The sequence below is a fragment of the Coregonus clupeaformis genome, chromosome 21 (genome assembly GCF_020615455.1).
Source record: "Coregonus clupeaformis isolate EN_2021a chromosome 21, ASM2061545v1, whole genome shotgun sequence".
Classification (NCBI taxonomy): domain Eukaryota; kingdom Metazoa; phylum Chordata; class Actinopteri; order Salmoniformes; family Salmonidae; genus Coregonus; species Coregonus clupeaformis.
Window position 1 is genome coordinate 35,017,804 of NC_059212.1, and position 72,089 is coordinate 35,089,892.

General features: G+C 42.8%; 2 protein-coding genes and 1 long non-coding RNA gene across 4 annotated transcripts; all 3 read left to right on the forward strand.

Moving 5' to 3' along the window:
* Window positions 1–2,183: 2,183 nt before the first annotated feature.
* On the forward strand, window positions 2,184–5,862 carry LOC121535320 (forkhead box protein F2-like). 2 transcript variants are annotated; one of them, XM_041842269.2, is made up of 2 exons: window positions 2,184–3,668; window positions 4,944–5,862. In XM_041842269.2, the coding sequence occupies exons 1-2, from the start codon at window positions 2,810–2,812 to the stop codon at window positions 5,117–5,119; spliced, it is 1,035 nt and encodes a 344-aa protein (XP_041698203.1). In that variant the 5' UTR covers window positions 2,184–2,809; the 3' UTR covers window positions 5,120–5,862. The 2 variants fall into 2 exon arrangements, with proteins under 2 accessions (XP_041698203.1, XP_041698202.1); XM_041842268.2 differs by having other exon boundaries at window positions 2,188–3,806.
* Window positions 5,863–29,389: 23,527 nt separating this feature from the next.
* LOC121535319 (forkhead box C1-A) lies at window positions 29,390–31,552 on the forward strand. Its single transcript, XM_041842267.2, has one exon. It carries the CDS (start codon window positions 29,672–29,674, stop codon window positions 31,100–31,102), a length of 1,431 nt encoding a protein of 476 aa, XP_041698201.1. The 5' UTR covers window positions 29,390–29,671; the 3' UTR covers window positions 31,103–31,552.
* Window positions 31,553–52,861: 21,309 nt separating this feature from the next.
* LOC121535325 lies at window positions 52,862–60,607 on the forward strand. Its single transcript, XR_005994733.2, has 3 exons — window positions 52,862–53,007; window positions 53,182–53,237; window positions 59,383–60,607. It is a non-coding gene; the product is annotated as an uncharacterized LOC121535325 (long non-coding RNA).
* Window positions 60,608–72,089: the final 11,482 nt, after the last annotated feature.

Consider the following 72,089-nt stretch of genomic DNA (forward strand, 5'->3'; position numbering starts at 1 on the left):
AAATGTTTCACATACATTATTCTAGATTTAACCTAACATTGTTATCAATATCACAGTAGGCCACTTCATATTTAGGCCTTCTGCGATACAATAATCGTTAATAACTATCGTTATTTTCAAAAAATAACTTGGTATACTACTACTACTACTATTACTACTAATAATAATAATAACAACAACAATAATAACACATTCAGCCATAAAGTTTTTTATATAAATTATGGTTATCATTATTAGTGTGGCACATATGTAATTATGAATTGGTCCCTGTGTTGGGGCAGAAAAACGCCAAAGTTGTATTTATTTTTCTGTGTCCGAGAAGCTTGCTGTGAGCCGATACATACATTCAGTATTTATATTTTCTCTCTGAAACTACAAATAGCCGTCTCCTCAAATCGAGACACGTGAGCAGGGGAGAGAGAATCACGAAATAGACTTTATAAGTGGATTTCAGTCCACATTAGAAGCTAAACAACTCTGTTCGATTTTTACCAAGACGTTATGGCAGTATCTCTCATTCTGTGCGCAATATTTTCAAATCCTTCCAAGTATTCTTCTGTGGCTGAGACGAAAAGTTCCTTGAACCAGCTGTGCATCCTGAACGCAGCGGGGTTATTATTGCCGGAAATTCTGAGGAGATTATGTTCTCTACCTTTGTTTTTGTAATGAAAAATGATCTTATCTCCACATGTTTGGTTAGGAGTTTGAACTTGTCATTTATAACTGTTGCATCAAAGCTATTGGCTTAAAATACCTTACTGTTATTACACATTCAACGGAAAGGAAAAATTGGTAACACCGTGTCTCCAAATAGCTTCAATTTCGTCATTAAATCTTTGACTTCATCATTTTTGTTATTTTCCCTGTATTGCCTTATAGGAATAAATTAAATGCGGAGTTGGGTTAAATTCTATTGCAGTTAAACCCAAAAGTGTCGTCTATACATGTTGCCTCGATTATTTTTTATTTATTTGATTGCCTGAACTGACTTGAATTGAAATGGAACTTATCCTGATTACATTAAATGGGAGAGGCTACACTTGCTACCAGTTATCGTTTAACCTGCTTTTGTTTTCCCAAACATAATCTCCTTACAATCATTACGCATGACACAATGTTCCCCAGCATATGGGCATCATCGGCATGCATGATTTCTTATTTTACATTATAAGAAGTAGGCCTAGGCTCATTTGTTTAGCTTCTAAATAATAACAAACTCAAAACGACAGAACAATAACAATAAAATAACATCACAATCAGCATCATTAGGGCACTATAAATATGGAAAAATTAACATATATCGCTAAGACCTCATTTGGATCTGTGCAATTAATTCAGCTCTCGAGGGATATGATCCAGGCTAGAGCCGGTAAACTGACACTCTCGCGATGTGTGTGGTATACTGGCAGCGCCCGATGGAAAAAGCATGCTTCCACTCATGTGGACGCATTTGGGCTCCCGTGTGGCGCAGTGGTTTAAGGCACTGCATCTCAGTGCTTGAGGAGTCACTACATACCCCCTGGTTCGATTCCAGGCTGTATCACAACCAGCCGTGATTGGAAGTCCCATAGGGCGGCGCACAATTGGCCGTCGTCCGAGTTTGGCCGGTGTAGGCCGTCATTGTAATTAAGAATTCGTTCTTTACTGACTTGCCTAGTTAAATAAAGGTAAATGTCAAAGTCCTATCCCGAACAGCCCTCAACAAATTAACGTGACAACTAAGGACTATTATTTCTCCATTACCTTTGCAAGACAAAACCACAAGCTCTAAGAAGCTCTGACTGTTCTGAAAAATGTAGTTATCTGCTCTTCATGGCTTTTTTTCCATCCTCAAGTACATCATAGGTCCAATGTGCCATCATTCAAGCACAACCTATTTTGAATAAGGACAACAGAGAGCATGATGGATGAACACAATAATTAAAGCATTTTAATGCTATTACAGTACATTACATTTTAATACTATTACATATATATATATATATATATATATATATATATATATATATATATATATATATATATATATATATTTGTATAACTATATATAAACTAAACTTGAATTCGACTAAATAGAATAGGCCTACATTGTGTTTATGTCTCACTGGTATATAAGCAAGCGGTGTCATGGTTAATTTGGAACCATTGCCTTCATCGCTTGGCTGTTGCACTGTTGACTGCAGTGTCTAAATAAGTTTGATAAATGGTGTAATTGCGTGTATTAGAGTTGTGAGGAGCTGCGAGGAGCGGGTGGGAGGAGGTCTCTGTTAGTACTCTACTCTGCGCTGTGTTATGCGTGGCTCTTGCTAGAATGATGTCTGGACCGGGGCCAGATCTGGCAGGGGTTGGGTCTCGAGTTCCTGGCGATTTCTTGGAGGGATTTAGCCGGGATCTATAGGGCAGAGAGAGAGATTGAAGAATTGATAGGTGGTCGAGTTTTGTTTGGCCGAGTGGATATAAGCAAGAAAGTCGAAGAGCTTTATGTTTCCCCTCTTAAAGAATTATTGCCAGCGATGGCCACAGTGATACGGAGGAGGAGCAGCGGCCACACGGATACACAGCTGCTGTTCCTGATTAGAACAGCAATAAAGGTGCAGTGAATCGCCACGGGACACTAACCTCTTCGATTATCGCATTTGGAAACCTATTTTTAGAATGTCTGAAGGAGTTCTGCTGAGTAATTGACTGAAGAGGATTTGGTGTAGCCTACTGCTCTCATTAGACATTTCAGGTCAGTGCAAGAAGAGTCGGTCAAGGAATTGGTCATAGTCTACACTTGTCCCTCTGTGTCTCTAAAGTGGGCGCAAACATGACGACTGAGAGCTCACAGCAACATCTGGAGCCGTCTCATCCTCTGAGATGCAGCCCAGCAGCCGGTGTGATGCACGGCACACTGATGAGCGCACAGCCAGTGGCGGAGAGCTCACCAAATGCATCAACCAAAGGGAAAAAGGGAAACTCTGGCTTGAGGCGACCTGAGAAGCCGCCCTATTCATACATCGCCCTTATTGTGATGGCTATCCAAAGCTCCCCGACAAAGACGCTTACTCTGGCAGAAATATATCAGTTCCTTCAGGCCCGTTTCCCGTTCTTTATGGGATCTTACCAGGGCTGGAAAAACTCAGTGAGGCACAACCTGTCTCTAAACGAATGCTTCATCAAACTGCCCAAGGGCCTCGGCAGACCAGGGAAGGGCCACTACTGGACCATAGACCCGGGCAGCGAGTTTATGTTCGAGGAGGGATCCTTCCGTCGCAGACCTCGCGGATTCCGTAGGAAATGCCAAGCTCTGAAACCCATGTATCGAATGATGAATGGCATCGGTTTTGGTGCGTCAATAATACCCCAAAACTTCGATTTCCAGAACCCCTCCGCGTCCCTGGCATGTCATGCCAACGGTTACAACCTGGACGTGATGGGGAACACGGTGCCAGGGAGCTACGACGGGCTGGGTGGAGGGCATCATGTCCCTCATATGTCGCCAAGCCCCGGGTCCACCTACATGGCGGCCTGTCAGGTGTCGTCTAATGGAGACTACTGCCCGGACAGCAGTAGTAGCCCTTTGCACTCTTCCCCGGCGACGATGGCAGCGGGCACTTTGGACTGTCATTCTCCCTACGCCAGTGCTTCTCCCTACGCCACTGCCCCCTCACACTGGGCATCACCTGGTATGTCTCCATATATCAAGCAGCAATCCCTGGCCTCAAACAGTCCCACATCCTCCGCATTGCACTCCAGCATGTCCCCTTACTCTCTGGAGCAAAGCTATCTCCATCACAACGGAAGAGACTCATCTGACATTTCAGGTAGGCTTTACTTTCCTAACAATATAGGCAAACACAATCTTTAATTAGGCACAATATAAGGCCAATTATAAAATATACAACCCATCAATAAATCGTCCATTAAATAGTGCGTATTTATATTAGCTATTTTATTTGTAAGTAGTCGAGATGGGCAACTGCAAATTACAAATCAGAGGGAAGAGGGCATTGGGCCTAGTTAGGCAACACGGACATTGCTCTGCTTGTCCACTTGTGACCAAAAGACAAAACTATGAAAATATGACGAAAAAAAGAAACAATAATGTCATATTGATAACAATATTAAAGCAAATGCTATTGCCAAGATTAACAGAATCATTCCCAATGAAGTTGAACATGTAGCCTAGATTTTATTTTCAAGGCCTTATTGAAAATGATAATATGACAACACCCAATTATGTGTATAATAATATACAATAATATGTCAGTGATGTCAACACTGAATAATGTTTTACTTATCTATAAAAAATTGTTTATTGTGACCATTGTGAAGATAGAACTGCCTGTGACCTTTGTACGCAATGGTCTCCAAAAGGTAATAGTTATTGAACAACACGTAAATGGTATAACAATAATATTACTGAATTAAATAAATAGGTTCAACAGAAATACCACTGCTGTTTCTGAAATAGTTATAGATTTTACAGTTATTAGGCTAAAGCAGCATTAGCCCAATATTTTCAGGCGCGGATTAAATAGAAGGCAAATTCAGGACTAAATAGAGAGCAAAGTATTTATGGCAAATATTTAAAATGTAATGAAAATAGAACGACACTTTTCTAGGAGAACATTCAAAACATTTTGAAATGCTAGCCTTATATTTACAAATAGGTCTAGTATTTTCACATTGTAAAAGTGATGTTTCATAAATTCGTTTTTTTCGTGATCATGTAAACTCTAAATGATATGCATGCAGTTGTTTAAGGAAAAATGTAGCCTACCATTTTAGAAAAATAATTTGAGTATATTCCATTTGGATAAATACAACGTCCAAATAGTGGCATCTATAGTCCTACATACACGCGCCATAGAGTGCATTCATTGTGTGTATTATAATACGTTGGTATAGTATTTACAAGGTTTGTGTTTGACTGTCACGTCTCTTCCATCTGTTTGCAGTGGGATTATCTCGATACTCAAGCCATTCATCGCCAGTGTGTGACAGGAAAGATTTTGTTTTGAACTTTAACGGAATCTCTTCCTTTCACCCGGCGACTGCCAGTGGATCTTACTACCACCAGCTACATCACCATCACCAGAGCGTATATCAGGACGTCAAGCCATGCATCATGTGAAATAAACGTAATAAGACCATTGCCATCTTGGATGAAGATCACGTCAACTACACTATATACAAGCTATACGCTTATACCATTTGTCCGGTAAAAATATTTCTGATGAATTAGGGGAATGTAGGCTATATACAAAACGTCAGTCACTCTATTTGTCTGTGAGAAGGTCTGTGCCATGACACCTTTCCGGAGAAATGAAAAACGACTGAGTGCATGAAGTAAAAATTAAAAAAATGCATGTATTGCCATTGTCCAACACATTATAAAGGACTGCTCAGAGACAGCTCTTCCATGCCATGATGTATTCAGGAGTAATTGTATCGTTTAATATTGTAGGTTAGTGTTTGAGTACAAGTTATCGACACGGATAAAATGCAATATCCAACCATATTAAATGTGTTTACTGAAAAATACATGCACATTCACCCCGAGTTATCATCACCTATTTGCACTTAAATCTAGACCCCAGAGTTTTTAATTAAAGATTTCGCTGTAGGCTACAGCAACCAATAAATATATGTATATTTTAAAACTGTTTGGGTTAGTTCTTATTCAAGGTTAAATGTATACAGCGAGGGAGTTCTTTTGGGCCTACAATTTCCCAAGGTCGAGTTTGAGACCATATGACCTCTTTATGACAAATTAGGTGTTTTGGTATGTTGTTTTTGTTACTGCAAACCTTAATATAAATGTTATTAACACAAATTATTATTGTTATAGCATACTATTTGAATTCAATAAATGCACTGCTGACAAATAAATTACAAATACATTAGTACATCTAATGTATTATTCAGCATTTACAAATGCAAAGCAATTACATGGTAATTACACGGTCCCGTGTAGCTCAGTTGGTAGAGCATGGCGCTTACAACGCCAGGGTTGTGTGTTCGATTCCCGCGGGGGGCCAGTATGAAAATGTATGCACTCACTAACTGTAAATCGCTCTGGATAAGAGCGTCTGCTAAATGACTTAAATGTAACGAACAAGCATGAATGTTTGAATAAATTATCAATCAGTAGCCTTGCGAACCATGAAAACTAGATGGAAATTTAAATCAGAAATGTAAAGTTTAATTGAGAATGGGAAACCTGGTGAATTGGGTAAAACACGAGTAATGCCTCAAGAGCCAAGCAAACCCACATCCCTAAAATCTGTCCTCTTCTTTCAAAAAGTCTAGCTAAAATTATGATTATAGGCAGCACACCTCCTCCATACTACATACAACTGAAACCTATTTCTAGTTTAACATCGACACATTTAGAAACACTGCGTTTGAAAACGAACCTCTCCTCACACTAGAGATATTAAGATGAAATAGCTCATCTGGATGTTGTGCGCTTTCTTGCCGATCTTCCAACAAACATATAACTTGTACTCTACAGTGTTAATTGAACGATTTAGTGGTCCTCTGTAGCTCAGCTGGTAGAGCACGGCGCTTGTAACGTCAAGGTAGTGGGTTCGATCGCCGGGACCACCCATACACAAAAATGTATGCACGCATGACTGTAAGTCGCTTTGGATAAAAGCGTCTGCTAAATGGCATATTATTATTTAGTGACAATTAATTAATTAGAATATCTAACATGTTCATACTAATATTAACATGTTGTTACAGAATTGTTACAGGAAACATTTGACAAATAATCATAAGAGCATTAGCCTACATTTGAAATAACCCGTTGGTGAAATCTATACTTTCAAAATGCAGCATCCATAGGTCTACTATTCAAACATTTACATTACATTTTAGTCAATTAGCAGACGCTCTTATCCAGAGAGACTTACAGGAGCAATTAGGGTTAAGTGCCTTGCTCAAGGGCAAATCGACAGATTTTTCACCTAGTCGGCTCGGGGATTAGAACCAGTGACCTTTCGGTTACTGGCACAACGCTATTAACCACTAAGCTACCTGCCGCCCCAAAAAATATTGTTTCTTCTCTAAATCCTGATTTATAAATCAGATTCTGTGGGCAGATAAGTTTTAGATATCACTTGGCTTGATTTATTTTATACAGTAATAAACGTGTAGACTACACGTTTGGATGAAATTGAGGCATAGAGTAGAGAAAAGAGAGAAAGAAAAATAAATAAAAGGTGGAGAAGCATACATGGTTGGCCATTGTGAAATGAAAAATAGCTAAAAGGCATCAATTGTTTTGCCTGAAATCTGTATAAGTGAAAACAATAGTGAAACAGAAGGTTACTCAAGTTTGGATTTGAGGCTATTAGTTGTGCATACAAGTTGCTCACAAGTCCCTCTTTTGCAATGATGTAACGATGCCACCACCTAGTGGTACTGGCTTACCCTACACCTACCATTGACAGAGAAATGGTGAGGAGGATATATACACTGCTCAAAAAAATAAAGGGAACACTTAAACAACACAATGTAACTCCAAGTCAATCACACTTCTGTGAAATCAAACTGTCCACTTCGGAAGCAACACTGATTGACAATACATTTCATATGCTGTTGTGCAAATGGAATAGACAACAGGTGGAAATTATAGGCAATAAGCAAGACACCCCCAATAAAGGACTGGTTTTGCAGGTGGTGACCACAGACCACTTCTCAGTTCCTATGCTTCCTGGCTGATGTTTTGGTCACTTTTGAATGCTGGCGGTGCTTTCACTCTAGTGGTAGTATGAGACGGAGTCTACAACCCACACAAGTGGCTCAGGTAGTGCAGCTCATCCAGGATGGCACATCAATGCGAGCTGTGGCCAGAAGGTTTGCTGTGTCTGTCAGCGTAGAGTCCAGAGCATGGAGGCACTACCAGGAGACAGGCCAGTACATCAAGGCAGCAGCTACTATTCCTGGGGTCCAACAACATTAAGGCAGTTATTTACACTTCAGTACACATCTTACAAAAATGAGTGGTGATGAAGTAAATCTCTCCTCCACTTTGATCCATGAGTGATTTACATGCTAGCTCTCCATGTACATTTAAGGGCCAGCCGTGCTGCCCTGTTCCGAGGTTCCTCTTTGTGGCACCTGACCACACGACTGAACAGTAGTCCAGGTGTGACAAAACTAGAGCCTGTAGGACCTGCCTTGTTGATAGTGTTGTTAAAAAGGCAGTGCAGCGCTTTATTATCGACAGACTTCTCCCCATCTTAGCTACTGTTGTATCAACATGTTTTGACCATGACAGTTTACAATCCAGCATTACTCCAAGCAGTTTAGTCACCTCAACTTGCTGGAGAAGCTTCCATTAAAGAACACTCTCTGTGCTCTGTTAGACAGGTAACTCTTTATCTACAATATAGCAGGGGGTGTAAAGCCATAACACATACAGTATGTTTTTCCATCAGTAGACTATGATCGATAATGTCAAAAGCTGCACTGAGGTCTAACAAAACACCTCCCACAATATTTTTATCATACATTTCTCTCAGCCAATAATCAGTCATTTGGGTGAGTGCCGAGCTTGTTTAATGTCCGTCCAAATAAGCGTGCTGAAAGTCTGTAAAAATAGCATTGTATCTGGTCAAACACCATTTTTTCCAAAAGTTTACTAAGGGTTGGTAACAGGGGGATATATGGGGGATTGGAAATGATGCAGAAAATTACATTGACTACAGTCTCTCTGCAATATTAAAGCTGATCTACCCCCTAAAAAAATAAGTAGCGGAATTACTTTTGCTTCCGTCCAGGCCTGAGGGCACACACTTTCTAGTAAGCTTATATTGAAGATTTGGCAAAGAGGAGTGTCAATATCGTCCGCTATTATCCTCAGTAATTTTACATCCAAGTTGTCTGACCCCGGTGGCTTGTCATTGTTGATAGACAACAATAATGGTTTCACTTCTTCCACACTCACTTTGCGGAATTCAAAATTACAATGCTCGTCTTTCATAATTACTTGGATGTGTATTGTCAGCGTTTGTTGCTTGCATTTTATGCCTAAGTTTGCTAATCTTGCCAATGAAAAAGTCATTAACGTAATTGGCAATATCAGTGGGTTTTGTGATGAATGAGCCATCTGATTCAATGAATGATGGAGCTGAGTTTGCCTTTTTGCCCAAAATTTCATTTAAGGTGCTCCAAAGTTTTTTACTATCATTCTTTATGTAATTTATATTTCTTTCATAGTGTAGTTTCTTCTTAATTTTAGTCACAAGATTTCTCAATTTGCAGTACGTTTGCCAATCGGTTGTGCAGCCAGACTTATTTCCCATTCCTTTTGCCTCATCCCTATCAACCATAACAATTATCAATTCCTCATCAATCCACAAGGATTTAATAGTTTTTACAGTCATTTTCTTAATGGGTGCATGCTTATTAGTACCTGGAATAAGCCATTTCATGTGTCAAGTGCAGTGTCTGGTTGCTCCTCCTTACACAACACAGACCAACAAATATTATTTACATCAACATCATAGGAATCATGACAAAACTTTTTATATGACCTCTTATACACTAAATTAGGCCCAGCCTTTGGAACTTTGGTTTTCCTAGATATGGCTACTATATTGTGATCACTACATGCCATGGATTTGGATACTGCTTTAAAGCAAATTTCTGCAGCATTAGTAAAGATATGATCAACACATGTTGATGATTTTATTCCTGCGCTGTTTGTAACTACCCTGGTAGATTGACTGATAACCTGAACCAGGTTGCAGGCAATAGTTACAGTTTTACGTTTTCTTGAGTGGTCAGCTTGATGAAAGCAAGTCAATATTTAAATCACCCAGAAAGTGTACCTCTCTGTTGATATCACATACATTATCAAGCATTTCACACATGTTATCCAGATACTGACTGTTTAGCACTTGGTGGTCTATAGCAGCGGCCACCAGAATGGGCTTTAGGTGAGGCAGATGAACCTTTAACCATATTATTTCAACAGTATTTAACATGATATCCAGGAATGTGGTTCTGAATATAAATGGCAACACCTCCACCTTTGGCATTTCTGTATTTTCTGTAGATTAAGTAACCATGTATTGCTACCACTTTATCATCAAAAGTGTTATCGAAGTAAGTTTCAGAGATTGTCAGAATATGAATGTCATCTGTTACTAGCAAATTATTGATTTCATGAACATTGTTTCTTAAGCTACATATGTTAATGTGGGCTATTTTTAGCACTTTTCTGGGATGCTTAGCAGAAGTCTATCACAAACTTTTCACAAATTGGACACGTGGTTCATACAAAACAGGTTGAATCTGCAGTTCAATGGAAATGTATCTACTGTATCATGAAGGTAAATGGTATAGGATTATTCTGTGTAGACGCAGTTGATCAGAATTTCATTTGAATCAAAACAACCAGAGGTTGGTTCATAATTTCGGAATAGTACTCTATATGGGGTTTATGGGGCCTCGGGCTGGGGTCTATTCATTGTGAAAGGAAGAAAACTAAATAAATCATTTTCAAAGTACAGTATGTGTAACCACACAAAGCTATGCAGCTAATGGCAGTTACTTATTAAAAACCCACAGAGCCCTATCATTCTAATCAGAGTTTAGATGATGTATTCATTATCATCAACATCATCATGAAAAATGCCCATTAAACCACAAGAAAAAATAAGAATGTAAAAGCGCTCTTTCATCATCTGTAGTCATTTTTCAAATCTAAACATCATACGTACTTTCCACTAACAGCTTCAGCAGATGTGCATGATGCATTGCGTGAGAGTATAACATTCAGAAAATACAGACATTTCAGAAATTCTCAAGCAGAAAACTTTTCTTTATATGTAAATGCATTGACAAAAGTGCCCCATAACATTGTAGAGATCTTATCCCTATTGCATAGATCATCATTGCAATGCAGGTTATGTTACATTATTAATAATCTGGAATGGTCCCAAAAGGCAACCCACTTCTGCAGTTATGAAATGTTTAGAGAAGTTTTTCTTCCAACTGACTTGAGAGCTGGTGGTTGATTGATTTGTTTGCGCTCAAAAACAGGGCTTGATAGATACATACAGTGGGGAGAACAAGTATTTGTTACACTGCCGATTTTGCAGGTTTTCCTACTTACAAAGCATGTCGAGGTCTGCCATTTTTATCATAGGTACACTTACACTGTGAGAGACGGAATCTAAAACAAAAATCCAGAAAATCACATTGTATGATTTTTAAGTAATTAATTTGCATTTTATTGCATGACATAAGTATTTGATCACCTACCAACCAGTAAGAATTCCTGCTCTCACAGACCTGTTAGTTTTTCTTTAAGAAGCCCTTCTGTTCTCCACTCATTACCTGTATTAACTGCACCTGTTTGAACTCGTTACCTGTATAAAAGACACCTGTCCACACACTCAATCAAACAGACTCCAACCTCTCCACAATGGCCAAGACCAGAGAGCTGTGTAAGGACATCAGGGATAAAATTGTAGACCTGCACAAGGCTGGGATGGGCTACATGACAATAGGCAAGCAGCTTGGTGAGAAGGCAACAACTGTTGGCGCAATTATTAGAAAATGGAAGAAGTTCAAGATGACGGTCAATCTACCTCGGTCTGGGGCTCCATGCAAGATCTCACCTCGTGGGGCATCAATGATCATGAGGAAGGTGAGGGATCAGCCCAGAACTACACGGCAGGACCTGGTCAATGACCTGAAGAGAGCTGGGACCACAGTCTCAAAGAAAACCATTAGTAACACACTACGCCGTCATGGATTAAAATCCTGCAGCGCACGCAAGGTCCCCCTGCTCAAGCCAGGCCTGTCTGAAGTTTGCCAATGACCATCTGGATGATCCAGAGGAGGAATGGGAGAAGGTCATGTGGTCTGATGAGACAAAAATAAAGCTTTTTGGTCTAAACTCCATTCGCCGTGTTTGGAGGAAGAAGGATGAGTACAACCCCAAGAACACCATCCCAACCGTGAAGCATGGAGGTGGAAACATCATTCTTTGGGGATGCTTTTCTGCAAAGGGGACAGGACGACTGCACCGTATTGAGGGGAGGATGGATGGGGCCATGTATCGCGAGATCTTGGCCAACAACCTCCTTCCCTCAGTAAGAGCATTGAAGATGGGTCGTGGCTGGGTCTTCCAGCATGACAACGACCCGAAACACACAGCCAGGGCAACTAAGGAGTGGCTCCGTAAGAAGCATCTCAAGGTCCTGGAGTGGTCTAGCCAGTCTCCAGACCTGAACCCAATAGAAAATCTTTGGAGGGAGCTGAAAGTCCGTATTGCCCAGCGACAGCCCCGAAACCTGAAGGATCTGGAGAAGGTCTGTATGGAGGAGTGGGCCAAAATCCCTGCTGCAGTGTGTGTGCAAACCTGGTCAAGACCTACAGGAAACGTATGATCTCTGTAATTGCAAACAAAGGTTTCTGTACCAAATATTAAGTTCTGCTTTTCTGATGTATCAAATACTTATGTCATGCAATAAAATGCAAATTAATTACATAAAAATCATACAATGTGATTTTCTGGATTTTTGTTTTAGATTCCGTCTCTCACAGTTGAAGTGTACCTATGATAAAAATTACAGACCTCTACATGCTTTGTAAGTAGGAAAACCTGCAAAATCTGCAGTGTATCAAATACTTGTTCTCCCCACTATATGTATCTCTCTCTTACAATCCGTAGGCTACTTCCAATTGGTAGGTCCCTTACACATGAAGCATTTACAGTCACACAGGCCTACCTCTATCCATAGGACTCCTGTGGAACTTCTCATCACCTGATGGCATGGCCTCCTAGTCCTCCCAGCTATAGATGAATGTTCCATTAGATGTCTGAAGCCCCACCATGCTCCTCCTTGCCACAGGCCTCCATCCTGTTCATCCAACTTATTGTGGGAAGCTTGTGGAAGGCTACCCGGAACGTTTGATCCAAGTGAAACAATTTAAAGGCAATGCTACCAAATACTAATTGAGTGTATGTAAACTTCTGACCCACTGGGAATGTGATGAAATAAATAAAAGCTGAAATAAATCATTCTCTCTACTATTATTCTGACATTTCACATTCTTAAAATAAAGTGGTGATCCTAACTGACCTAAGACAGGGAATTTTTACTAGGATTAAATGTCAGGAATTGTGAAAAACTGGGTTTAAATGTATTTGGCTAAGGTGTATGTAAACTTCCGACTTCAACTGTATCTTTATGATTCACAATCCATCAAAGTCTATTTCCCTAAACTGCTGAGGGTTTTTCTTAGGCAAAAAGCAGTCCTACTGCCTTAATCATGCCTCATTTGTGAAGCACCGTCTCATAAGAAGCCCTAACATGTTGAAAAGATCCATGTTATGTATGATTGATGACGGATAGATTCAGAATTCAGCCTGCCCATTCCCACTTGAGACAAGACAGGGCTCTTAAAAACTGGACTCTGGAGGGTGATTGCCTGGCTTTTCAGGATGGTTACTTTGCTTTAGAAAATAAATAAAACTCTGACTGAGATGTCTATTGTTGCAGCTGTGTCTGGGTAATTCCAATTATTATCCACTTTGCTCTGATGGTCAGCCATCACCTGGCAATGATCCCCTGACTCCATTTAAAAGACTTGAGTAAAAGTCTAAAAGTATCTGTTTTTAAATGTACTTAAGTACAGTGGTGGAAAAAGTACTCAAATATCATACTTGAGTAAAAGTAAAAAGTAAAAGTAAAGGTTATACATCAAATTCCTTATATTAAGAAGTGGTGGAAAAAGTACCCGAAAGCCATACTTGAGTAAAAGTAAAGATACCTTACTGGAAAATGACTCAAGTAAAAGTGAAAGTCACCCATTAGAATACTACTTGAGTAAAAGTCATAAAGTACCTGATATTAAATAGCCGTAAGGTAAATGTACTTAAGTATCAAAAGTAAAAGTATGAAACGTAAGAGCCGTAAATCCAAAAAGCAAAACAGCCAGACCTTTTATTTGGTTTGAGCTTTTCTGAAAGGTAACAGTCTTACGGATAAAAGTGCTTAGATTTTTTTTTTTTTATGTGGATTCTCAAATAGGCAACACTTCAAAATACATCTCTTACAGACAAAATAGAATTATGCCTGAATAATGAAGGAATATAGCCAGTAAACATAAGCACTTACAATCACAGTCACTTTGCTTTAGAAAAAACATCCTAAAATAGAACCGTATACATAAAAATAAAAAGATGTTGATAAGCTTATCAAAAGTACAGGTACAGAACTGCACACAACCTCACTGTAGGAATATGAGGACATCACCACTGATATAACTGTATTAGAATCAGTGTGTCAGGTCATGCCTTTGTAACAAGGACACCTATAACTTGTGAATTTTAAACATAAATTACAAAACGCATAAGGCATTTGTGTCCTTGGGCTTGCTAGCGTTAAGCTGTCATTACTTGAAGTTGAAGAATTTATGGTTCATCTTCAGTAAAAGCTGGTTTTCAAAGTTTCTGGAATCCAGCCTTGCTCTCCTGGGGCTGAAAACAAGTCCTGCAATGCTGAACAGCCTTTCACATGCAGCTGATGCAGGTAAGGGTGTGTTTAGCCTCAGAGACAGCTTACAGACTGCCGGGAAGGACTTGAGCAACTCCATATGATCAGCTGAACAGGCCAGGTATCCGTCCAGCTGTTTGGAGCTTTCTTGTGCTTGAGACATCTTCATGGCAGAGAAGAAGTCCTCCTCATCTGATGAACTGGTGCCATCACCTAGCTGCAGCAAGGGTTCTTCCAGGTGGTCCTTGATGTAGTCCATTCCTGAAATACAAGGAAGATGACAATAGAAATCATGCCGTTATGAGCCTACATTAATCCATCCCCATCCCCCATCTATATAAACCAAGCTACAGGGCTAAGTAGGCTACCCATTGGGCTGAACCACAAAGTCAGGATTGTAGTTTAAATGGGTTGTTCTCAAATCTATGACGTGTCAAAATGTACACTATACACAATTGTTTATGAATAATAAAATACTGTTAATTAACCACGTTGTCTTACCCATTATGATGGTGGCGTCATCCTTTGTCCACATTCTTTTGAATTTGGGGAGAAGGATTGCAGCTGCGATCAGCTCAGGGTCGTGAAACATGTGGCTGAAGCGCTTCTTCAGTCCCAGTTGTAGCGCATCCACCAGAGGCTTACAGTACTTCAGGGACAACTTGATTCAGTCAAGTTTTGTGATCAGCAGGTTGATAGTTGGAAGTAGCCACCCCATCTGGACATTGGTTTCAGCCTGCAGGATGTTGATGGCCTTTGCGACTGGGCTCATGGTGGCAGCATACTCTGTGAGGAAGGCGAGTTCAGCTGGATTGAACCTATGAAAAAATAAATAAGAATAATGTTTCCTAACCCTATACAAAGGGGACCACTAACCATTTCACCTGATTTAACTACAGTAATCAATGGCTGGATGAGTAGTTTACTAAGTGGATCAATGATAGTGTATGGCTACAACATGTGAAACAGTTATTAGTCCCCAAGCAAAGGGTCAGGAAACACTGCAACATATTTAGACAACATTCAAGACCTTAAATTATGACAAAATAATACATAATCCTTATTTACATTGGAACCTCGAAGTCTGTGCAGAGAACTCTGACGGCCGCCTCTCCTTTGTCTTTGACAATCCTCAGGAGTCTTTCTATAGCCATGAACCAGGAGTTCCACCTTGTAGCATTCGGGCGCAGCAGCTGGAGGTCGCAAGCATCTTCAACCGTTTCGGCTGCAAGTGTGGATCAACCGCATTTGTTCCAAAGTGCTTACTACTTGCCAAATGTTGAACGGGACACTTTTTTGTAAGCCTCACTGGATGTTGCTTTCAGGGTATCGACCATAGATACTAAGTTGAGTAGGTGGCAAGCACAGCACTGGTGCTTTGGCAGCTGGTACTCAAAACCATCATCTTGATTCAGGTTTGTTGCCACATCAACAAATTCCACTTCTTCACTCTCCTCTTGTTCCTCTTCACCATCTTCCTGTCCTGGCTGAGCTGCTTCACCACCCACTGCTTCCACTGCCTCGTTGTTTTCATCTTCTCCAAAAACTTGTAAAGCTTTCAAGAAGTTAAAGTCGTTGTTGACAAACTCAGAATGGATGTCATTTAAGGCGCCTGCCAACACATCAAATGGGTGTGATTCTCTCAACCGTTTCCAGGCCAGGGCTGCAGAGCATATGTTGAGACTGTCAGGGTCTATCCAGTGGGCTGTAACACCAATGAAGCTCTGTCTTCTTGCAGACCAGCAGTCTGTGGTGGTGGCGATGTGGTCAACTCCTCTCATGGCCTCAGTCACCTTCTTCTTCATTTCCGTGGCTTCCCCAATCCTGGAGCGCAGTGTGGGCCTTGATAAGACCTTTGAGTTAGGCTGCAGATCCTGGACAAACTCTCTGAACGGTTCTTGTTCTACAACAGCGAATGGTTGGAGCCCTTGGACCACATACTTCACCACAGCTTTGTCGATGGATTTTTTAGACACTGTCTTCAGTAATGTGCGCTGCTTGATGGTGGAGGGAGTCTTAGGGGCATGTTTTCTCTTCAGTGTGTCTGCTGTCAGTTCTCCATACTTCTTAAGATGGCGTACATGCTTTCTCTGAAATAAGAAAAGGAAAAGAGAAAGACAGTTACTTAGCTACGTAACTACCAGCACCAAATACTTAAGGTATAGGATCCTAATTTTAAAGCTATAAACAACATTATTTAAGTGAGCGTTTGTGAACACCATTTAATATTACAATGAGAAAAAACGATGTTAATTGATCTAGCTAGTAGGTTACGTCAATAACTTAAGTCTACAGTAATTAGCTAGGTAAGAACAACTTTATCAACTAACACAAGGAATAAAATGGCTAGCTAACACCCGAAAGCTAACATTAGTTAGCTACCTAGCTTGACCAGGTGTTTAGAGAAAAGGTATTTGGCTAGACTAACGTTAGCTGACTAAAATGTGCCCAGAACGGAAACTACTAGTTAGCTAGCTTGTTAACAAGTTAGCTCGTGTCAGTTTAGTTAGATTGGGTTAGCTAACAAAGCTTCCGAATCTGGACACATTTTAGCTAGTGAACTATTTAGGTATATACAGTGGGGAAAAAAAGTATTTAGTCAGCCACCAATTGTGCAAGTTCTCCCACTTAAAAAGATGAGAGAGGCCTGTAATTTTCATTATAGGTACACGTCAACTATGACAGACAAAATGAGAAAAAAAAATCCAGAAAATCACATTGTAGGATTTTTAATGAATTTATTTGCAAATTATGGTGGAAAATAAGTATTTGGTCAATAACAAAAGTTTCTCAATACTTTGTTATATACCCTTTGTTGGCAATGACACAGGTCAAACGTTTTCTGTAAGTCTTCACAAGGTTTTCACACACTGTTCCTGGTATTTTGGCCCATTCCTCCATGCAGATCTCCTCTAGAGCAGTGATGTTTTGGGGCTGTTGCTGGGCAACACAGACTTTCAACTCCCTCTAAATATTTTCTATGGGGTTGAGATCTGGAGACTGGCTAGGCCACTCCAGGACCTTGAAATGCTTCTTACGAAGCCACTCCTTTGTTGCCCGGGCGGTGTGTTTGGGATCATTGTCATGCTGAAAGACCCAGCCACGTTTCATCTTCAATGCCCTTGCTGATGGAAGGAGGTTTTCACTCAAAATCTCACGATACATTCATTCTTTCCTTTACACGGATCAGTCGTCCTGGTCCCTTTGCAGAAAAACAGCCCCAAAGCATGATGTTTCCACCCCCATGCTTCACAGTAGGTATCAAATCAAATCAAATCAAATTTTATTGGTCACATGCGCCGAATACAACAGGTGCAGACATTGCAGTGAAATGCTTACTTACAGCCCTTAACCAACAGTGCATTTATTTTAAACAAAAAAAGTAAGAATAAAACAACAACAAAAAAAGTGTTGAGAAAAAAAGAGCAGAAGTAAAATAAAGTGACAGTAGGGAGGCTATATATACAGTAAAATAAAGTGACAGTAGGGAGGCTATATATACAGGGGGGTACCGTTGCAGAGTCAATGTGCGGGGGCACCGGCTAGTTGAGGTAGTTGAGGTAATATGTACATGTGGGTAGAGTTAAAGTGACTATGCATAAATACTTAACAGAGTAGCAGCAGCGTAAAAAGGATGGGGTGGGGGGCAGTGCAAATAGTCCGGGTAGCCATGATTAGCTGTTCAGGAGTCTTATGGCTTGGGGGTAGAAGCTGTTGAGAAGTCTTTTGGACCTAGACTTGGCACTCCGGTACCGCTTGCCGTGCGGTAGCAGAGAGAACAGTCTATGACTAGGGTGGCTGGAGTCTTTGACAATTTTGAGGGCCTTCCTCTGACACCGCCTGGTATAGAGGTCCTGGATGGCAGGGAGCTTTGCCCCAGTGATGTACTGGGCCGTACGCACTACCCTCTGTAGTGCCTTGCGGTCAGAGGCCAAGCAGTTGCCATACCAGGCGGTGATGCAACCAGTCAGGATGCTCTCGATGGTGCAGCTGTAGAATTTTTTGAGGATCTGAGGACCCATGCCAAATCTTTTTAGTCTCCTGAGGGGGAATAGGCTTTGTCGTGCCCTCTTCACGACTGTCTTGGTGTGTTTGGACCATGATAGTTCGTTGGTGATGTGGACACCAAGGAACTTGAAGCTCTCAACCTGTTCCACTACAGCCCCGTCGATGAGAATGGGGGCGTGCTCAGTCCTCTTTTTTTTCCTGTAGTCCACAATCATCTCCTTTGTCTTGGTCACGTTGAGGGAGATGTTGTTGTCCTGGCACCACACGGCCAGATCTCTGACCTCCTCCCTATAGGCTGTCTCATCGTTGTCGGTGATCAGGCCTACCACTGTTGTGTCGTCGGCAAACTTAATGATGGTGTTGGAGTCGTGCCTGGCCATGCAGTCATGGGTGAACAGAGAGTACAGGAGGGGACTGAGCACGCACCCCTGAGAGGTATGGTGTTCTTTGGATGCAACTCAGCATTCTTTGTCCTCCAAACACGACGAGTTGAGTTTTTACCAAAAAGTTCTATTTTGGTTTCATCTGACCATATGACATTCTCCCAATCCTCTTCTGGATCATCCAAATGCACTCTAGCAAACTTCAGACGGGCCTGGACATGTACTGGCTTAAGCAGGGGGACACGTCTGGCACTGCAGGATTTGAGTCCCTGGCGGCGTAGTGTGTTACTGATGGTAGGCTTTGTTACTTTGGTCCCAGCTCTCTGCAGGTCATTCCCTAGGTCCCCCCGTGTGGTTCTGGGATTTTTGCTCACCGTTCTTGTGATCATTTTGACCCCACGGGGTGAGATCTTGCATGGAGCACCAGATCGAGGGAGATTGTCAGTGGTCTTGTATGTCTTCCATTTCCTAATAATTGCTCCCACAGTTGATTTCTTCAAACCAAGCTGCTTACCTATTGCAGATTCAGTCTTCCCAGCTTGGTGCAGGTCTACAATTTAGTTTCTGGTGTCCTTTGACAGCTCTTTGGTCTTGGCCATAGTGGAGTTTGGAGTGTGACTGTTTGAGGTTGTGGACAGGTGTCTTTTATACTGATAACAAGTTCAAACAGGTGCCATTAATACAGGTAACGAGTGGAGGACAGAGGAGCCTCTTAAAGAAGAAGTTACAGGTCTGTGAGAGCCAGAAATCTTGCTTGTTTGTAGGTGACCAAATACTTATTTTCCACCATAATATGCAAATAAATTCATTAAAAATCCTACAATGTGATTTTCTGGAGAAAATTTTTCTCAATTTGTCTGTCATAGTTGACGTGTACCTATGATGAAAATAACAGGCCTCTCTCATCTTTTTAAGTGGGAGAACTTGCAAAATTGGTGGCTGACTAAATACTTTTTTCCCCCACTGTAGGATTATTCTAGCTAGCAAGCTAACAGTAGGCTTACCTCAATTTGTTTTTTTAGGTTCGAAGGAGAGTTCTTGAACTCTAGTATTTCCTGAATTTTTGGTAAACATAACAGACATTTCATCCGGTAGGATGAATCCTTCATTCCGAGAAAATAAAACATTTATTTTAGATACAGCCTAGGGTGTATCCTTCATTCCAAGAAAAGAAAGCACTTATTTTAGAAATAGCCAAGGGTGTTCATCCTCACCAGGGGGTGGTGGTAGAGCGATTTCCGGACACGCTTGGTTAAAGTGCTACTGAGTGGATTACTGTTTTGCAAGTGACAGGCTCCTGGTGGTTGGAGTTTGCACTTTAGGACCCTTGGATTTGCCCAAACTGATTGGATGAACTCTGCATGTCGTCGCCTGCTGCATTGCAAAACAAGTTCACCCATGAGTGTGCCGACTCGCCGATGTTGCTTGCATCTTTTATCCAACATGATTCGTTTTTTTCTTCCAGCTTCAGATTGATTTGATTTTGTAGCGAGTAAGGAAGGTGTTTTTTATGTAGTGAAGTAAAAGTAAAGATACAAAAAAATAACTACTTCAGTACAGTAACGAAGTATTTCTACTTCCTTACTTTACACAACTGGGTGCACATGTAGCCTATAGCCTGTTTTATAGAAATGTCATCATCGAATATTGTAAGAGCTTTCATTGTCTGCTTATATGCCCCCTTTATTTATCCTACGGTTCTGACTTGGTGTACAGGGAGAATACTGTAAGAATGGCCCATGTTCTGAATTCTGTCGCTGTACATTTCAAAAGTGCTGAACAAATAGTTATATTGACTACATATGTCCTAGCTCGCTCATTAATGTCTTAATCGAAATTACGGATTGCCTCTTATCCGCTCATCCTCCCCTTAAGCCATAGTTTGTACATCTCAATTGTCAGTAGAAACTACATTTGTTTAAGCAAGTCAGCCATATCAGCTATGTTTTTTATAAAGGCAGTAAATGAGGCTGAATGAACTGTTTCGTTGCCAGACAAGGCTCCGCTGATAGCCAGGTGTAGCAGTGGTAAGGATTCACTCCATGGTGCTGAAAAGAAAGCTCTGCTCTTTGGACAGCTTTATGTAGGCCCTAACAGTTTGTGGGCTCTGTTTGTCACCGTTATAGTGCAATTAATGTATTGTTTAGTGTTTTGTATTGTGTAGTGGCTTTGCTGGCATTCACATTAATATATTTTTTTGAGTTTGCCGCACCAAGATTTACATGCTAAAATCGCCACTGTGTCCTCCATTGCTTTAATTATTTATTGCCAAAACGACAAAAGCAGCCAAGTTAAATGTAATATGGACATAGAACACATGGTGGCAGTAGCGTCAATTCTATGAAACAGCCCAATCACCAGCAAAGCCAAAATCCAAGTGCCTAACTAAAAGTACTGTCAAAGACAGCCCGTGACATTTACCCCCACTGAAATAAACGTAATAAGAGCAGTGGTGGGAAAAGTACTAAATTGTCATACTTGAGTAAAAGTAAAGATACCTTAATAGAAAATTACTCAAGTAAAAGTAAAAGTCACCCAGTAAAATACAATTTGAGTAAAAGTCTAAAAGAATTTGGTTTTAAAAATCCTTAAGTATCAAAAGTAAATGGAATTGGTAAAATGTACTTAAGTATCAAAAGTAAAAATAAAATAATAAATCATTTCAAATTCCTTATATTTTGCAAACCAGACGGCACAATTTTCTTGTTTTTTTATATTGACGGATAGTTCGGGGGCACACTCCAACACTCAGACATAATTTACAAACTAAGCATTTGTGTTTAGTGAGTCCTTCATATCAGAGGCAGTAGGGATGACCATGGATGTTCTCTTGATAAGTGTGTGAATTTGACCCTTTTCCTGTCAAACGAGTACTTTTGGGTGTCAGGGAAAATGTATGGAGTAAAAAGTACATTGTTTTCTTTAGGAATGTTGTGAAGTAAAAGTAAAAGTAGCCAAAAATATAAATAGTAAAGTAAAGTACAGATACCCAAAAAATCTACTTAAGTAGTACTTTAAAGTATTTTTACTGAAGTACTTTACACCACTGAATAAGAGTAGAGTAGTAGGCTATGTCTGGTATATTTTATGAGGTTGTTGGTGTTGTTGTGGGATGGTTGTTAGCAAATTGAGGACAAAATCGAGTCATTAAAGAAGTGGGTTGGATAACTTTTGTGTAATTACCTGGGGAGTTGCTTCTTTCCTGGACCTCCAGTGGCTCAGTGCAGTCAAGCAACAACAACAAAAAACACTGTTGCGATTTAAAGCTACTGCGACAATTTCAGAATGTAACAGGCTGTTACTACAATTTCAAGAATGTTGGCTCAACAAAAAATCTCTGTTTACACTGCCCTGCTTAGAGTTTCAAGTTTTATTGTCACATGCACAAGGACAGTGAAATGCATTTCTTACAAGCTCTAAACCAACAATGCAGTAATCAATATCAATGTAGTGCTAAAAATAACATAAGCTAGAATAAAAACAAGATAAATAAAAATAGGAAATAAAAAGAACAGGAGAAGTAAGTAAGATATATACAGGGTCAGTTCCAATACCATATTTACAATGTGCAGGGATACTGGAGTGATAGAGGTAGATCATATATGTATAGGGGTAAGGTGACTAGGCATCAGGATATATGTTAAACAGAGTAGCAGCAGCGTGTGTGTGTGTTTGGATGTGAGTCGAGTCAGTATAACTCTGTGTGCATGTTATGTGTGTGGGAGCAAATGAAGTGTGTGTGTGTGTGTGTGTGTGTGTGTGTGTGTGCGTGTGTGCGTTGGAGTGTCAGTGTGCATGAGTGTGTAGATTCCTGTGAGTGTGCATAGAGACAGTGCAATTATTATTTTTTTTATTCAAGGGTCACCTCAGATAGTCTATTTAGCCATTTAGCAGTCTTATGGCTTGGGGATAGATGCTGTTCAGGAGCCTGTTGGTGTCAGACTTGATGCACCGGTACCACTTGCCATGCGGAAGTAGAGAGAACAGTCTATGGCTTGGGTGGCTGGAATCTTTAACGATTTTCCTGGCCTTATTTTCACATTGCCTGATATAGAGGTCCTTGATGGCCAAACAGGTCACCTGTGATAAGCAATTGCCTCTGATTCCAAAGGTTGCAAGTTCAAGTCCAGCGATAGAAAGTTATTTTTTAAGATTTTTGTTTTAAGCCTATCCCAAACCTTAACCCTTACCTTAACAATTTGGAGTTCATGCCTAACCTTAAGATTTAGGAGTTAATGCCTAAACTTCTAAAGGTTGCAAGTTCAAATCCAGCGATAGAAAGTAGTTTTTTTGATTTGAGTTTTAAGCCTATCCCAAACATTATGTCTCGGTCACACCTACAGCGTCATTGCACAAAATGGTATGCAGCATCATATGGATGTGTGCAACAACATTCACCTTCTGCTGCCATTTCTGTCAAGCCATCTACGTATACAATTTGATGCATACGTTCGATAAATCCAACGTATACACCACACAGAACGCACTGCAACTGCCTCTGCAACGCAATTCTGCAAGGCAAATGCAGTGTTCCATTGGAAATGAATGTACTTCTGATGTACCAAAACGCAATGACCATGTCCATTTGGAGTTAAGGTTAGGCATTAACTACAAATGGTTAAGGTAAGGGTTAAGGTTTGGGATAGGCTTAAAACAAAAATCTCAAAAACTACTTTCTATCGCTGGATTTGAACTTGCAACGTTTGGAAGTTTAGGCATTAACTCTGAAATCTTAAGGTTAGGCATTAAGATTTCGGAGTTAATGCTAAACTTAACCCTAACCTTAAAAATTCGGAATTAACTTAACCTCTATGGGATCAGTGTCCAGTATACGGGACGGTTGAGCTAACGTGCGCTAATGTGATTAGCATGACTGTTTTTATATTTTAACTAGGCAAGTCAGTTAAGAACAAATTCTTATTTACAATGACGGCCTACCCCGGCCAAACCCGGACGACACTGGGCCAATTGTGCAAACTTTCATTACAATACATTACTGCAGCGCCATCGATATAAATGGGGCGGTATGCAAATTGGAGTGGGTCTAGGGTGTCTGGGATGATGGAGTTTATGTGTGCCATAACCAGCCATTCAAAGTACTTCATGATTACAGATGTGAGTGCTACAGAGCGGTAGTCATTATGGCATGAAGACTTTGAGTTCTTGGGAAAAGGAATGATGGTGGTCAGTTTAAGACATGTGGGGATTACAGACTGGGACAAGGAGAGGTTGAAAATGACCATGAATATGCCTGCCAGCTGTTCTACGCATGCTCTGAGAACGTACCCTGAACTACCGTCTGGCCCCGCGACCTTGCTAGTGTTGACCTGATTAAAGACCTAACTCCTAAAGTGGTGATTTTTGCATGTAAATCTTGGTGGGGCAAACAACCCGAAACATTTTTTTATGCATACCACTACACAACACAACAGAACACTAAACAATACATTACATTAATTGCACTATAACGGTGACAAACGGTGCACACAAACTGTTAGAACCTACATAAAGCTGTCCCAACAGCAGAGCTTTCTTCTCAGCACCATGGAGTGAATCCTTACCACTGCTACACCTGGCTGTCAGCGGAGCCTTGTCTGGCAGTGAAACATAGCTAATATGGCTGACTTGCTTGAACAAATGTGGTTTCTACTGACAATTGAGATGTACAAACTATGGCATAAGGGGATGACGAGCGGATAAGAGGCAATCCGTAATTTCGATGAAGACATTAATGAGCGAGCTAGGATGGACGTAGTCAATATAACTATTTGTTCAGCACTTTTGAAATGTACTGCGACAGAATTCAGAACAGTATTACTTTCTTAGCTACAGTATACATATCTGTCGGAGCTTGAAGCACAAGCATTTCGCTACACCCGCAATAACATCTGCTAAACATGTATATGTAACCAATAAAATTCGATTTGATTTGATTTCCCTGGCATATTACATAATTTATGCAGCAGCTTGCAAGACATTTTTGGACTCACCTTGTTGTGCTGTGCTCACTTGAACAGGAAGGTGGCATGGCGGTCCATCGTGGGCAAATTTTGTCATCAAACTTTGTCATCAAAGTCTGGCATTCTCTGGATTTATGGTGCTTTCAGGACAACTGGGAACAAGGTCGAATCATGACGTCAGTGATCTTCAGGTTGGAGCTCTAGAAAGGGGCCCGAGTTCCCGACTTGGAATTCCGAGTTGGATGACCGTTCAAAAGCTCATTTTTTTCCTGAGTTCCCAGTTGTCTTGAACTCACTTAAGTCTGAGATTTCCCAGTTCCGAGTTTCCAGTTGTTTTGAGCGTGGCAGAAGTCATGCTGGATTGACAGCATGGCCAATGTATTCAACCTTTTCTGGCCCATGGTGTTGAATGTTTATCTTTTTAAGCATGGAAAAGAGACCCTTAAACCCAGACTTGGACCACACACCCACTCCACTGAATAGCAGGCTAGTGATTGGTTTGCAACACTTGCAGTTAGCTGCTGATTCCTTCCAAACCACTCATTGTTGAATTTGCGATTTCCAACTTGTTGTGCAATGTTTATGTCCAATGGCCGATGAGCACCAGTATGTTTTATCTATAATTTGTCTTCATATGACAAGAATTGAAAAGGATTTGCCAGTAGGTTGTCGACTTGATTCATGATGATGACTGCTTTTCTACCTTGCTAGCTAAGATTTTGATAGTATGATGTTGACATGATCAGTCCAATCAAAGCTATGGTAGATATAACATGATTTTACATCATTTTATTTACATTTACATTTACATTTACGTCATTTAGCAGACGCTCTTATCCAGCGCGACTTACAGTTAGTGAGTGCATAAAAAATTTTCATACTGGCCCCCTGTGGGAATCGATCCCACAACCCGAAAATGTTTGCTTCATATATGGCACCGCTTAAGGTTCTATATAGAACCCTATATGGAACCAATTTTCAAATAAAATAAAAGTTTATTGATCACGTACACAGATTTGCAGCTGTTATCGCAGGTGCAGCAAAATGCTTGTGTTTCTAGCTCCAACAGTGCAGTAGTACAATAAATATTAATAAAATAAAAATAATAATAAAATAATAATTTTCCAGCTCTCCTCGTAGATTTTGCGGTGACATAGTGTGCCCATGAGTGACATAGTGTCCCCATGAGTGACAGAACACTGAGCCAATCACGGCGCAACTAGAGAACATTACCAAACCCTATGCTCCGTATTTTCTGCTGGCAGCCCCACCACCACAGAAAGCACAGAGCTAGGCTGAAACACCTGCATTTTGGAGCTGCCTTACTCAAGAAAGCAAAAAATATGTTTGTATGCAGCTTTATTCATCAATTATTTATTTATTTTACATTGTTTGCACATATCAGTGAAACGTATTAATGCAAAAATTGGGGGCTCAAAACAGGTGGGGCTCTGCCCTGAATGACGGGTCGCCACTGCTCACTGCCTCGGAGAACGAGAAAGAAGGTGCGAGTGTCATCTCCGGAGGTAGCTGTCAAGACGTGACAAGTTCGCAAGTTAACATTCCAGTATATGTGCAGCCGAGGATACTTTTGCCAAAATTATAGAAAGTGTGAAGACACTCTTATACAATAAACTAAAATGTGCAAATACCTAGGCCTATGTGACTGATAGGTCACGTACTGATCGCCAGGGGGCGCTAATTGCACACCATCAAAATGGTCTCGTGTCGCTGGAACTCACTTTATGAAGCAGAATTAGCTCCAATCAATAAACCCATACTGGAAAGCCAATGAGCCCTTCCTAAAAATAATTTAGCCTTGCCACACAATTTTGAGGTAGGGCTATTCATATTTTTTTCCCATGTTGGACTTTGTATATGGATATTTACATGGTGGACTTTTCCCCAATACTTTTCAGGTAGTCGATATAAGCCCAAAAAAGTATAACACAAAAGACCATGACACAACAAAACTAACCTATAGGTTATTGATGACACGCTAAGTAGGGCTATACAATCCCAGTAATGCTTCTAACATGTTGAGATTCGCTATAATATTTTTTATTTTGTTAAAACAAATGAATTTATATTTTGTCGATAATTGTTCCTCTACATGATTTCAGACTACTGTAGCCCATTCATAGCTTTAGTGATATCACAAATAAATAACATATAGCCTGGGCCTACTTTAGTAGGCCTACTTTTAGTAGATAACAGTCTCCGTTCACCATGCATGGTTCAGAGGAATGGGGGACTGGGTGGGCAGAGGCATGGGGTTAAGTAAGAGACACGTTGTGAATTGTGTAAACAGCCCGGGGCAGTGGAAAAAGTTCATGCCCGGGTCCCTGTAAGAAGAAACCAGAGGAGCACCAGGCCAGTGCACGGCCATTTAATCAAGACGACCTGTAAGGGATTAGGGCGATATTGCGGCCGTAATTTAGCCTCACAATGACTATAAAGAATTGAATGGTGTCTATTCTCTAGAAAGTTAACATGTGTGGCAAAAGAGCATCTGTAGGGGATCATGTTATTCATCCTAAATAATGATATAGCCTGTGTCCAAAGGCATTCACTATGAGTGGCGCACGGACACAAGTTTGTGTAGCTTGCATGAGTTTTTGTCAAATTTTAAGAACTATGGAATCACTTAATTGCATGAAATATATTCAGGATAAAAAAAATACATATTGTTGCTGAGGGTGGGCTAATACCTCAGGTAAATAGGCCTACTTTATACAAAATAGCTAGGTATGCATTAAGAAATATTACTCTCTTAGAAACCCCCCAAAAAGGGTTCTATGCTTGCTTCATATATGGCACCGCTTAAGGTTCTATATAGAACCCTATATGGAACCAATTTTCAAATCAAATAAAAATGTATTGATCACGTACACAGATTTGCAGCTGATATCGCAGGTGCAGCAAAATGCTTGTGTTTCAAGCTCCAACAGTGCAGTAATACCTAGCAATAAAACATTTAAAAAACAATACACACATTTTAGTTCTGTGAAGAAGAACCCCTGGGGTTCTGATCAAAGAACCTTACAAAAGGCTTCTATATAGAACCTTTAGGGGTGCCATATATGAAGCAAGCAATAGAACCCTTTTTGGTTCTATCCAGAAACGTTTTTTCTAAGAGTGTAGGCTTAATATCAAAACGATAATATCACTTATATCACTTCTATAAAATTTATATAATTGTTTATATATAGTGCAAACATTTCTGATAGGCGGACAATAGTGTGTCCCTGAGATAATTTTGAGTGAATATGTTTTATTTTAATAATAAAATTGGCACCCTAAAAAACGATTTAAAACTGAATATCGTGGTGCCCACGTTTAGCAACATATAAGTGATGGTGATAAATATAAAGGCTGTATAGGGAATATATAAATACGATAAAACGGGTCTTAAGCGTGCTAGATACATTCAACTTGATACAATCTGTTTGAATTTAGTCAGTTGTCTGAGCAAATAAATAAGAGGCTTTCCCATGCAACGAAAACTAACGGTAGGCCTATATAGTTTATCTTGACTAACCTACATTATAATGCCATTATTTCGTTAATAGTCACACCTTTTGTTAGCTGTTTGACAACCCCATTTGGTTCCTCTGTTTAATCTGCTTCTCACTTAGAGCAAACTTTCGCACCTTGACCCTTTCTCTGGCCAAACCCAGCTACAATTTTGCCGTAATGAGATCTCACATACCGCCCACTGCACGGAATGAGGAGCGCTCCGTGGAGCTTTGATCCGACCGCGCGTGTTGATTGAGACTTTTTACTAACAGACTGCGTTAATAAAGCTTGGCATTAAGACGCTAAACTGCAGGAAGCAAACACTGGGGGTTATTGCCTCCTAACGCGTATTTATTGCTTATTTGAAAACAGATGTGCGGCAGGATAAGCTTGTAATGGAGTGATTCACCCAAACTGAGGTGATAGAGGACTTCTTGTTCTCCAATTATTTCAGAATTAATAGCAACATTTAAGCACATTCTGAATGAAAACTATTTTAAAACTTTATTGTAATAGCATATTAATGAATGTGCCAAGTAAGGTCACACGATCATCACCAACTCATTTGTTATTTATTTACTAATTGGTCAGTTGACCAATCAGATCAGCTCTTTCCTATAAATGGGGAAAAGGACAGAATTGGACTGCCTGTGTAAATGCAGCCTATTAGGCCTACCATACAATAGTTTTATAATTTACAAAATACATTGGTATTCATTATTTATCATTCCACTTGTTGGTTTCCCTAATGTGTTTGCTCATGTTTGGAAATATTCTGCAATAACAAATTGAGTCCATCATCTGATTGTGTACGTGAGTAGGCAGCGCGCTCACGCCTGAAGTCCTGTGTCTTTGGCTGGAAGGGACTGGGAGTTAACAACACCTCCTCTCTTTTTCTAAAGTCGTGTGTGTGGCCAGGAGATCCATTGCTGCTCACTCTGTACTGCCTGACCTCCAATTGGGCGCCTCGGATTATTTTTGGGAGGAGCCTTACTCGCAGCAAAAAGGGGGAAAGAAGTTAACTGCGCAAAACTCTTCTGTAGTGACCGATGCCCAAAGTTCAGAAGTTTTTCAATGTGCGCCTCAGCACACAGAGATGGAAACCGCTTATACCTATTAAGACACGGTACAGCGCGGTTCTGATATTATTATTTTTCAAGTGACAGGACAGGAACTCCTGCTTTGAGCGCCTCAGCTTTTCAGAAGGAAAAAGTGGAGATCTCCGGCTGCATACATTGGGAAGTTCGTTTTACGCAGGAGCATAGTTGAGCTGTGGGGAGAAGAAGACATGCAGGCGCGCTACTCCGTCTCGAGCCCCAACTCTCTGGGCGTCGTGCCTTACATTAGTAGCGACCAAAGCTACTACCGGGCCGCCGCCAGTGGAGGATACACCGGGATGCCGGCCCCTATGAGTATGTACTCTCACGCGGCCCACGACCAGTACCCGGCCAGCATGGCGCGAGCCTATGGACCATATACCCCGCAGCCCCAGCCGAAGGATATGGTGAAACCGCCGTACAGTTACATTGCGCTTATTACTATGGCTATACAGAACTCGCCTGACAAGAAGGTGACCCTGAACGGGATTTATCAGTTTATCATGGAGAGGTTCCCGTTCTACCGAGACAACAAGCAGGGCTGGCAGAACAGCATCAGGCACAACCTCTCTCTCAACGAGTGTTTTGTCAAAGTTCCCCGTGATGACAAAAAGCCTGGCAAGGGGAGCTACTGGACTCTGGACCCGGACTCATACAACATGTTCGAGAACGGCAGCTTCTTGAGGAGGAGGCGACGGTTCAAGAAGAAAGACGCAATGAAAGACAAGGATGACCGGGGTGCTAAGGAGACGCCGTCCAGACAGGGCCGGGACACGGAGCAGCCCATGCAGGGCTCCCAGCCAGTCCGGATCCAGGATATTAAGACTGAGAACGGGAACACGACACCCCCACAGGCCTCCTCGCCCTCCCTGAGCACCGTGCCCAAAGTCGAGAGCCCCGGCAGCAGCAGCAGCAGCATGTCCAGTGGCGGCAGCCCCCACAGCATCCCGTCCAACAGGTCCATCGGCATGGAGAGCTCCGAGCAGCAGCAGCACCACCACCACAGCCAGGCCCAGGCACAGGGCTTCAGTGTGGACAACATCATGACTTCCCTCCGGGGGTCCCCACAGGGTGCCACAGAGCTCGCCCCATCCCTCGTCGCCTCGTCCAGGACAGGTATAACACCGTCTTTGTCCCTAAGCTATTCACCGAACCAGACGTCAGTCTATAGCTCGCCCTGTAACCAAAACTCTATCTCCACTACCTCGAATGCGTCCTACCATTGTAATATGCAAGCAATGAGTTTATACGCCGGGGATAGATCTAGCCACCTAGTTCCGACTACCACCGTGGATGAAACGTTGCCAGATTACTCCATCACGACCACCTCCTCCTCTTTGGCCCACGGCAATCTAAACTCTGCGCAGGAGGGCCACCATCCCCACCAAGGGCGTCTTCCCTCATGGTACCTCAACCAGGCTGGGGACCTGGGCCACCTCGGGGCGACCTACCCCGCCCAGCAGCAGAACTTCCACTCCGTGCGCGAGATGTTCGAATCTCAAAGAATTGGCTTGAATAATTCTCCAGTTAACGGGAATAACAGCTGTCAAATGTCCTTTCCCCCTAGCCAAGCCATCTACCGCACTCCGGGAGCTTTCGTATATGACTGCAGCAAATTCTGACCAAAGTTTATTGTATTGATCTTTTTCGTAAAAATAACTTGAGTCGTTTCACCCACCACCTGCCACCGACAATGGACTAAAACGAACAGAAAAGGGCAGAAAAAAAGACATGATCTTGGTTTGTAAAGAACAGTGTTACTGCAAATAACACGTAAGTCTCTTCTCGCTTTTGTGACATGTTTAAAAGATATGCTAAGGATATGCCAGTCTTTCAAGGACATACTATTACGTGTAAATTGCATATAGTAATTTATTTCTAAACTGTAGCCGGATATTATGGACCAAACACCAAAAAGTGTTTCTAAATTGAATTGCCTTAATTGTCCGAATATGTTCCATTATAAAAAGCGGAACTTGTATACCGTTCTACTCTTTCAAAGTTTCTCCTTTTGTTGAAAAGTATTCTGAAGGAATTGCATTGTTTGTTTAATAAATTGACATTTTATTTGAGTTAAAGCTACGCCTGATTTCTTATAGACTATGACATTCTCAACACTGAAAATGGTGTAGGCTATGGTCTAAGGGCCTTGCTTATTTTTTCCATGTTGGATGCAAGCAGATAATCATGGAAACACGTATTTAATCCTTAAATCGATTGTATGTTAGGGCTACTGTTTGGAAACCAATTATGGATCAAGGATTTAACTGGTTGCGAGTTTAGTTGACAGTTTGGGGGATTTTAACCAGACCTTATTTCTATGTCCTTCAGGCTTTAGGCTATATAGGCCATACTGCACCCTGATTCAAGTATCGACGTGGGATCAGTGGCAGTGATTGATAAATCTTAAATCAGTATTTTTTCAAAGACAGGTTAGGTTACCATTCTCACTGTAAATGTTCACAGAAAAAATATAATTCTAATCACGGAGTTGGGTCGGTTCGTTTAGGCTTATAGGCCAGACGAGTCCCAATCTCCTAAATAATTATAGTCTGAAAAGTAAGTTTCTCCTGTTAACAAAATCTACGTTGAGTTGAAGAATAAATAATTGCCTAAATGATCATGGAATGTTTCTAGAATAGGAATGCATGTATGTATTTTCAAAACGTTGAATTTTAATGCAACTCGCTCTAGTCAGTTTTGATTGAATATTACGTGCAGTTCTCCAAGAGGTCAGCAGCATATAGCCAACAAACAGATCGATCGTATGTGTTGATGATGACTTGAAGTGGCAATGCATCTAGATTATTGTTTTACTTCATATTTAAAGTGACACAGCTCTCCTTTTGTCAGACACGAATGGCCTGTCAACATCTTGACCTGGGCACTCTGGCCTCATGACAGTAGTCCGCACAGCAAAACTGACTTGTGTTGAATAGCCACGTGTGTTTACAGGCACATTCCAAAGCTTAGTTAATAATCATACCACGCATGCCAAAGATGTACCCAAAGATGTAGCCACACGAGGGTTGGGGACTGCTATCATTTTAAGATGACTCCAACTTGACAATGCATCTCTATTAGGGAGATGAGAGCCAAACTCATCATAAAGCGCGTGCGCCGAGTAGTAGCCTATATGCATTTTTTATTGCATTACAGTTCTTGTATTTATAATTGTAAAAAAAAATCACAAGGGTCTCTCCTAATTTGCATCTTCTTTAAAAATCGAGAAATCTGTAAATATTGTAATTGTTGATCGGCGTAAATTAGAATTTTAGACAGCTGTTTTGCCTCAACTGGTTAGTGAAGGGACATATTTTACCTGTTGTCACATTTTAATATTACAGAAACATGTTCCACTGCCTAAGTTTAAACCTTTGGGGACAGCACGATATGATGTATGGTTGAAGAAAATTCGATTAATTTGGTGAATTTGCCGTGAGTGGAAACATGGGCGCGTAAAGCCATGTTGTGCGTAAATCAGTGTATTTATCGTAGACTTCTATCCCTCCAGATGAATACTGTTATACATTAAATCTTCAGTTAATTACGGTTTTGTTAATGAAATATGTCAGATCAAAATGGACATACATAAGCCTACTGTATTGTTTCCAGGTGTGACTGTAGACCTGTGCGTAAAGTAGGCCTGTGCGTAAAGTAGGCCTATACCATGCGTAAAGTATATGCCATATTCTCAAGTTCCAGGAATAAAATAAAACAATCCACTAATAATAATAATAATATAATAATAATAATAATAATAATAATAATAATAATAATAATAATAATAATAAACAGTATTTGTATTTACTTATAATAAGGCGCACTATATCCATGTACCTACATGTACAGTAAGTACATAGCTACCTCAACTACCTCGTACCCCTGCACATAGACTCGGTACTGGTACTCCCTGTATATAGCCATGTTATTTTCTACTTCCTATTTTTAGCCATTTTATTTTTACTCGTTATTTTTATTCGTTATTCACTGTGTCACTATTTCTATTTTTTAATTGTATTTTGTATCTTATCTTTAACTTTCAATTGATGGAAAAGGACCCGTAAGTAAGCATTTCACTGCTAGTCTACACCGGTTGTCTACGAAACATGTGACAAATAAAATTTAATTTGATTTGAATTGCAAAACAACATATATTGTAAAAGTTTATCAGAGGCAAAGGGTGTTTTTACAGTGCGAACATATATAGGCTATAACATATTTTCAAAGAAGAGGCGGTTGGTAGCGATTACTGTGGTTAATTTAGCTGCTAATTGCCTGGATAGGGTCAACAAAGCACTTTACATTTACTTAGAACTTCCACTGCTATAGGTTCTGTTAAACGCTCCATTACTTGACTGTTAACTTTGCGCTATAGCCTAATCTCAATGTAATGACATTGGCTGACTTGATGTTCTATTCAAGCGGATGAGGTGTATGAATCTTTTTTTTTGTTGTGCATAAATAACTGTTATCAAGGAGGCCCTCGGGGCGACAGGGTCAAATGGGATATGATTCTATGAGCATGGCAGCGTGTCGTGCATCCTCTGGGCACAAACATAGGCCTGGAGGTTCCCATAAATAAAACAATTGACTTTGTAGTTTGTATACGGCCTTCGAGTCTAGCTGGTCGTGTGGGCCGATAACAACATTACCAAAATGAGTTATAATAGCTATAGATAGGCTATTTCCTTTTACAAGATGAACAACTTAAACAAAAGCAACAAAACAAAAGTACTCATAATAATAGCTAGGCCTATAGTAGTAGTCTATTCTAGTTGCAGGCAAATATAATAATAAATATACCTAAAGATAGTAGGAACAAGCTGAATAATAGCCACAATCAAAAATAATAACTATACCCATAATTACAGGTTGTGAATCACAATAACGTTGACAACAGAATCATAGTGGAGAACAAAAATCAACTGTTAGGAAAATAATTGTGTTTAATTGAGCAACACTTTGGCATATTGAAAAACGATGGAATGCAGTTCTGTAGGCCCCATTCTCCCCCACCTTCGAATAGCTGTAATCAGCCTCATAAAAATAATTAGATCATTTCCCAAGTAACAAACAAACGTCGTGTTAGTCCCAAGATTGATGGCACCCTCACAGAACGGGCCAGGTCAGGAAGGAATAAAATTCAATCAGAGCGCTGGAATCATTTTTCATGGGACAAAAGGCAGAGAAGGAGACGGGGGTCAATGGGGAGGATGTCGGCCGCCGGAGCACCATCAACAATACCCCAAGGGAAAGCAAAGCAAGGCAGGAGAAAGAGAGTGTGCTGTTTGGGTACACAGCAACACTCTTGACTCTACAAAACATGATTTCTAGCTTTCCACTCTTGGACCCTACTGCGCAGTTGGAACGTGAACTGTGAGGAATACATCCACAATGCTATAGATCTGGCGAAAGTCAAGATCAAAATGTGCCATAATATTATTTCTACCCAGTTCCTAAAAGTAGCTACAGATTACAGAATAGCATGCAAATCGGTTGCACTCAAATCTTGATTCAAAACATGCCCTGAAATTGGTGCCCAGTTGGGCACACTTTATTTTATTAATTTGTCTAGGACAACTAATAGTAGGCATAAGTCTTTAAAATGCATAATGATAATAACATTATTATTATTCAATAGCTATTGTACAAAGATTATTGATCTATTGTTGTTTGCTTTTTTCTTCTTCTTCTTAGGCCTGCTACTAAGCCTAACACTATACATACCACTACAAGATCAACTACTATACTAGCCTACTACTACTAGGGCTACTACAAAACAACTGCTACTACTACTACTAGCCTACTACTACCACCAATACTACAACAACTACTACTACTACTACTACTACTACTACTACTACTACTACTACTACTACTACTACTACTACTACTACTACTACTATTATGCCTACTTCTACTATTAGGCTATTACAACGAGATAGGACTATTTACATCGATGTTATTACATAAATGTGTGTGCGTGACTAATTTTGAGTTGTATATTGAGTATAGGCCTACTTTAATTTCTTTACAGATAACAATTACCTGTTTTCTTCATTATAGGGCCTCTATGAAAAGGTATTGATTTTGGCATAAAGCTAGGTCTATTAATTTGAAAGTCTGCACGAGTAATGCTATATACCTGCTTTCACATTGTACACTTGGTAAAACGTTGTTTTTCTATACACTTTCTCCCCTCTGACTTCACTGTCCCCTCAATATTCTCCCTTTTTCCTGAAAGGTTCCGCTACATTCCTGAAAATAGACAGCTTTGCACGCGCTTCAGCACGCATCCTTCCCTTGTCACACTCTCTCCCACATTGCCTTGGCTCAAAAACCAAAAACAAAAGCGACTGTGTTCTACATTCCTGTGATATTTAGCTCGTCAAAAAACACGATTTCAATATCTGTTTTTTAAGTAAACAGAAGTTGACTACAAATAGAGAATATATATTTCTGATGCCTGGTTGGACATTATTTAAAATTATGGAGATACATATATTCAAATACAATAGTCCTGGACTTCACCTACTTCATGGTTGATTTACTGATGATTGAGTGATAAATTACCATGCGAGCTTAGTAGGCTATAGGCTATAGCCTATTTATAAGTATTAGATTTCCCGGGTCCTCACACACAAGCATCACTCAATGGAAAATACATTAAATCGTCTTGTCATGTCGCCATTTTAACAATGCCGTATGTGCCATAATGTTGCCTAGGCTAGAGAAAGGTAAAATCACATCCAGTAACGTGTTAGACAATTTATTTTGAATTTAAACTATGATACTTGGTTGAGATTCGCATAACTTCGATGCCATTTTCAGTTAAATGTATCAGAAAAAGACCCATTGACACCAGGAGGTTTTAAAGATGATTTAAAGAGTTGGAGGTCAAAGTTCAATGCCAAATAATTTGTCAATCACCAACTGATAAACATGATTTAAGATGTCCATGTGTGCAGCAGAACAGCTAAATAACAAGAATGTGTAAGGCAATTTGAAATTACTGACAAACGATCAAGGACTAACTTCGTTAACAAAGCAAGTTCCTTCAGAAGTCAATCGTAAAAAATACATAAAAAATGTAAACTTATAGAAGGTTAAGGAACTGGGAAAGTATAGGAACAACTGCAGTGAGATCACCGCGCGTGCTATATGCTCTGTGTTCTGCTGTCTCGTGCCAAAACCTGGGGCCCAGAAGATCCAAACTCAACTGACCCGCGCCAAGGAGATTGGTAAAATCAGCTGGCTCAGTCTTAACCATTGTTCATTCTCTAATAGGAATTTTAAAAAATGTAATAGCTTATTCTACACAGTATCCTAAAAACCAACATTTATTTAACCAACAATAAAATAAAAAATGTACGAGAATTTAACTAACTATAGCCTATCGTGAATTGAAGTAGTCTACTAACTAAATCATTCTGTCAGACTTGTAGGCAACACAGTGAAATAGTATATATGCCTATATATATATATATATTTTACAAATCTTAATCAACATTATATTAGCGGATAACAATGATAGCCTGCCTTTATAAAAATGTATAAAACTACAACATATCCTATGCTGCAATAACAACAACAGAACGCATAATAGGCAAATGATAGTCTAAATGTTGTGCTAATCAGATTTTTGAACATTGATAAATTCGAATCAAAAAGAAATGACTGGGATTTAAACATATCAAAAGTATTGGATTTAACTAATAATTGAGAAGGTGCCAACCAAGCCTATTACGAATTTGCCTATTAGTTTTTGTTCGATGGGGTTTGTCAATAGGCCTGCTTTTAATAGCTTGTTCGCGTTAGTTAAGTAGCCTTGCATGATTGAATCAAACCGATAGCATTTCCAAACAGCGTTGTGGTTCCACTATAAATGGAACAAATGTGTCAGAGGAGACTCGTTTAACCCCATTCCTCACTTTTACCATGCCCCTGAAACAGTGGTGTCACACGCCACCCTGTACTGTGCGCACTTTTTCAGAATAATTCAACCCATGTATGGGCGGCTGGTAGCTTAGTGGTTAAGAGACCGAAAGGTTGCTGTTTTGAATCCCTGAGCTAAGTGAAAAATCTGTCGATGTGCCGTTGAGCAAGGCAGTTAACCCTAATTGCTCTGGATAAGAGCTTCTGCTAAAATGTAAAAGAATGTAAGAAGAGAAATTGTAGAAAATGGGCGGGTGTTTAGCCATAATTATGACTTTGTGGCTCTGGTAACTAGGGATGGCAGGGGTGAGGGAAGAGGGGGGAACACCGTGGCGGCCCACTGCGGCCCTGAGGACTGTGCACCTGTGTGGCTGGGTGATCGACTCAATCAGCTCAAAAACTGCTGTGTTTCAGCTCACAGTTGGTTACAATGCCCGATCTCAAAGCGCCATCTGTTTCTAATTAAGAGTCCACATAGAAGCAAGCTCGATCTGACAGTCAAACTAGTGAAAGGCTCGAGGTCGTTTAGAAGAAAAAATATTACCCCACCCACGCCATTGCGTCTTCTCTGAAACCCACAATGTCTCATTAAAGCTCAATGTCAAACGTCAGTCCCTAAATAGGCGTCCAGCTTTTTGTAGGTAGATTATTTATGTAAAAACATATAATGCCCTATTACACCACAATGTTTTCTATAGGTAAAATACTTTCAAGTTAACCCAGTGCCCACAGCTTATCTTGGTACCGCATGTAGCCTATTCAAGGCCCAAATCAAGAACATTTTTATATTCAAGATTTTACTCTGCTACACGGTTATGGCAAAGGTCTTGAACTCGTGTGGTTAGGCTATATTAAAACAGACATCTTCACAGAAAACGTTTAATATTAAACACATCCAAGCGCGCGATCCAGCAGTTTTGGAACTCAGTGCACATGGTGAAATAAAAGGAGTAGTGTGATTTCAGACGGAGGGGAAACGGCCGTGCCCGATGACCTACGGATAACCCGAGAAGCCTGGCACGAAACTCAGAAACTACACACTGCCTTGCCTTGAAGTTGTACCTTAAACCTACCTCTGCTCTGCTCTACTCTGCTTGGTCCTGTGTGGAGACAGGAGACTGAGGATAATTATACCCGCTTTTTTACGCACGGTGCTGGGCCCTGAAGTCTCGATTCTGCCAGTGTGACGTACAGGATTTTATTGTCTCCACTCCAGTTTAAATTTACATTTATATTTTTTAATGTCTCATACCAGACATGTTGAGTATAGGTAAATTTTTCTGTTTTAATAATGCATCAAGGAGGAAAACATGGTCAATCGCTACAGCTGTAAGTGAGAAAATATCGATGCATTTTCTTCTATAGCATTTTCTTTCGATTACTCGTTTCCCCTCGTTATAACAAAGGTTGCCTATATCAAATTGTCATCCACTCATTCGATTCACGGCCATATATATCAAACGGAGAAATAGGAAATTATTATTTGTGTATGAAATGTCAAGTTGTGTTGAATTATAATTTCTGGATCTGAGATTCAACATGTAGGCTAACATTTGTTTATTTCACAGGCCCTAATACATGTTAAACTTAGAGGGTCTTGGTGCATACCATGAGCGAGTATATAGATGCAAAACAACATTTACCTCATATATGTATACTTCTAGACCTATATTTCTGACAATGGGCTTGTAATTCAAATTGTGTAATTACACACGATGAGACACAAATTCTTACGATATTGTAATTATGACAAATTATTACATATATGCCTACTTCATATAAAAGTTTAAATAATGGAAACTAAATGTACATTAATTTATATAAATAGGCCTACATATGAAAATATAAATAGCGCATAGCCTGTAGCCTGATGTCAAAAAAAAATTACATAAAAAAAACAAAAACAAATGGCTTTATTCTAGTGTAGGAAATGAACAAAATAATTCAATAAAATTCAATAAATTTGAACAATGTTTCCTTCCTCGATTATCATCTATACTCCATCTGTGGCCTACGACCATAATTGCTAGGATAGCAATGTAGCGCAAATTGAACGAACTTGAATTCGTGAGCATGTGACATGATACATCAAAGCGGGTCGCCTGGGCCATGCTATTTCAAATAAAATAAAATACAACTTTATTTGTCACATGTGCCGAATTCAACAGGTGTAGACCTTTCCGTGAAATGCTTGCTTACAAGCCCTTAACCATGCTTGCTTGCTTACAAGCCCTGTGGTCCTCTGTAGCTCAGCTGGTAGAGCACGGCGCTTGTAACGCCAAGGTAGTGGGTTCGACCCATACACAAAAAAATGTTTTATGCACGCATGACTGTAAGTCGCTTTGGATAAAAGCGTCTGCTAAATGGCATATTATTATATTATTATTAACCAACAATGCAGTTCAAGAAAGAGTTAAGAAAATATTTACCAAATAAACTAAAGTAAAAAATAATAAAAAGTAACACAATAAAATAACAATAATGAGGCTATATACATGGGGTACTGGTACCGAGTCAATGTGCCATGGTACAGGTTAGTCGAGGTCATTTGTACATGTAGGTGGGGGTAAAATGACTATGCATAGATAATAGACAGGGGGTAGCAGTGTAAAAACAAATGGAGGGGGGGAGGGATGGGGATGGGGTCAATGTAAATAGTCTTGTTGGCCAATTTATTAATTGTTCAGCAGCTTGGCCCCAGTGAGGTACTGGGCCGTACGCACTACCCTCTGTAGCGCCTTACAGTCAGATGCCGAGCAGTTGCCATACCAGGCGGTGATGCAACCGGTCAGGATGCTCTCGATGGTGCAGCTCTATAACTTTTTGAGGATCTGGGGACCCATGCCAAATCATTTCAGTCTCCTGAGGGGGAAAAGGTGTTGTCATGCCCTCTTCACAACTGTCTTGGTGTGTTTGGACCATGATAGTTTGTTGGTGATGTGGACACCAAGGAAGTTGAAACTCTCGACCCGCTCCACTACAGCCCCATTGATGTTAATGGGGGCCTGTTCGGCCCGCCTTTTCCTGTAGTCCATGATCAGCTCCTTTGTCTTGCTCACATTGAGGGAGAGGTTGTTGTCCTGGCACCACACTGCCAGGTCTCTGACCTCCTCCTTATAGGCTGTCTCATCGTTGTCGGTTATCAGGCCTACCACTGTTGTGTCGTCAGCAAACTTAATGATGGTGTTGGAATCGTGTTTGGCCACGCAGTTGTGGGTGAACAAGGAGTACAGGAGGAGACTAAGCATGCACCCCTGAAGGGGCCCCGGTGTTGAGAATCAGCATGGCAGATGTGTTGTTGCCTACCCTTACCACCTGGGGGCGGCCCGTATTTGAGCCACAGTTGCAGTTGTCTGTGTCTTTCGCAAGTCTCGTCCCATTTTATGGTGCTTGGCAGCCACTAACGTTAGAACCACGTCAACATTAGACTACACTGGTGATTAAATGGTCGACCTTGACTGTCTGGCTCTTTTTTCAGGGAATTGTTCGAATTTTGCGTCCTTATTTGACCTATTTTGAAGAGTCCTCTAACATGAGAGAGAACATATAGGGACAACGAATAATGATGCATAAATGGTACAATGGTTTTAATAATCTTAAAACTGTTCATCAGAAAAGTCAAAAGGTGTGCTCTTATAGTTTTCTATTTTTCCCTACAGATATAGGCCCAACAGGAACAGTGGATGGTATTTTAGTCATTTGTGATCGATCTTTTACCTTAAGCTATTTTAGAATGTTTACCAAATAGATTTCAGTCAGTTTTATTCACCATTTCAAAAATGCACATTCCCATGTTCATGAGCTCCCAGCACTTGCAATGGTGCTATCCCTGTCAGTCAGTATACACGTACACGCACACACACACACACACACACACACACACACACACACACACGCACGCACGCACGCACGCACGCACGCACGCACGCACGCACGCACGCATGTGCACACACACACACACACACACACACACACACACACACACACACACACACACACACACACACACACACACACACACACACACACACACACACACACACACACACACACACACACACACACACACACTGTCTTGACTTCTTATCTCCATATTGTGCACAGTGTTCTCCCCGTTCCTCACACCTTATAACTCCAGAGTGGTGTCATGTCATCAGATAGAGACAGATGGAGAGAGAGAAAGGGATAGACAGTAAACACAAATGATCATAGCAGTGATCTACATGAAGTGAAAGAGGAATGAGGAGAGGGAGAAGATATGCAATTTATATATTCTCTTTCTTTCTCATAAATACCTGTGTGTATTTATGCACACTCTTTCGCAAGGAACAGTGTATTTTTATGTTTATGAGTATGTATGCTTGCGCTTGCATGTGCATGTGTGTGCGTGTGTATGTGTATGTGAATGCATATGTGTGTGTTCTGGGGTAGCAGAGCAGTAAGTAAAAGTCAGAGAGTCCCGTTGGCCACAAATCCCAGGCTGAAGCATCACCCCAGCCCGGATGGCTCTGCCAGCACCAGAAGATTATAAAATGAGGGCGCTTGTGTACATTCTGTTCCTGTTGTGATTTGGGCTGTTCAGGAAGAGCCACTGAGAATGAGTCTTAGACCACCAAAACAGTCTGTAAGCCGTCTGCAACCTGAACAGGCCTCTTCCTCTGCGTCTCTCTCTCTCCAGTCACCACTCTCTCTCCCCTTCTCTTTCCTCTCTTGCCGGTTTCCCACTAGCTACAAAGAGGTATGGCTGCCAATATCACATGCATCTCAAGGTTCAGAAATTGGTCAAGTAATCATCATTTGTTGTTGCATATGTCCACAACAGTGAGCAAATCGTTTATTCTACAAATAACCATGAAGCCAGGATACATTTTTTGTGGATTAATTTCTTACAATTATATGAAAACATACGTTTCCCTCACCTCTACTGCTGAAGACAAAGTGTGAATTATTTCAGAGGTGGTGATGATAGCCATTCAGAGGAAGCTATATGACTGTGTGATGGCTGATGGGTAATGGAACTGAACTGGGGAAAGCAGAGCAGCAGGAGAGTGGATCCAGATGATGTCACCAAATAGATAACCACTGGACTGCAGACAGAAGCCAGGGTTCCCTCCCTCCCTCCAAGTGATCCTGACAACCATTGTAGTCTGTGACCATTAGTGTGTGTGTGTTTGTGTGCGTGTGTCCATTAGTGTGTGTCCCCTTTAGTGTGTGTGTGTCCCCTTTAGTGTGTGTGTGTCCCCTTTAGTGTGTGTGTGTGTCCCCTTTAGTGTGTGTGCGTGTCCATTAGTTTGTGTGTTCATTATTGTGTGTGTGTGGTGTCCCCTTTAGTGTGACTGTGTGTGTCCCCTTTAGTGTGTGTGTGTGTTTTTTCCCCTTTAGTGTGTGTGTGTGTGTGTGTGCCAGAGAGAGAAAAGGAGAGAGCTTTGTTGGAGTGACAGCCTTGCGCTCAAGCATGCTCCATGTTTCCACTTAGATTATGATCAGTCCATGAAGCAGCGATTTACCTCCTGAAGCACTGTACTTTATGGGCACTTAGACACTGGAACACACACACAAACATGCATGCTCGCAAACACAACCACACACACACTTGCGCACACACACACACACATACAGTGGGGGAAAAAAGTATTTAGTCAGCCACCAATTGTGCAAGTTCTCCCACTTAAAAAGATGAGAGAGGCCTGTAATTTTCATCATAGGTACACGTCAACTATGACAGACAAAATTAGCATTTTCTTCCCAGAAAATCACATTGTAGGATTTTTAATGAATTTATTTGCAAATTATGGTGGAAAATAAGTATTTGGTCAATAACAAAAGTTTCTCAATACTTTGTTATCTACCCTTTGTTGGCAATGACACAGGTCAAACGTTTTCTGTAAGTCTTCACAAGGTTTTCACACACTGTTGCTGGTATTTTGGCCCATTCCTCCATGCAGATCTCCTCTAGAGCAGTGATGTTTTGGGGCTGTCGCTGGGCAACACAGACTTTCAACTCCCTCCAAAGATTTTCTAGGGGGTTGAGATCTGGAGACTGGCTAGGCCACTCCAGGACCTTGAAATGCTTCTTACGAAGCCACTCCTTCGTTGCCCGGGCGGTGTGTTTGGGATCATTGTCATGCTGAAAGACCCAGCCACGTTTCATCTTCAATGCCCTTGCTGATGGAAGGAGGTTTTCACTCAAAATCTCACGATACATGGCCCCATTCATTCTTTCCTTTACACGGATCAGTCGTCCTGGTCCCTTTGCAGAAAAACAGCCCCAAAGCATGATGTTTCCACCCCCATGCTTCACAGTAGGTATGGCGTTCTTTGGATGCAACTCAGCATTCTTTGTCCTCCAAACACGACGAGTTGAGTTTTTACCAAAAAGTTCTATTTTGGTTTCATCTGACCATATGACATTCTCCCAATCCTCTTCTGGATCATCCAAATGCACTGTAGCAAACTTCAGACGGGTCTGGACATGTACTGGCTTAATCAGGGGGACACGTCTGGCACTGCAGGATTTGAGTCCCTGGCGGCGTAGTGTGTTACCGATGGTAGGCTTTGTTACTTTGGTCCCAGCTCTCTGCAGGTCATTCACTAGGTCCCCCCGTGTGGTTCTGGGATTTTTGCTCACCGTTCTTGTGATCATTTTGACCCCACGGGGTGAGATCTTGCGTGGAGCCCCAGATCGAGGGAGATTATCAGTGGTCTTGTATGTCTTCCATTTCCTAATAATTGCTCCCACAGTTGATTTCTTCAAACCAAGCTGCTTACCTATTGCAGATTCAGTCTTCCCAGCCTGGTGCAGGTCTACAATTTAGTTTCTGGTGTCCTTTGACAGCTCTTTGGTCTTGGCCATAGTGGAGTTTGGAGTGTGACTGTTTGAGGTTGTGGACAGGTGTCTTTTATACTGATAACAAGTTCAAACAGGTGCCATTAATACAGGTAACGAGTGGAGGACAGAGGAGCCTAGTAAAGAAGAAGTTACAGGTCTGTGAGAGCCAGAAATCTTGCTTGTTTGTAGGTGACCAAATACTTATTTTCCACCATAATTTGCAAATGAATTCATTAAAAATCCTACAATGTGATTTTCTGCATTTTTTCCCTCAATTTGTCTGTCATAGTTGACGTGTACCTATGATGAAAATTACAGGCCTCTCTCATCTTTTTAAGTGGGAGAACCTGCACAATTGGTGGCTGACTAAATACTTTTTTCCCCCACTGTACATACACACACCGCAATGTCATGGAGGATTACTATGCCGGGGGGTGCGAGGTGAAACACTGACATAGAAACCCAAGCCGGTGAAAATAATAACATTCACTAAATGTAACGATCCCGGCAGTCTGAGTCGGGTCCTGTCTGTGGACTAGTTGTTATGTTCGTGATCTCCAGTTTCCCGAGGGTTCTGGAACGCTCCGGGGAGCTCTCTTGATTTCCGCACCTGCATCCCATCAGCAATCTGCACACCTGGTCCTGATCATCACCCTTCTTAGGCTCTGGCCTAACATCCATTCCCTGCCGGATCGTTAGCCATGAACAGTAGGTTTACCAGAGTATCAGTCTTAGAGCCTAGCGTTAGTTTTGTTGTTTTTGCACCTTGTTGGTTTGTTGCTTACTTACCCCCGTTTTGTTCCATCTGCAGTCACCCGTCCGGAACCTTCATCCAACCTCTGCCTGGTGGTCGGCGGCTGCCGACCCAGGATGGGATCAACCACTGCACTCCCCAACAACTAATCAACGCCGCCCGCTCTGTTCCCTGGATTATTCAGCATCACTCTTGAACTTGTAAATAAACACTCACCTTCGTTTCAACTTACCTTGTCCTGGTCTGCTTCTGGGTTCTGGCTTAGCAACTCGTGACAGAACGATCCGGCCAGTAATGAACCCAGCGGACCTGGACTCTGTTCGCCATGCCATTACCCAGCAGGAGAAGATGTTGGGCCATCATAGCACGGTACTACAGGAGATCGCGTTGTCAGTTCGGAACCTTTCTACCGGTCTGACGGAGGTCCAGAACCAACGCAAGTGTCCGGTGGAAGATCCACTACCGGTTTCACCCATCTCGCCTGCCGCTTCTGAAGCTGTGTCCTTCCGTGAGCCCAAGGTTCCGACACCGGATAAATATGAGGGGGAGCTGGGAAGATGCCGTTCCTTCCTTATGCAGTGTGGATTAGTGTTCGATCTACAGCCCTACTCTTATGCCACAGACAAGGCTAGGATAGCCTTTGTGATTGAGTTGCTGCGTGGTCGAGCGCTGGAGTGGGCTTCAGCCGTTTGGGAACGACAGGATCCCTGCATGGCTTCATACCAGGGGTTCACGGCCGAGATGAGGAAGCTCTTCGACCATTCCGTCCGAGGGAGGGACGCAGCTAGGCGCCTGTTTTCGCCGCCAAGGAACTCGCAGCGTGGCCGACTTCGTGATCGAGTTCAAGACGTTGGCTGTGGAGAGTGGGTGGAATGAGGAGGCTCTGCAAGCGGCCTTTTACCAGGGTCTGTCGGAGCAGCTCAAGGATGAGTTGATCTCCTATCCGGAGTCTAGTGACCTGGACAGCTTGGTAGCCTTGTCTATTCGGGTGGATAATCGAGTCCGAGAGCGAAGGAGGGAGAAGCAATGGGCTCCGTCCAACCGATCAGCTTCTCAGGTTCCAGTCGGGTCGCCAAACTGCGCGGCTCGCTAAAGTTGGGAGGACTTTTAGCGAGCCAGTTTCGACCTCTCAATACCTCTGTCAGACCCCGTTTCCCGGCTACCCTTATGAACAGGAATCAGAGCTTAGCGATTAACGCTTTTATCGATTCAGGTGCCGATGGAAGCTTTCTAGATGCCGAGTTGGTGGAACAGCTGGGGCTTTCCAAGGAGCAATTGCCGGAAGCCATTGAAGCTACCACTCTGGACGGCAGTAGTCTGGCACGTATCACGATGAGGACTGAACCGGTTAAGATGCGGTTGTCGGGGAATCATTCTGAGATGATTTCATTCTTCATTCTGCCGTCTCCCCAGGTTCCTCTGGTCCTTGGATACCCCTGGCTGAAGGAACACAATCCCACGTTCGATTGGGTGACGGGCAAGGTAACGAGTTGGAGCCTTGATTGTCATGCTAACTGTCTCAAGACTGCCTGCCCCCATTCGGTTCCCAGTCAGGTGATTGAGGCTAAACCCCCAGATTTGTCCCTGGTTCCCGAGACATATCACGATTTGGGGAAGTTTTCAGTAAGCAGAAGGCTCTGTCACTCCCTCCCCCCCCGACCATATGATTGTGCCATCAACCTGTTCCCTGGAGCTGTCTACCCCAAGGGAAGGTTATACAGTATCTCCCGACCTGAACGTGAGGCTTTGGAGACCTACATCAAGGAGTCCCTAGCTGCTGGTCTCGTTCGGCCCCTCGTCATCACCCCTGGGGGCAGGATTCTTCTTTGTGGGTAAGAAGGATGGCTCTCTTCGACCGTGTATTGATTATCGGGGGTTGAATGACATCACGGTCAAGAACAAGTATCCCCTGCCCTTGATGAGTTCTGCCTTCGACTCCTTACAGGGTGCTACGGTGTTCACCAAGCTAGACCTACGCAATGCGTATCACATGGTCCGGATCAGAGAGGGGGACGAGTGGTTGACGGGTTTCAATACACCGATGGGTCACTTCGAGTATCAGGTGATGCCGTTTGGACTGACCAATGCTCCAGCGGTATTCCAGAGTATGGTGAACGACGTCCTGAGAGATATGATCGGTCTCTTTGTGTTTGTTTACCTGGATGACATTCTGATCTTCTCGAAGGAACCTTCCGACCACGTCCAGCATGTCCGGCAGGTTCTGCAGCGATTGTTGGAGAATCGCCTGTTCGTGAAGGCCGAGAAGTGCGAGTTTCACGCCCACACGACATCCTTTCTCGGGTACATCATCTCCAGGGGAGAGATTAGGATGGACCAGGAGAAGGTTAGAGCGGTTCTGGAATGGGCCCAGCCCGGTCACGAGATTGCAGCTCCAGAGATTTTTGGGGTTTCAAATTTCTACCGCAGATTCATCCGGGATTACAGCCGTGTGGCCGCTCCGTTAACTGCCTTGACTTCCAGTATCAGGACCTTCAAGTGGAATCCGGAGGCGGATCGAGCGTTTCTGGATTTGAAGAGGCGATTCACCAACGCACCGATTCTCTCTCAACCGGACACGGCCCGTCCAGTTCGTCGTTGAAGTGGACGCGTCTGATGTGGGAGTTGGCGCCATCCTGTCGCAGCGATGCTCCACGGACAGTAAACTCCATCCCTGCGCCTACTACTCTCGTCGCCTTTCGCCTGCGGAGAGGAATTACGATGTGGGTAACCGGGAGCTTCTCGCGGTGAAACTTGCCTTGGAGGAGTGGCGCCACTGGTTGGAGGGGGGCGGAGCAACCGTTTATTGTCTGGACTGACCACAAGAATCTTGCTACGTGCAATCGGCTAAACGCCTCAACTCCCGGCCAGGCCAGGTGGGCGTTGTTTTTCGGACGATTCAAGTTTTCCCTGACGTTCCGACCTGGATCTAAGAACGGCAAGGCGGACGCCTTGTCCCGGATGTTCTCCAAGACGGAGGAGAGTGGGTCCAAGACCGAGACAATTCTCCCCCGGAACTGCGTCGTGGGAGCAGTTATGTGGAAGATTGAGGAGGAGGTGCTGGCGGCCCTTCGGACTCAGCCCGGTCCCGGTAACGGTCCACCCGGTCGGTTGTTTGTGCCTGAGTCGGTTCGTCCTGCTGTCCTCAAATGGTCCCACGCCAGCAAGATGGCTTGTCACCCTGGCGTGGCTCGGACAATGGCGTTTCTTCGCAGACGTTTTGGTGGCCTGCCATGGCCGAGGATACTCGGGGTTATGTTGCTGCCTGTCCAGTGTGTGCGCAGAATAAGAGTACCAATCGGCCCAGCTCTGGACTACTTCACCCCCTTCCTATTCCCCGGCGACCATGGTCGCATCTGGCCCTGGACTTTGTCACTGGGTTGCCCGCTTCTGAGGGGAACACGGTCGTTCTGACTATCGTGGACAGATTCAGCAAGTTCGCCCACTTTGTGCCTATTGCCAAGCTTCCCTCTGCCTCGGAGACGTCCGAGATCCTGGTTAGGGAGGTTTTCAGGGTCCACGGGTTGCCCAGTGATATCGTTTCCGACCGTGGCCCTCAGTTTACCTCTGCTGTCTGGAAGTCCTTCTGTTTGGCCATTGGAGCTACAGTCAGTCTCACATCTGGTTTTCACCCCCCAATCTAATGGTCAGGCGGAGAGAGCCAACCAGAAGATGGAATCCACGCTACGCTGTCTGGCCTCTTCCAACCCCACCTCCTGGGTCTCTCAGTTGCCTTGGGTTGAGTATGCCCACAATACTCTCCCTACATCTGCCACTGGGATGTCTCCCTTCCAGTGCCTGTATGGCTACCAACCTCCCTTGTTCCCTTCTCAGGAGAAGGAGCTCTCAGTGCCTTCTGTTCAGGTCCATATTCGCCGTTGCCACCGGACCTGGCATCGGGCCAGAAAAGCACTCCTTAGAGTTTCGGACCGGTATCAGCTCCAGGCGAATCGTCGCCGGATCCCCGCTCCCACCTACACCATCGGAGATAGGGTCTGGTTGGCCACACGGGATCTTCCTTTACGGACTGAGTCTAGGAAGTTGTTACCGAAGTTCATTGGTCCGTTTGTGGTGGAGAAGGTGATCAATCCGGTGGCAGTTCGACTCAAACTCCCGAGGACGCTCAGAGTCCATCCCACCTTTCATGTCTCCTGCCTCAAGCCTGTTTCCCTCAGTCCTCTGTTGCCTCCTCCGCCTCCTCCTCCTCCTCCTCGGATGATCGGAGGTGGTCCTGCCTACACGGTGCGTCGCATCATGGATTCCAGACGGCGGGGCCGGGGTTTCCAGTATCTCGTGGACTGGGAGGGGTATGGTCCTGAAGAGAGGAGTTGGATTCCGCGGCGACAGGTCCTAGATGCTGACCTCATCAGTGACTTCTACCGCCTCCATCCTGGCGCTCCGGGGAGTCCGCCCGGTGGCGTTCGTCGGAGGGGGGGTACTGTAACGATCCCGGCAGTCTGAGTCGGGTCCTGTCTGTGGACTAGTTGTTATGTTCGTGATCTCCAGTTTCCCGAGGGTTCTGGAACGCTCCGGGAGCTCTCTTGATTTCCGCACCTGCATCCCATCAGCAATCTGCACACCTGGTCCTGATCATCACCCTTCTTAGGCTCTGGCCTAACATCCATTCCCCTGCCGGATCGTTAGCCATGAACAGTAGGTTTACCAGAGTATCAGTCTTAGAGCCTAGCGTTAGTTTTGTTGTTTTTGCACCTTGTTGGTTTGTTGCTTACTTACCCCCGTTTTGTTCCATCTGCAGTCACCCGTCCGGAACCTTCATCCAACCTCTGCCTGGTGGTCGGCGGCTGCCGACCCAGGATGGGATCAACCACTGCACCCCCAACAACTAATCAACGCCGCCCGCTCTGTTCCCTGGATTATTCAGCATCACTCTTGAACTTGTAAATAAACACTCACCTTCGTTTCAACTTACCTTGTCCTGGTCTGCTTCTGGGTTCTGGCTTAGCAACTCGTGACACTAAACCCACAACTATTAGAATATTGCACTCAGTAAGAACACTGAAGCAGATGCATGTTTGAAATAACTCAACAGGAGTTATGACCAGATGGAACAGCACACATGTATCCTATTTAGTCCATAGCGCTAACCTCAACTAGCCACATATCCTGTTTTATCAATGTAATCTGCATGTATGAAAATGTAGTAATCATATGCCATTGAAAGAAATTGCAGAAGAAAATGAGAAATTTAAGAAATGCGTAAAAATAGAACCATTTCGCGATGCTTAGGCCTAAACCATACTTCACTTTTTAATATGTCTGGAATTCATACTTCAAAAAATATTAGAATAGGGTTACAACCAACATTGAATGGTCCCAATTCTATATACTATTCATTTTAATAATGCAAGAAGTATTCTAAATGGCAGTGGTCAGTCACTACGACTGGACAATCTGCCCTTTGACCTCTCTGTTCAATAGAAAGCAGAGCGCCTTCCTTATTGGGCGTTTCAACACCTTGTTGTTTACACTCAAGTCAACTAATTTTCTCTAAGTCCTCCTTATCTCGCTTGACCGCTTGACTGGAGAGAGCTTCTGACAGGAACTGAAAAAAACAGAAAGAAGGTGAGAAAGATGGAGGATGAAAGAATGCGTATATGTTTGTATGTGTGTGTATGTTTAAGTGATGGACAGATCAGCCAGGTCACTCGTACAAGTCAGTATTCGATGTCCAGTCATGTCTGAGGAAGTCGGGAGATGACATGGAAACCAGCCACTAGGTGAAACTGTGAGAAGGGGATGGTGGATTGGCATAAGCACCTTCCTCTGATTCCAAAAGTTGCAAGTTCAAATCCAGCAATAGAAAGTTGATTTTGATATTTTTGTTTTAAGCCTATCCCAAACCTTAACCCTTACCTTAACCATTCAAAGTTAATGGCTAACCTTAAGAATTTGGAGTTAATGCCTTAACTTAACCCTAACCTTAAAAATTCAGAGTTAATACCTCAACTTAACCTTAAACACTTTGAAATGTGACGTTTGGAACAACTTCGAAATTGGACATTTGAGAAACATGGATTAATGTCTAATTCTGAAGTGAGACAGTGAGAGCTGGTAGGGACAGATAGAGAAGGAGAAAGAGATGAGGGAGGGGTGGACTGGCGTCGTACTCACTCTCACAGGTAATTGATAATGTGCAGTCGAGTCCTCCTCACTATTTGATTTAACGTCAAATTGTTACGATTAGGAGGTAAGCTCTTTCAACTTCTCCTCCCCAGCACTGGCCTTGACAAAGAGAGTTCAACTTAAAACAGCAGAGTTATAAATTAGCTGTCTGTGTGCCAGATGCGACATGTATAGTCGGAGGTAAGAGCACACCTACATACACTATATATACAAAAGTATGTGGACACCTGCCCCAATGCATAGTGCCAACTGTAAAGTTTGGTGGAGGAGGAATAATGGTCTGGCGCTGTTTTCATAGTTCAGGCTAGGCCTTAGCTCCATTGAAGGGAAATCTTAACGCTACAGCATACAATGACATTCTAGATGATTCTGTCCTTCCAACTTTGTGGCAACAGTTTGGGGAAGGCCCTTTCCTGTTTCAGCATGACAATGCCCCAGTGCACAAAGCGAGGTCCATACAGAAATGGTTTGTCGAGATCGGTGTGGAAGAACTTGACTGGCCTGCACAGAGCCCTGACCTCAACCCCATCGAACACCTTTGGGATGAACTGGAACGCCAACTGCGAGCCAGGCCTAATCGCCCAACATCAGTGCCCGACCTCACTAATGGTCTTGTGGCTGAATGGAAGCAAGTCCCCGCAGCAATGTTCCAACATCTAGTGGAAAGCCTTCCCTACCATCTTGTGGAAAGCCTTCCCTGAAACTGCCTCTTCAACGCAAAGCTGCAAGGCAAACACAGCGTTCCATTGGAAATTAATGTACTTCAGGTGTACCAAAACGCAATAACGCTGTCGTTGTGATCGAGGCGTAACTCATGTCACGTCCAGGAGGTATGCAGGTGTGAAGTTCTCTCTCTCTCTCTCTCTCTCTCTCTCTCTCTCTCTCTCTCTCTCACTCTCTCTCTTTCAGCTGTATGTGTGCTGGGAAGACATATGTTGTTTGTTTGTGATGGCCAGCATCAGTGATTCCTCTCCTAGATAGCCCCAGATCAGTGGTTCATATCTCTGCTCCATCTCCAGGCTCTCTGTTCATATAAACATACCCAGTCCATGACCGCTTTAATGTTTTCACCATTGTGTTTACACTGACAAGTCATGCACATATGTGAACTTAAGGACAAAAAGGACCAACAATGAACAACTCACAGAGTGGATAGAACAGATGCAAGCACATTTACATAGACAGTCTTATCCAGAGCAATTTAGAGGATAAATTAGGGTTAAGTGCCTTGCTCAAGGAAATATCAACAGATTTTACACAAAGTCAGCTCAGGGATTCATACAGGCAACCTTTCGGTTACTGGCACAACGCTCTTAACAGCTAGGCTAACTGCCGCCACAAAATTATAATTACAATAATGGCCTGCATCTAAAACAATGAAGTGCATTTCAGAGTGTAAAATGTACTGTATGAAATACAGCTTTGACAGTGCTGTAGGCTACACGAATAAGGTGGTTCCAGTAAATCATACTCAACAAAGTTTTCAAAAGAAGAAACTTTAGATATCTGCCTGGATAGCAACACAAAGACATTGACTCTTACACCACATCATTCACACACATCATCATGCGTTTGTTTAATGTGCAGACTGAACCCGAACCACGCACACACACAAGCACAAACACACACTGACCCCTCTGGACCTCGTGCTATAGTCCGCACTCAGCGGGAAACAGATTCAATTACACTGATTCAGCATTTACACGCGAGGAACCAGAAGTCACATTTTAACACTGGGGCCACCGTTGACCGACAAGAAGAGAGATCAAACCAAGTGAAAGACTCCACCTCCCACCCTCTCTGGGTAGACTACTGGCATGGAATGGAACCCGGGAAGCAATGCAGCCAATGAGTTACAGCATACAGTTAAGTAAACCAAGCTATGACCATTGGCAAAAAATTTGACAAGAAAAATAATCATATTGAAATGCACATATTATTCAATCATACAAAGCCTCCATTACACTCCCTGTAATAAGTTCCAAGATCAAAGCGTTATACACTGAACATTTTTTTCCTTTTTCACCGTCTGTTTTCAGCTGCCATGCTGAAAAGAGGGAAAAGTCCCCTGGACTTCAAAGCAGAGACAGAGAAAGTAATTTGCCCTTATCTTAATTGACCTGCAATCTTCATAATGATCTTACACATTGGGAATGGGGGTTGGGGGAGGTGGGGGGGTGGGGGGGACAAGGACTCGGCCTGGCAAACACACACACACACTTACAGACTTCTGGAGTGTCTGCTGGAGTTTGACATAATGAATAGTCTCTGGTTCTCTGGCTTTCTAATCTCCCGCAGACCCAGACACGTCATTTGCCAGTGATTAATGATGACCTAATGTTTTGTTTACTTCATGCTCATAACGGGGATGGAGCATAGAGCGTGCCTTATGGGGAAACATAAAAGGGTTCCTTCGGCTTGGACTGCAGGACCACGCACGAAGGCACAAACGCACACACACACACACACACACACACACACACACACACACACACACACACACACACACACACACACACACACACACACACACACACACACACACACACACACACACACACACACACACACAGAGAGAAGTAAACAGCTCTGCACTGAACCACCTGGCACAGCACCCACTGTGTGATGAGGGCCGTCTGCTGCTCTGCTCTGCTCCGGGGTTTCCAGAAAACCCAGGGAACATGTCTGATTGGATGTCGTGGGGCAGACATTATTTCAAACAACAATGCAGAGATCACAAACTTGATTTGAGCTTGGTAAATATGACCAATGACCAACCTCTGTACACGCAGACTTTTGCTTCTCAACAACTGGCCTCCGTAAGAGGGGACATTTATTGAATTATTCTGAAATCTGGGTGACAGGTGTCAATAATTGTCAATTATGTCAGTCCACTTTAAACGTCACAAACCTTACTTCTGGCTGTGGTTCTGTGGTATTTTGCAAAGCAAATGAGATGGACTCAAGCCAGGCAGTCCTGATGTTTGCATACAGGAAATGCTGCCCCTGCTAAGGAAAATAAACATGGCTACACATACCGTGAAACTTCCTGGAAGGTTGTGAGCGAGAGTGTGATTGTGCGCCTGTGTGAGTCAGTGAGTGTGAATATGAGTGTGTGTGTGTGTGTGTGTGTGAGTCAGTGAGTGTGAATGTGTGTGTGTGTGTGTGTGTTTGTGTGAGTCAGTGAGTGTGAATGTGTGTGTGTGTGTGTGTGTGTGTTTGGCAGTGACGTGCGGTGAGGACGGTGGCTGGGTAGGCACTAGCTATTATCAAAACTAGATTTACTCACAAATAAACCTTGATACATCAGATAGCTCCAACAACCAGAGTGACATAGACTCATAACTGAAATTGAAAAACAATTTTCACCAAATTTAAATAACAATGTAGTCAAGATACACAAGCGATAGCCTCCGTTTGTGGCACATTTCATATCATCCAACAAAATGACTCACTGCTCAACTCAGCATCCGCAGTTACAACCAATAGGTGTTACTAAAAGACCAATATATGGACACATTTAATCCGAATAGTTTGCAACGCAAACTCCATGGCCTTTCACAATGGATTTACAGTTCTTCCAATGCACTGTGTGCGACGTGTACAAACAAACAAACAAACAAACAAACAAACAAACAAGCAAACACACACACACACAAAATATTATTATGTGAAATATTATTATACACACATATACAGTATAATAAATAAGGTTCTAATGAAATGTCCATATCAACAATCAAAATGACTGAAAAATGCAGTTCAAAATGTAAAAGAAGTGTCATCAAAACGAAACTCTAGCTTGATAAACGTAATGGGATGTTGTCTATTCTCATGTTCATTCAACAGTAGCTTAACCCGCATTTAGGCCTACCTTTACTTGTCAATGAAGTCCATTCGTCTGTCCTTCAGGGTCAACCTCTTGGTGACAGTGTTGTAGGGCCAAGAATGAAAACATGATCAAACTTGGCGTTCATTTGAACACTGATATTGTCCAAAACCACTCTCATCTGATCGGCTGTCTGCTCCGGGTTGCCTTGTCTGTCAGGCCGAGTATGGTTAATTTGATCTGAAGATTTTCTGTCCCTTCCCCTGAAGAAGGTCAGGAAGTGCAGGTGTTGGTCTCCATCTCTGAATTATATCAAGTTTTCCTTGGAAATCCAACTTGGAAAATTCTTAAGGTGCGGTATAGTGTCCATTTGTCAAGTGGTTTTTGCTAGCTACAGTTGAAGTCGGAAGTTTACATACACTTAGGTTGGAGTCATTAAAACTTGTTTTTCAACCACTCCACAAATGTCTTGTTAACAAACTATAGTTTTAGCAAGTCGGTTAGGACATCGACTTTGTGCACGACACAAGTAATTTTTCCAACAATTGTTTACAAACAGATTATTTCACTTATAATTCACTGTATCACAATTCCAGTGGGTCAGAAGTTTACATACACTAAGTTGACTGTGCCTTTTAAACAGCTTGGAAAATTCCAGAAAATTATGTAATGGCTTTAGAAGGTTCTGATAGGCTAATTGACATCATTTGAGTCAATTGGAGGTGTACCTGTGGATGTATTTCAAGGCCTACCTTCAAACTCAGTGCCTCTTTGCTTGACATCATGGGAAAATCAGAAGAAATCAGCCAAGACCTCAGAAAAAAAAATTGTAGACCTCCACAAGTCTGGTTCATCCTTGGGAGCAATTTTCAAATGCCTGAAGGTAACACGTTCATCTGTACAAAAAATATAAACACCATGGGACCACGCAGCCATCATACCGCTCAGGAAGGAGACGTGTTCTGTCTCCTAGAGATGAACGTACTTTGGTGCGAAAAGTGCAAATCAATCCCAGAACAACAGCAAAGGACCTTACATTTTTGCAGATGCTCTTATCCAGAGCAATTAGGGTTAAGTGCCTTGCTCAAGGGCACATCAACAGATTGTTCACCTAGTCGGCTCGGGGATTAGAACCAGCGACCTTTCGGTTACTGGCACTACGCTCTTAACCACTAAGCTACCTGCCACCCTTGTGAAGACACTGGAGGAAACAGGTACAAAATAATCTATATCCACAGTAAAACAAGTACTGTATCGACATAACCTGAAAGGCCGCTCAGCAAGGAATAAGCCACTGCTCCAAAACCGCGATAAAAAAGCCAGACTACGGTTTGCAACTGCACATGGGGACAAAGATCGTACTTTTTGGAGAAATGTCCTCTGGTCTGATGAAACAAAAATAGAACTGTTTGGCCATAATGACCATTGTTATGTTTGGAGAAAAAAGGGGGTGGCTTGCAAGCCAAAGAACACAATCCCAACCGTGAAGCACGGGGGTGGCAGCATCATGCTGTGGGGGTGCTTTGCTGCAGGAGGGACTGGTGCACTTCACAAAATAGATGGCATCATGAGGAAGGAAAATTATGTGGATATATTGAAGCAACATCTCAAGACATCAGTCAGGAAGTTAAAGCTTGGTCGCAAATGGGTCTTCCAAATGGACAATGACCCCAAGCATACTTCCAAAGTTGTGGCAAAATGGCTTAAGGACAACAACGTCAAGGTATTGGAGTGGCCATCACAAAGCCCTGACCTCAATCCTATAGAAAATGTGTGGGCAGAACTGAAAAAGCATGTGTGAGCAAGGAGGCCTACAAACCTGACTCAGTTACACCAGCTCTGTCTGGAGGAATGGGCCAAAATTCACCCAACACATTCCCAGTGGGTCAGAAGTTAAACAATTTAAAGGCAATGCTACCAAATACTAATTGAGTGTATGTAAACTTCTGACCCACTGGGAATGTGATGAAAGAAATAAAAGCTTAAATAAATAATTCTCTCTACTATTATTCTGACATTTCACATTCTTAAAATAAAGTGGTGATCCTAACTGACCTAAATCAGGGGATTTTTACTAGGATTAAATGTCAGGAATTGTGATAAACTGAGTTTAAATGTATTTGGCTAAGGTGTATGTAAACATCCGACTTCAACTGTAGCTAACTTCGTTCAGTTCAAGGGATGCGAGTGTCAAATTATGTAGACATGCCCAAATGCGCAGGGCCTCCTTTCCCATTCCTCACTGGTATAATCACAGGAATGCCAGATGAAGTTCACTAAGTCGAGACGTCCAAAAAGCTGTCGATTTGTCAGTTGATTTTTGCTAGCTAGCTAGCTTCATTCAGTTCAAGGGATGCATGCACCAAATTATGTAGACATGCCCAAATGTGCAGGGCCTCGTTTCCCAGAGCCTTTGTAGCATTAAGATCATTGTTAGAACCATCTTACGATGTATCTTTAGTAGACGATCTGCTTCCCATAGCCTTCATTAATAATGTTGCTCTTAAAATCCTTTGCACATCAACGTGTGATCCAGACCACTTGTAGAGCAGCCAAAGCGCATCGTTACATGTTTTTTGCCCTTCCGAGTCACTTTATTCACAGAAGACCTCTGCTAAACATAGAATCAAGATGTTTAGGCTAGGTATTTGTCTGACTGTGACCACCGATAACTTCAAAATTATGTTGACTACAAATACTAAGTTGCCAAAGTATTTGCAATTGTTACAAACAAGTGAAAGATAAAATGATACTTCAAATGAAAACCGAGATGACTGCATTAAATGATAAATAGGCCACATGTGCCTATATATTTCAATCAAATTTCAATCATATTGAGTTTTATTTTGCTATCAGGCTACTGTCTGATGGCAAATATTTGGACTCAATATGTTTGATTATGTGTGACAAGATGTGTGCAACGATGTGCCCAATCTGTGATTTTAGTGCATTATTATTGGGTAAGCATAATAAGCCACCTCAATATTTGCAGCCATATGTGGTAATATCTCCTCTCTAGGAGCTGATCCGTCGTCAGTATTGTGGAATAATTCTAATGTTAAGGTAAGATTTGAATGGAGAAGGCTGATACGAGAGCAGCGTGGCTTTTGTTTTGATCCTATCAGTATTGACACATGGTCTAACAACACACTTAGCGAACTTTCTCTCTGTTTGGGAAACACTCTTAAAAAGTTGCCCCTAAATAACTATGCAACTGGTATGATCATTGTAATGCATTGCAACTGGAAAACGGGGCCCAGAGCTTACCCCAGGCTTACCCACACAACATGTTTTGGCAATACGTATGTGCAAAATATGAAATTGGCTCAATGCAACAGATGAAGCTGGGCAAAGCAGCGAGGTCTACGCTGACCCTATCCATCAACAGTGACTGGAGTTGGGACCGGCCTCCCGCGTCAGCGATTTGAATGGATTTGAATGGATGGGAAGGAAGGTTTTGATGCAATTTTAGCAGGTGTTTTAGATTTTGAGCATAATCATTGAGAAAAAACATTATATATAAAACGTGTTTTTGTTTTATTTATTTGGCTTTTCAGAACAGCTTTTTGTATTAGATTATCTCAGGGTAAGCACTGCCTACCCTGCCTGCCCTGACTGCATGTCACGGGTGTTCGGTGTATGTGTTTGTGTGTGTGTGTGTGTTAAAAGTGTGTGTTTGTGTTTATTTTTTTTTTGGAAGGTGCTGGATTTAATCTCACCAGGAGATTTAATCTCACCAGGCACTCTTCTATGCATCATACACAGTCTAGTCTGGACCCCATCTCTCTCCTTTCTACACTTTTGCCATTCCTCCCCTGAGCCGGATGGGGATACAAAGCAACTATCTAAATTCTTTAATTTTTCTTGGGAAAGGACAAATATCTTTGCAGCGCCTTCTGTGATTGCTGGAGGAGGGTGAGGGTGTTGAGAAGAAGAAGGGAAGAAGGGAGGAAGGAAAGAAGAAGGGAGGAAGGAAAGAATAAGTAGGGTGGAACGATCCAGCAGAACCCTCATCTCTGCCAGCTGTGTGGTGGTGTACCCAGGTTGCACTTCACATCCAGGGTTCTGATGCGGGCCTGTAAAAGGGGTGGCAGAGCCTGTTCTCTCAGGGTCCCAATGCAGCAGGGAGTGTTTCTCAAAAGTCTTGGTCATAGGACTGGTCATATAGTGATGGTTTTATTGTGCTCGTTTCACATTGCTGCATTTTTATTTTATTTTATTTGTTTTAAATGAAAATTCTGAGATCATGTAGAGAGCAATATTTATGCATATTTAAACAGATGAAGACCAATCCACAAAACAATAACAAATTTCAGTGAAGCCATTCCTCACTGGTATAATCACAGGAATGCCAGATGAGGAAGTTCACTAAGTCAAGAGATGTCCTAAAAGCTTTTCCTCTCACCAACAGATCCTGTCACTCTTCTCTCCGGGGCGGCACTCCCACCCACACTTAGCCATGTTCCCTGTTCCCTGGAGCTGGCTGATATGGCTGCTACCACTGTGGGAATACATTGGAGGAAGACCTGAGGTCAACATTCATACAAATCAAATAACAATTAAAGGGGCAATCTGATTGATGTATCAATCCCAGATTTACCATTTAAATATCAGGAAAAGACAAACACAAAGGGTTAAACTAGAGAGGCAGAGAGATGCTGCTCTATTGTCAATGTCAACTCTGCTGAGGGCTACAACAATGCCTCAAAAGATTTCTCATACACCTGCAAGGAGGAGTTATTCTACACACTGGGTGAAGCAGTGCTTGGGAATATAGGGAGAATAGGGTTAAGTATCAGTGAAAAAGGGGGTGGAGACAGAGAACAGGCAGGGAGAGAGAAAGCATTCACTACATAACAAGTAAAGGAAAAAGGCATTGACTGGCAGATACTGAAGCACATTCCCTTTACTGAAACCTGTCACGTCCCTCCTCTGCTCTTAGAAAAAAATATAGTCTAACCATTTTAGGTGCCCGGTCTGGGCATCGAAGAAATACCTAACACTTTTCATACACACACTCTCAGGTGTCCTTTGGAATAGCATGAGCGGGCATGCCCCCGATACACCTACACAACCTACCCACTCAGGTTATTCAATGCAATCCAATTCAACATAACTTTATAGTCAGTAAGTCACTTTTAGGTGTGTCGTTGTCATCTACCAAGGCCCTCCCCACAAGCCCCCACCCAGGAGAAGACAGATGTGTAAATATCTTTCTCTCTCCCTCAGCCACTTTCCATTCAAAATCCAAAGAAGTGAAATCCCATCAGATAAACATTTTCTCTTTCTGCACCAGCGATCTGAACAAGCGACTGGCTGCTACATTCTTATCTTATCGCCACAACAATCTCTCTGGAGTCTCGTCATGCCCAAACAGGGAGAGAGAGACTCAATGAAAGTAGTGCAATTTTGGCCCCCACTTATGTATGTACATACCCACACACACTATGACTCGCATACACCCATACACACACACACACACACACACACACACACACACACACTCACACACACACATACATACACCGTTGCACACTAAACTGCTCTCCCACATATACTTGCCACTACTGCTTCTGGCTGTGTATCTGGCCAAATAACATTGGAAAGAAGCCCTCTCTCTTTTTCCCTCCCTCTCCTCTCTCTCTCTCTCTCTCTCTCTCTCTCTCTCTCTCTCTCTCTCTCTCTCTCTCTCTCTCTCTCTCTCTTTCTCTTGTTGGCTCTCTCTCGGTGATAGGCATGATAAGTGAGGAGTGGAAAACAGTGAGCTCTGTATGAGTCTGCACAGGAAGCGCAGGAAAATCAGTGGTGTTGTCCGTCAACGTCAGCAAGAGGCCTGTCAAATGCCGTCAGCCTCCAGAACAATGGTCACAGGCTCCCCCGGCCTCATCAGCCTCCAGAACAATGGCCACAGGCTCCCCCGGCCTCGGGGAAACTTAGTCAGCCAGCAATCCCACTGGCACTGACACAGGAGATAAAGCATGGAGGAAAACGATGAGAGAGGATAAAGTCGAAACTGTGCACTCACACACATGGGGACACATGCTATGAGATATTGTAGCACACACACACACACACACACACACACACACACACACACACACACACACACACACACACACACACACACACAGACACACACACACCTACAGACACACAGACAGACACACACACACACACACACACACCTACAGACACACAGACACACACACAGAGACAGACAGACGGACACACAGCCTGCTGGAGTTCAAAATAATGAATAGCTCAATCAAGATTACAAGCCTAGTAGAAATGGACAAACAGATGAGGGGAAAATCCACTCAGTGGGTCAGGTTGCAATTAACACTGTAACTCTGCTCTTTTCCAAAACAGCCAAGCCCCCGTCAAGCCATAGCTGCATGCAAAATATAAGGACATTCTAATTTGGCCAGCTGTTACAGTATTTTTATTTGACACCATCTTCGTATACACTATACAGCACATCACAATCATAGCTGACTCCTGCACCCATTACTACCACTGCTATTACAAACCACTATTCCCATGTAATCTTATGGGGGACTCTCTTATTACTATGTAATTACTATACTCTACAGTATCTGTCAATTACAGCTTCAAACAGACTCTGTTTTACTCCTCATACAACTGTATATTTATTTCAGATGATGATTTTCAAATATAAAAAAAGCAAAATGATTGCTTAATTGACTGCAATTCCTGATGACTTTTCGTGTGTTTTTCAAAATGTCTAGTGTAACATGGGTATGCTAGAGCAGTTGGGTTACTGTACCACCAACTGAATAGGACTCTGCCTGGAGTACCCCTGAAGTACCCCCCTCCCACCCCATGTGCATTTTACCAGTTGGCCTATGGTCTCATGAGTCTTCTCAAGTACCCCCTGTGGATAACCCAAGTACCCACAGGGCTCATAGTAACCCTGGTTGGAAACCCACTGTGCTAGAGTAACCTTTAACATGGTATTGATATTGCTCCCGCCGTATTCCTTGCGTCCTACATCAGTACTCACACACTCCTGCCATGGCTTATTTTACACTGCAGGAAATCTAATCCAAAGCAACCAATTGCAGAGTGAGGGCTGGATACAATGTGAAAAGAAATCGCAGCTTGCTGACTTTATTTTTTGAACCTTTACTTAACTAGGCAAGTCAGTTAAGAAGAAATTCTTATTTACAATGACGGCCTACCCCGGCCAATTATGCGCCACCCTATGTGACTCCCAATCACAGCCAAATTGTGATACAGCCTGGAATTGAACCAGGGTCTGTAGTGATGCCTCTAGCACTGAGAGACAGTGTCTTAGACCACTGCGCCACTCGGGAGCCCAATGCCGTCAAATACGTTATTGCCGGAGGAAACATCTCTCCCTGCTAACCAAAATACATTCCATCCCCATGTTACGTGTGGATATTGGTGACTAGTGACTAAATACAATTACAGAATTACAGTAAATAAATAATGGTGTTTATTCCTGGGTAGGCATTTTAAAGTGTTAATTTATGTTTTAACACTGTCAATATGAAGCTTATATTCTCTGCTCGCCACTAAATAATGAAGCAATAGAGAACAAAAAGCATTAACATTATCAAAAGCTTTCTTACTAATTCACACAACTACGTTATCTTGATTCTATAGTTTCCATACCCTAAGCCCACTACCACCCTTGCCCAATTGTAACTGTATGCCGTGTGCAGCATAGAACACCACTAATTCTAACATAACCTATCCCTGTGTTGACGCATGACAGCGATAAACACAAAAAAAGAGAGGAGGGCATGTGGGTCACTGCTTCAATCAAGAGTGTCCAACCCCAAGGCCCCAACAGTCACTTAGGAAGAGGGCTCAATGCTGGAGAGTGTGCCCCACACATTTAACACCCACGCAAACACATACACGCATGGGAGCACGCACATGCACACACACACACACACACACACACACACACACAAAGGAGTGTATCCCTCATCTCACAGTTACTGGAGGGGAAGTCAGACCTTCAGCCTGTCGTATGACATCATGTATGAAAAAAGAGAGACACCATTTATCAGCGGCCACCGAACATTGAGACAATCATAACATCCTGACAGGAAAATCTGCTGGAAAGTAATCAGATGGGCTTTGATGAGAAACTTGGCTCCTCTTTCAGAAAGGTCCAGTGGTCTGCTGCTATTCTATCTCTTCACTGTACCTCTCCTATTTATTTTGCTCTTTATCATTACTCATCAGAATCATTTCCCCCATTATTTCACATTCAACTAGGACCTGACCTCGGATGAATCTGTTTTTCATGTCTGTCAAACAAAAAACATGTATGGGGCGATTCCACGCCAGTGGGAGCGGGAAATATTTTCGGTATCTCGGATTGTTCTGGCATTTCTCACATAGATTTTTTGTTTTGTTTTGTTTTGAAAATCATGATGAAAGTGGCCATTTTAGGCCCTTTTCTTTTTTACCTATACATGCCTCCTATAAGACCCTTTGATCCGTGAACCGTACATGATACAGACAACATCTTGGTTTCATTATACTCCGTATAGTGTGCTCTAAAATATGGAGTATCACATTTATTTATTCAACATTAAAAATATTAATATTAATATCTCTAAACGACCCTTGTTGATTTTGTTAATTTTAAGAGATATTGTTTGGAACAATATACTCTACAAGTACACAACCGTTCAAAAGTTTGGGGTCACTTCGAAATGTCCTTGTTTTCGAAATAAAAGCAAATTTTTTGTCCATTAAAACAACATCAAATTGATCAGAAATACAGTGTAGACATTATTAATGTTGTAAATGGGTATTGTAGCTGGAAACGGCTGATCTTTAATGGAATATCTACATAGGCGTACAGAGGCCCATTATCAGCAACCATCAGTCCTGTGTTCCAATGGCACGTTGTGTTTGCTAATCCAAGTTTATCATTTAAAAAGGCTAATTGATCATTAGAAAACCCTTTTGTGATTATGTTAGCACAGCTGAAAACTGTTGTGCTGATTAAAAAAGCAATAAAACCTTCTTGAGACTAGTTTAGTTCCAAGATGGCGTAGCAGTGCGTTCGCTTTTATTCATTGTCCCTGTGTAAATATCCAGTTTCTTGTTTTTTTTGTCTATTTTGTATATATTTCTCAATTTTTACTTTTCATTCTTTAACTAAATATACTTTCCTGCAACCCGCCTCACCCAACGTGGAAAGGATTCTACTATTTCTTTATAACTTTCATCAAGAACCGTAAGCTGAAAATAGTGTAGCTGCAACTGAATGGCTACTTGTTATTAGTCACCGTTAGCGTCTTCACCACTGTCCGTAGCCTACACTATCCACCAGCCAGCTCTAGCTCTAGCCTGGACAATTCGTCGGCCAGTCTGCACAGCGTGCTATCGACACAGAACTTATTGGACTTTCTGCCGGAATCACTGGACCCTAGCGCCGGATCATCGCAACCAGCTAGCTAGCTGCAACCTGTTGTTGGCTGATTACCATTGCCCTATAGCAAGCACCAGTTAGCCTTGAGCTAGCCTCAGGCCCATCTCCCGGCTATCTACCTCTCTGTCAACCGGACGGGACCTCCTAGTGTTGACACTGAGCCCCGCCGATCCAACACGACTGGTCTGCCGACGAAATATTCTGATGTGGTTTCAACAGGCTTCCCGTTGCGACGACCACGAAGATCCATCTGCCAGCCCCGCCCGCTAGCACACGCAAACTACAACTGTGCTCCCTGCTAGCTGTGCTGAAGCACCAATTTGAACTGCTCTCGGACTCACATATTGCTGTTCACTGGACCTTATGATCACTCAGCTGCACAGCTGATGCCTGCTGGACTGTTCCTTTACACGGTACCCTGTCCTGTTTATTCTGTTTAGCCTAGCCCAAATGTTATCGCTATTTCCAGTTGTTGTCTTAGCTCTCTCTAATAACACCTGTGACTGCTTTATGCCTCTCTCCCATGTCAATTATGCCTTGCCTATTGCTGTTTGGGTTAGTTCTTATTATACAATTTCACTGTAGAACCCCTAGTCCCTCTCAAACTGCCTCAAATAGTTCCTTTGTTCCACCCCCCATACACGCCGAGACCGGCTCAATCGGTGCCTCCAGTGACGCTATCTCTTTCATTGTTACCCAAAGCTTAGGGTTACCTGAACTGTACTCATATCCTTCCATATCCTTTTCTGTACATAATGCCCTGAATCTTTTCTACAACGCCCGGAGAACTGCCCCCTTTATTCTATGTACACAACGCACTAGAAGACCAGTTCTTAAAGCCTTTAGTCGTATCCTTATTCTAGTCCTCCTCTGTTCCTCTGGTGATGTAGAGGCTAACCCAGGCCCTGCAGCCCCCAGTATCACTCCTACTTCCCAGGAGCTATCATTTGTTGACTTCTGTAACCGTAAAAGTATTGGTTTTCTGCACGTAAATATCAGAAGCCTCCTTCCTAAGTTTGAGTTATTCACTGCGTTAGCACACTCCGCCAACCCTGATGTTCTAGCAGTGTCTGAATCCTGGCTTAGGAAGGCCACCAAAAATTCTGAAATTTCCATCCCCAACTATAACATTTTCCGTCTAGATAGAACTGTCAAAGGGGGTGGAGTTGCAATCTACTGTAGAGATAGCCTGCAGAGCTCTATCATACTATCCAGGTCTGTGCGGCAAACAGTTTGAGCTTCTACTTCTAAAAATCCACCTTTCCAGAAATAAATCTCTCACTGTTGCCGCTTGCTACAGACCCCCCTCAGCCCCCAGCTGTGCCCTGGACACCATATGTGAATTGATTGCCCCCCATCTATCCTCAGAGTTCGTACTGCTTGGTGACCTAAATTGGGATATGCTTAACACCCCGGCCATCCTACAATCTAAACTAGATGCCCTCAATCTCACACAAATTATCAACGAACCTACCAGGTACAACCCTAAATCCGTAAACATGGGTACCCTCATAGATATCATCCTGACTAACTTACCCTCTAAATACACCTCCGCTGTCTTCAACCAGGATCTCAGCGATCACTGCCTTATTGCCTGCGTCCGTAACGGGTCCGCGGTCAAACGACCACCCCTCATCACTGTCAAACGCTCCCAAAAACACTTCAGCGAGCAGGCCTTCCTAATTGACCTGGCCCAGGTATCCTGGATGGATATAGATCTCATTCCGTCAGTAGAGGATGCCTGGTTGTTCTTTAAAAGTAATTTCCTCTCAATCTTAAATAAACATGCCCCATTCAAAAAATACAGAACTAAGAACAGATATAGCCCCTGGTTCTCCTCAGACTTGACTGCCCTTGACCAGCACAAAAACATCCTGTGGCGTACTGCATTAGCATCAAATAGCCCCCGCAATATGCAACTTTTCAGGGAAGTTAGGAACCAATATACACAAGCAGTTAGGAAAGCAAAGGCTAACTTTTTCAAACAGAAATTTGCATCCTGTAGCACTAACTCCAAAAAGTTTTGGGACACTGTAAAGTCCATGGAAAATAAGAGCACTTCCTCCCAGCTGCCCACTGCACTGAGGCTAGGAAACACTATCACCACCGATAAATCTACAATAATCGAGAATTTCAACAAGCATTTTGCTACGGCTGGCCATGCTTTCCACCTGGCTACCACTACCCTGGCCACCAGCTCTGCACCCTCCGCTGCAACTTGCCCATGCCCCCCCCGCTTCTCCTTCACACAAATCCAGACAGCTGATGTTCTGAAAGAGCTGCAAAATCTGGACCCCTACAAATCATCTGGGCTAGACAATCTGGACCCTTTCTTTCTAAAACTAGCCGCCGAAATTGTCGCAACCCCCTATTACTAGCCTGTTCAACCTCTCTTTCGTAACGTCTGAGATTCCCAGAGATTGGAAAGCTGCCGCGGTCATCCCCCCTCTTCAAAGGGGGTGACACTCTAGATCCAAACTGTTACAGACCCATATCCATCCTGCCCTGCCTTTCAAAAGTTTTTGAAAGCCAAGTCAACAAACAGATCACCGACCATTTCGAATCCCACCGTACCTTCTCCGCTATGCAATCCGGTTTCCGAGCTGGTCATGGGTGCACTTCAGCCACGCTCAAGGTCCTAAACGATATTATAACCGCGATCGATAATAGACAGTACTGTGCAGCCGTTTTCATTGACCTGGCCAAGGCTTTCGACTCTGTCAACCACCGCATTCTTATTGGCAGACTAAATAGCCTTGGTTTCTCAAATGACTGCCTCGCCTGGTTCACCAACTACTTCTCAGATAGAGTTCAATGTGTCAAATCAGAGGGCCTGTTGTCTGGACCTATGGCAGTCTCTATGGGGGTGCCACAGGGTTCAATTCTTGGGCCGACTCTTTTCTCTGTGTATATCAATGACGTCGCTCTTGCTGCTGGTGACTCTCAGATCCACCTCTACGCAGACGACACCATTTTGTATACATCTAGCCCTTCATTGGACACTGTGTTAACAAACCTCCAAACGAGCTTCAATGCCATACAACACTCCTTCAGTAGCCTCCAACTGCTCTTAAACACTAGTAAAACTAAACGCATGCTCTTCAACCGAACGCTGCTTGCATCCGCCCACCCGACTAGAATCACTACTCTCGACGGGTCTGACCTAGAGTATGTGGACAAGTACAAATATCTAGGTGTCTGGTTAGACTGTAAACTCTCCTTCCAGACTCACATTAAGAATCTCCAATCCAAAGTTAAATCTAGAATCGGTTTCCTATTTCGCAACAAAGCCTCCTTCACTCATGCTGCCAAACAAGCCCTCGTAAAACTGACTATCCTACCGATCCTTGACTTCAGCGATGTCATTTACAAAATAGCCTCCAACACTCTACTCAGCAAATTGGATGTAGTCTATCACAATGCCATCCGATTTATCTCCAAAGCCCCATATAATACCCACCACTGTGACCTGTACGCTCTTGTTGGCTGGTCCTCACTACATATTCGTCGCCAAACCCACTGGCTCCAGGCCATCTATAAATCACTGCTAGGCAAATCCCCGCCTTATCTTAGCTCATTGGTCACCATAGCAACACCCACCCGTAGTCTGCGCTCCAGCAGGTATATCTCACTGGTCATCCCCAAAGCCAACACCTCCTTTGGCCGCAATTCCTTCCAGTTCTCTGCTGCCAATGACTGGAACAAATTGCAAAAATCTCTGAAGCTGGAGACACTTATCTCCCTCACTAACTTTAAGCATCAGTTGTCAGAGCACCTTACCGATCACTGCACCTGTACACAGCCCATCTGAAATTAGCCCGCCCAACTACCTCATCCCTATATTGTTATTTATTTTGCTCATTTGTACCCCAGTATCTCTATTTGCACATCATCTCTTGCACATCTATCATTCCAGTGTTAATACTAATTGTAATTATTTTGCACTATAGCCTATTTATTGCCTTACCTCCATAACTTGCTACATTTGCACACACTGTATATATATGTATTTCTGTTGTATTTTTGACTTTGTTTTGTTTTACCCCATATGTAACTCTGTGTTGTTGTTTTTATCGCACTGCTTTGCTTTATCTTGGCCAGGTTGCAGTTGTAAATGAGAACTTGTTCTCAACTGGTTTACCTGGTTAAATAAAGGTGAAATAAAAAAAATAAAAAAAATATCTCAGACTCCCGATCTTAATCTTTTATTTTTATTGGCCAGTCTGAGATATAGCTTTTTCTTTGCAACTCTGCCTACAAGGTCAGCATCCCGGAGTCGCCTCTTCACTGTTGAGACGTTGAGACTGGTGTTTTGCGGGTACTATTGAATGAAGCTGCCAGTTGAGGACCTGTAAGGTGCCTGTTTCTCAAACTAGACACTCTAATGTATTTGTCCTCTTGCTCAGTTGTGCACCGGGGCCTCCCACTCCTCTTTCTATTCTGGTTAGAGCCAGTTTGCGCTGTTCTGTGAAGGGAGTAGTACACAGCGTTGTACGAGATCTTCAGTTTCTTGGCAATTTCTCGCATGGAATAGTCTTAATTTCTCAGAACAAGAATAGACTGACAAGTTTCAGAAGAAAGTTATTTGTTTCTGGCCATTTTAGCCTGTAATCGAACCCACAATTGCTGATGCTCCAGATACTCAACTAGTCTCAAGAAGGCCAGTTTTATTGTGTCACGATCGTCAGGGAGAGACCAATGCGCAGCGTTGAAGGTGAACATATTTATATTTATTAGGGTATGATCACACGATCAAAATAACAGACGAAAACGTGATGTCTCTGGTTACATAAACAAACCAAATAAGAACAAGAAACCACAAACACAAAGTGAAAGACAGACAGTTAAATATGGCTCCCAATCAGAGACAACCAGCTGACACTCGTTGCCTCTGATTGGGAGTCACTCAGGCTAACATAGAAATACAAACATAGAATTACACACCCTGGCTCAACATAACAGTGTCCCCAGAGCCAGGGCGTGACAGTACCCCCCCCTAAAGGCGCGGACTCCGACCGCGCCAACTAAATACCACAGGGGAGGGACTGGGTGGGCACTCCGCCTTGGCGGCGGATCCGGCTCGGGCCTGATCCCCACTCCCTCTCCAACCCCCAAAGTACCCCCTGGTCCGGTCTGGCCCCGCTGGCCGGAGCTGGACTGCACACTGATGGAGCGGATTGCTCTAGCTCCGGCGTAACGCATCTGACCGGTGCCGGACCAGGCACCAGTGGAACAGGCACGGGCCGTGCCGGACCGACGACGCACACCACTGGCTTGGTGTGGGGAACAGGCACGGGCCTTGCTGGACTGACGACGCACACCACTGGCTTGGTGTGGGGAGCAGGAGCGGGCCGGACAGGGCTGACGAAACGCACCACTGACTTGGTGCGGGGAGCAGGCCGGGCCGAGCTGGCGACACGCACCGTAGACTTGGTGCGGGGAGCAGGAACGGGCCGAGCCGGGCTGACGAAACGCACCACAGACTTGGTGCGGGGAGCAGGAATGGGCCGGACTGGGCTGGCGACGCACACCACAGACTTGGTGCGGAGAGCAGGAACAGGCCGGACAGGGCTGACGAAACGCACCACAGACTTGGTGCGGGGAGCAGGAATGGGCCGAGCCGGGCTGACGAAGCGCACCACTTACTTGGTGCGGGGAGCAGGAACAGACCGGACCGTACTGGGGACACACACCACTGGCCCTACATCGGGATCTGGAACGGGCCGGACCGGACTGGTAACACACCCCAGTACCTCTTGCCGTGCCTCTCCACCTTCCATCCCCTCTTCGACCAGTGGCCCCCGTAACCTGGCGGCCTCCTCTGCCAACCCGCTGGACCGCTCTATCGCGGCCTCCTGCTGCCCCGACGTCGTGAGCCCCCCCCTAAAAAATTTCTGGGGGTCTCTCCTCCCCGTGGGCTAGGCCTCTATCGTTCTCGCCCAACTCTCGCTCTTCTGTCTCCAACTCCCGCTATTCAGCTCCTCAATGGGCTTGACCCAGTCGAAGCTCTTCCTCAACTGTTCCCAAGTCCACCCTCTCTGCTCCTCACTAGGCTTGACCCAGTCGAGGTTGCCACGGAGATCTGCTAGCGATGGCTCCTGGACACGCTGCTTGGTCCGGTTTTGGTGGTTTCTTCTGTCACGATCGTCAGGGAGAGACCAATGCGCAGCGTTGAAGGTGAACATATTTATATTTATTAGGGTATGATCACACGATCAAAATAACAGACGAAAACGTGATGTCTCTGGTTACATAAACAAACCAAATAAGAACAAGAAACCACAAACACAAAGTGAAAGACAGACAGTTAAATATGGCTCCCAATCAGAGACAACCAGCTGACACTCGTTGCCTCTGATTGGGAGTCACTCAGGCCAACATAGAAATACAAACATAGAATTACACACCCTGGCTCAACATAACAGTGTCCCCAGAGCCAGGGCGTGACATATTGCTTCTTTAATCAGCACAACAGTTTTCAGCTGTGCTAACATAATTGCAAAAGGGTTTCCTAATGATCAATTAGCCTTTTAAAATGATAAACTTGGATTAGCAAACACAACGTGCCATTGGAACACAGGACTGATGGTTGCTGATAATGGGCCTCTGTACGCCTATGTAGATATTCCATTAAAGATCAGACGTTTCCAGATATAATAGCCATTTACAACATTAACAATGTCTACACTGTATTTCTGATCAATTTTATGTTATTTTAATGGTACATTTTTTTTGCTTTTCTTTCGAAAACAATGACATTTCTAAGTGACCCCAAACTTTTGAACGGTAGTGTACATCAGATTTCCAGAGTGGACTCTGCTTTTTTGAGTACCAACAACAATATTGTATGAGCACCACCAACACAATGAATGGGAAAATGGATTCAAAGGGAACTCACTCTGCTGTTGACTTGCTGAACGTGCAAGCCTAAAGGAGGACTGTGATTGGTTAATGACCTATAATCTCAATGTCTATGTATAAAATGGGTCATACTATTAAAAGTACCAGAGAGCCCTATCTGGAAATTTGTCGTGTTTGAAGAGTATATTGTTACAATTAATAGGTCTAAAAATACGTTTAGAGATATAAATATATGTTTTTTTAAATGTTTTATAAATTAATGTGAAAATGTGTATTTCAGAATGTAGACATACTCCATATTTGAGAGAACCCTATAAGGAGTATAATGACACCAAGATATTGGCTGTATCATGTACGGTTCACAGATCATAGAGTCTTACAGGAGGCATGTACACTGTATAGATCTAAAAAGGGCCTAAAATTGTCAATTTCATCATGATTTTCTCAAAAATGGTTTGTGATACAAACGTAAAAAGCATGTTAAACATCCTTCCTCCCAATGAAGTTCCTATGTGAGAATTGCCTGAACAATCTGAGATACCAAAAATATTTTCCTCTCCCGCTAGCATTGATATACAGTATATGGTCACTCACACTGATATCTACATGAAGCTCACTACACAGATAGCAATTTATCTGTTTCTAATCTATACATTTTAAAAGAAGTCTTGCTGACCAAAGTTAGTGAAGAATGTAATTGCCCTTGAGGGTCAATAACATGTTGAGCATAATATAAAAATAACTCATAGTGGACATCGATCTATCATCCTCATATCAATGATAGATGAAAGACCATAACAAGCGTGTTATCGCCA

Excerpts from the sequence above, each read along its gene's own strand:
- LOC121535320 (XM_041842268.2), top strand. The coding sequence starts at position 2,810 with ATGACGACTGAGAGCTCACAGCAACATCTGGAGCCGTCTCATCCTCTG. Across the intron at positions 3,807-4,943 it reads AGACTCATCTGACATTTCAG|TGGGATTATCTCGATACTCA; the intron begins GTAGGCTTTACT and ends ATCTGTTTGCAG.
- LOC121535319 (XM_041842267.2), top strand. The coding sequence starts at position 29,672 with ATGCAGGCGCGCTACTCCGTCTCGAGCCCCAACTCTCTGGGCGTCGTG.